Here is a 52,714-nt window from a genome sequence, read left to right as displayed (position 1 = left end):
TGAAAATATATTAGGTCGGCCTTAGCTTGTTACACCATTATTTAGCACACTTATAAATTGGACTTTAAGCTAATAAATATTCATATAACAATATAGATAATGATATGAATGTCTAAACAAAACATTCATATTATCTATTTAACCTGCTTTATAAAAATAAATCCACCAATCAAGGACGGATTCAAATTGAGCTTTGTGAGGATAGCTACACCGACAAGTTTTTTTTACTGTTTTTTTTTAAATAATGTATATGTATAATTACAAACTACTATTTCTATCATTTAAAATGTAATAAAAAAACAATGCATAATATAATTTTTTTATATTTTATTCTGTGTAACTGAGAGGTATTTTAGACTACCGGTTGACACTCAGATCCCATAAAATTCATTTATTTTGGGTAAAGTAATATTTGTAATTGTGAGCTTTTTGTTCAAGTTATAAATCCAACTCTAAACCTTAGTTAATTAAGAAACCAAAATGCCAAACTCCTTATACCAATAATTTTGGTTTTTCTCATTCATTTCAGGAGTGTTCTCAATGATCTTTCCACGAAGACTGATCGAACATTTGATTGTAAAACAGAACTGTCAAGGACTTCTGCAGTAAATGTGTTTTTGCAAAATATCTACATATTTTTGCCACTAATGATGCATCAGACAAAAGCTTAATTTGGCTTTTAACATAAGGATCGTGTCGCTCTGTTGCTTTGCGCAGTTAAAAGTGAAACTTAATTAAAAGCATCTCTAGCTTATCTTTCTATGTGTGAGTAAACGTCCCTACAAAAATGTGACCATTAGCTAAACCCTATCATACTTGCATAGTTGCATAGCAGGGATATGCAAATGGACGTTGAGGTTATTCCACTTAATAATGATTGGCTTCTCATACTATTGCTATTGAATATTATATGGAGTTCGCATCAACTTCATCTGTATAAAACCCAAAAATAAATAAATTACAAAGACTATAAATAATTAACATTTTTTACTAAAAGTTTTAGTCACTAAAGACAGTGTCGAATTTTAAAAATTTTAAGATGTAGAAGTAATATTGTAGATAAAAATATCTGAAATATTATAAACTGATCAAAAGGATGTATAATAATTTTAAAATCTTGTAGGGATAGATGGCTGCCCAAAAAGGCACAGCGTAGATTCGTCCCTGCTGAGGGCATGCTGAAGCTAATTAAGGTCTTGGGTTCATTATTCAATTTTTGTTACTGTAACCTTATTAATTAATCTTATACTATTAATAAGCATATGATATCCAATAAAGTTTAATCCGGTTGTCAAAAAACGAATTTATATATCAAAAGGATGTTATAATATAAGTTCAATTTTTGCTGTCAATACGAGAATTCTATTGTTGACTAATTTATAAGTATGTAATTATTTGTTGAACCTTAAAATCTATTTTGATCTAATAAACTACTGAGCTATAATTCATTCTAGATATTTGATGTGTTTCTAGTTGAATGATCTCAGTTTCCTACAATAATTTCATTGCATATCTTATACCTAAAATCATTCTTTTTCTACCCAAATTCATCTAAACTTTTTTTTCCTAAAAAAAGAAACAGCATGGTATGTTAAAATAATATAAGCACAAAATGACACGTAGAAAGAGATAAAAACTAGGGTGTTGGAAAGAAACCAATTGCGTATCTCCAACTTTGTGGAAGCAGATGTCAGAATCGACTTTGAGGAATTTACATGGATGGCACGAAGAAACTGTAGAGTGTTCTGGGTGGGAGCAATAAAACGCAGGGTATGCGTGTGTCGTTTTCCTCTGAGAGCGACCAATAGAAAAAGTGCCGTCAAGTCCCATCAAGGAACTCTTTTCTCTTATGGGACCTACCTTTTTCTTTTCTTTTCCTCGCCCATTGGATGCCATTCATCCTTTGTTTTCGTACACTGCACACTCGTTTTCTGTCCGTAGGATCAACGTCTTTGCGTCACTGCGTTTATCTTCCTACTTCAATTTCAAAAAATATATCATTTTGGCTTAATTTTATTTTCTCTCAAAAGATATTTTTTTATATTTCAAATCTTATACAAATTCATTTCATCTCTGGTTGATTAGAATATATGTTTTTATAGTCATTAATTATTAACTACTATCACTTTTGTTTTATTACATGATTATGCATTACGGAATTAAGTTAGGTCACGTCTGATAATTCATGTATTATATCACATTCAATGGAATTTATGTGAAGACTGAAATTAAAAAAATAATAATAAAATTAATAACGAAATGAATATATATATATATAGATATATGAGGATTTAGAAAATTAAAAAATTTAAGATAAAGAAGTATTTAAATTAATTATATACACGTTGCTCTTTGTTTTAAAATGTAAAATAAAATAATTTGAGCATGGAAGTATTTGGTTTAATTTATTTAAAAAAATGTATTTTTATCAAATTTTTAGAATAATTAAGAAAAAAACAAATATTTTAAGTCAATTAACATATATTTCATTATATATTGATAAGTCACAATAACCTCAGGTTATATTAGATTCTTTCAAAAATAGATCAAGTTTCAACTTTTATAAAAACATATTTGGTTAAAAATATCGGATTTTAGGTTATTTAAAAAACCTTTTAATGTCTAATAGATCAACATATTTAAGTAAATATAAATTATAATAATTTTTTTAGTATTATTATAATATTAAAATTATGATAAAGTATCAAAATCTTACATTTATTTACCTTTTAAAAATATTTCAAATGTTGACTACAATAAGAGTCAAACATAAGCTTGTGATAAATTTATGTTTTACTTAAAGAGTTTACAAAATAAGTTTTATATAAAATTATTTTTAAGGTAATAAACTTATATGATATTGATGTGTTAGACTTAACTCTTATAAAACTTAATTCACTTATTTTCACCTTTATCTAATGCATTGAGTAACAATGACTTTGATTTTTGTATAGATTATAATTTGATTCACATAAAGATTTTCTCAGTAATTTATGAGTTTGTTGTCCAATATAAAGAGAAGTTAGACATATATAAAAATTTTAATGGGATAAGTTAGAGTTTTAAATAGCATGAATTAGACCTAAAACATAAAACCTATTACACCTAACAAGCCATGTTGAATCATACCTTAAGTTTTTTAAATTGATTAAACTATCTAACGATAGCCTTATTTGATCTAGTATATTCTCACTTCTAGTTATAATAAACTAAAATTTCATTCAATATGAATTTATGAAGATAATACATTTAAAAAAACAACTAATAAGATAATATTTTTTAATCACATGTTATATTTTAACTTTTTTAAAAAAGAAAGGCATAAAATTAAAATATAATTTTAAACTGTTTATCAAAATAAAATAAAATAAAATAAAAAATTTATTACATGACTATATGTTTTTAATTTTTTTAATTCTTTTTAGTCGTGGATCCTGTCTTATTGCACCTTGAAACAAGACTAGGGTCCACCCTGTTATTAATTATAACCCATATAATATACAAATATATTAAATAAAAAATTTAAACTAAGAAACTTAAGAACTATATAAATTATATTTTTAATAAACTGTGTCATTTTAACTTTATTTTTAATTGTTATATTTTCAATAATTATAAGAAATACGTGTGAAAATAAAATCTTGGTTACACGGGTAGAAAGAGATTATATAAGTGTTGATTAGACTAAGTCATCAATTATTATGCCGTCAATAATTTCATATAGAAAAAGGCATTTATTGATCTGTATATATTCTCAAAGTATGTCTTAGATAAGGATGCTTAACTCAATTAGTTAAATAATATATATAAATTATTATAAACATCGAGTACCTTAGTTTAATTTCTAAGATAAGAAAATGTCTTAAAATTAATTTTGATGTACATAATTGAGATATTAATCCACAAAAACTAATCTATTAAATAATTAATAATAATCCAAATGAGGAGTCTCTATGATTATATTAAATAATTGATATTAATAAACTAAAATTTAATCTAATAACTATATAATATTAATCCACCAAATTTTAGCAAATCCTACCTAAATTCAACAAAGATTAGCTCGTGTCCAATATATTGTGTATACTAGAGAGTAGAGATAGAGAGTAGAGATTGTAAAACACTTACATAGATTTTTTTGTTGGTTGGGTAATTTTCAGAATTCCAAAAATAGACCCAATACAATTATTTGTTATTAAACTAGTTAATTTATTTGATTTTTCGTTTTAATTAGATTGTTTGAATTTTGAACCCTCTGTGATTTAATTTAAGAATAAGTGGAATGAAATAAAATATATACTTGAGAAATCACCTTAATATGGTTACATACATACGAGACTTCAAAATTTAGAAATCGATCACATGGGTTAGTTCCATGCCACATTAGGCATAAGCCTAATAGGCTTTCAAGTCCACATCTAATTAAAGATATTTTGGTTTTGTAGGTAAGGTTTAGCTAGTTATTAATTAATTGGAGACAAATCTGGAGAAAAAAAGAATTTAATAGTTTGGTAAGAGCTAGGTTATTGTTGAAGTGAAATTCTTGTGTTATTAAATGGGTTTGATAAAACTTTCATTGGTTATATTTTATTCTGTATGGGTTAGAATTAGTCTTTAACTTCTTCAATACTTAGCTCAATAGCTGGATTTGTATGCGGATTCATGAGTTGATCCATTCATTTAATCCATAGTTCAAGTGGATCTTCCACTTTATATGATTAATTAATTTGTTTAGCCTACAAGTTAAATAAGTTGGATTTGTGAATTTGTTGTTATTTAATATGCGTGTGTGTGTATATATATATATATATATATATCTTAAAGTTCGTGAATCAACTTGTTTAGCTTGTTTTATTTATTTATAACTATAATTTTTCAAAATTTAAGATTTTTTAACCATTGTTTTTTAAAAATACTCTTACTCAGGAATCAGGATAATTTGCGAACTAGCTCGCAGGCCAATACATGATACGAACCAACCGTTATAGAGGTTCGCTTAATTTGCAGACTAACCCTGACTTGTTTTTTTTTTCATACCTATATAAACTGGTCATATTCGAACTAAATTGACCTATGTATCAAGCTTTAATACCATACAAACTCATATTCAAATCTTTTATTTTTTGATAGAGGAAGTGCAAAAATTTCCATGTCTTCCAAATAGTGTATCTTTTATTTCCGAAAGACTTAGCTAGATATGAAGTCGTCAAAATGAACCATAATGATATTTTAATTCAATCCAACTCGCTGGATATTCATATTGGGTTGTAAAAAGTTAATTGGTTTATGACTCTATAATTATGTCGCTTTAGCCAATTAACTCATTACTGAACGACGATAGAATTGGGTTTAACTTATTTTTTTAACGTAATTATTAAATTAAATATGAAAATAAATATCAGTAAATCAATACTAACGTGCTGATTACAGTGAGTACTTGATAAATTGTTATTATTGTTCATTTGTGTTGTTATGCTGTTCTGATATTATTATTTTATATAAAAATACATTTTTAATTCCTTAATTCCTATTGTATTTTTTTTTAATGTTTTTCACTATTTTTAAAATGACTAATTATCTTGTTTAACCTACCAATATGGGAGGATTGAGCTAGATTGATCAATTTAACTTAGCATTGTAGTGAATTAACTTATTTTGTGTTCAACATGGACTTAGAACATTTGACTTAATATTGGTGAAGTCAAACATAAGTTTGTCAACCAATCAAAATTTTGTTTTTGTTTTACCATTGGATTTGTCTTGAAATTCGTGTAATAATAATTTGGACAATGAACAAAACATGTACTAATGGGTGACAAAATAATGTTATTACCTTCTAGATAAATGACTCGTAAATATTTTTTAAAAGCTATAAAGTTATCATGAGTGGGTGTATCAATTGATGCGAAATTCTTTTAGGTTAATAAGTAATTTTAGACTTAAGGTTTAGGTATGCAAATATATTAAATATTTAGAGGAAGAATTTTATCATTTATAATGATTTTATTTGATTACTTGTAATGGATTATACATCTAAAAAAAAAAAAAAATTGATAAACAAAATTAAAAGTTAGTTGAAAGTGTTTTCCAAACATAGCCTTAATATCTACATATTTTAAAATAATAAACAAGAATAATTGGCTATGTAAAGTAGTTACAACCAAGTGCTAATGCATATTACGAAATAATAAGAGAAATTAAAAAATAAGCAACAAAATAATTACATTGACATGCATTTATTTTGAGTGAACCTCACAGTATCCCTTGATTCGATTAATAGCCAAAAACCAATTACATTGACATGCATCTTTTTACCCTAAAGACTAAAATAAAGAAGGCTGTTGTTCTTACAAGTCATTTGGAATCCCTCACTTAGTTCTTTTTTTAAGGTGAGCTCCTCTGTTTCTATAGTGTATGAAGATGGCCCTATCGAACTACAAAGGTCCTATGTGTACTAAGGTGGGGAAGGAGTTTTTGCGATGTATTGAGAATCCTTTCCAAGTAGGGTTGAGATTCTTGTTGTGACTGTCATCACATTGGGAATCTTGTGTGTTTATCGAATGACCGAGAGTGATCTAAGGTTATTGTTTATGGTGTGTTGTTGTTAGGATTTAGTTTGCCCTTATATAGACCAAACGCGGTTTTGTCCATCACAACTATATATTTTTGGATAAAAGTTGAAAAAAGTACTTTTGTAAATTCTAATGCTCAAATTTGAATCATAATATGCAAAATTAAGAAGAAAGAATTTGTCGTTTCGAGAGTAAAAATACTTTTTGAATTGTCCAATTAAAATCCAAACATTCACAAAGTATTTAGATATTAGTAATCATACCAGAATGCTATTTAATATATGAGTAAAAATACTTTTTGAGTCGTCCAACTCAAATCCAAATATGTTCCTATATTGTATTATTATGAGTAATCATACTAGGATGCTATTATTATATTATTTTTTAGTTAGTTAAAATTAATTACAAACTATAAAATTATGAATAAAAAGTCTAATCTACACAAAATTTAGATTTTTTTTGGTAAAACTAAACAAATAATAAAAAGTGTTTTTAGAAAATTTTGGTTGAAAATTAATATATACTTCTCCTGACTTTGTATATCAAAGGGGAGCATAAGAGGTGTTGAGTCGAGTTATGTTTGATCTAACTCGTCTTTAATCCTTCATTTGGATGCCAAGAAGATAAGAGAATTAAAAGGGAAAATTTTCAAAATTTAGTGTTGGTCCCACACTTCCACTATTTTACTTTAATTTAAATTTATTTCTCAATTTCATTATGTTATACTCAACCAAAACAATCCTAAATTTTAACTAAATAAGTTCTTTAAATCTTTACGTGTGATAAACTCAAATGAACTTGATGATTTACATGTTAAATTATGACGGGCTCTATTTAAGACGAGACCGAGTTGACATGTAAGTTCTTACTTCTTTTTACTTTAATTAGAATTTCAAGAATAATTTGTATCTCATCACTATACACAATATTATGTAAATTTAATGATAATTGCTTATAAACCATTGAAAAAAATGTTTTTGGCATCAGTATGAAAAATATAGACAAAATAAATTAATAGGCTAGAACTTTTTTTTTTGGTCTAGAAAAATTCAGAGGATAGAATGATACCTCAGATAAAGAAAGTTTCTATGTTCAAAAAATACTTACAGAACTACTTATATCTATTTTACCTAAAAAAAAAACTAGTGAGTATTTGAATCTACCATATGTTACATTTGAGACTTTGTCTTGCTCCACTTGATCAAGCCTTGAGATTATAGTTTGGAGTTTTTCAATAAAATTAAAAAAACAAATTAGACTGAAAAAAATATAATAATGACTAATAAAATTAGGAGTTGAGCAAATAATAGATTAAGCCGGGTTATATTTAATTATAACTCGTTCCTAAAGTTTTAGTAGACCAATTTTTAGATTCTAACCATTTTTAAACCGAATAAATTGGATAATCTACTTATTGGATTGTGTTTTGCACAATCCTAGAAAAATTGCTCTTTCGGCTAGATCGACGTAACAGTTAAAAAGAAGAAGCAACATTATAGATTCTGTATTTCATACTTTTCCCCTGTTTTTTACTTTTTACCACCATGTGTTGCATGATACTACTATACTTGAGAAATGATCATTTTCATGAAGCACAGATGCCTTGACACTCTTTGACTTTGTTGGCTATTGCCTATTGGGCATCAAGACTTCAGTTTGAGTCCCAAGTTGTGTTTGACAAAAATAAAAAAATAAAACCATTACATCTGAAAACTTCCCAATTCTACCTTTGCATGAGTGCTTCTGGAACAAGTTGCCTTGCAATGATGCTCCAAGATCCTGAACATGCTATTGCTACTACTTTCTTATCCTTCCATGCATGTTAAATCAACCCCCTAGTAGCCAGCTACAAGTTTTATTCTCCCTTCATAATTAATACTACATTAATCCCATCATAAAAATTAATAATATCATTCATAATTTCTTTTTGTTTCCATCGGACCGGAGGCCATATTCTTACAGTGTTTGATCTTGGCTCAAAATGCTTGATTAGTCTGAGTTGCAGGTATTGACCAAAATTCAATACCTTGATACATCCATTTTAATATGTATTTGTGTGGATAATAAATTATATCTTAATTCAGAATTAAATTACTTTTATTTTTGGTGGGAGAATTAAATTACTTTATTGTTATTACAAAGATAAAATATCACTGTTATTTTTGGTGGGGAAATTAAGTAATACCTTCGTTGTGGTACATAGGAAACAATTATTAAATTCATCAAAGATCAATAAAAAAATTAAATTAATTAATTTTTCATAAATTTTAATTTTATTTAAGAATATCTATGATATTAAATAATTTAAAACAATTTTGTGAGAAAAATATAAATTTATAATTTTTTTACATTGCCGTTTACTTTGTATAATAAGTTAATTGATTATTGTAGTAATAATTATCTTAACAATTATATCTATAATAATTGATGATTAGATGATAACTACTCAATTATTAATTTGATCCTCAAATCATTTTAAGCGGTACACTTTGGTTTTAAAGTTTTAATTTAATTCTCAAGTTTTTAAAAAATGAATCAATTTGATCTTCAAATTTTTAAAAGATTTAATTTGATTCTTAATTTTTAAAAAATGAATTAATTTGGTGCTCAAATTCTTACAAATGAATGAATTTGATTATCAAATTTTTAAGAACTCAAGGATCAAAATAAACCATTTAAAATAATTTGAAGACTAAACTAATTAATTTTAAAAATTTAAGGATTAAATTGAACCTTTTAAAATTTTGGAGACTAAATTGATTCATTTTTAAGAAACTTAACTTCTAAATTTAACTTAAAAAAATAGAGAACAAATTATCATTTAAAATAATTTGACACCAACATGATAATTAAGCACACTATAATTTTTTTTACAATTTCAGTAAATAATTACTTCATTGTTAGGTTAAACATAAGAATATCTTTTATAATTAAACCCACTTCTCCCCATATCTCAACCTTATGAAAAAACTTACAATTAAGAAATAATATTAAACCTCAATTCAGTCAAGAGTTACAAATCATTTTTAAAAATTTTTGACACCAATAAAAATATCATGATAAAAGTTGTTTCGTAAAGTCAGTCTATAATAGTTTTCTTATACTGTGTTTTAAGACTGATAATTATAGGTATTAGTTGAACAAATCATTTACTCCATTTTTGTTTTGCACAACTTAAACAATCTTCTTTAATTCAGCAAATCAGTAACCTTCATTTTCACATTAAAAAGGGAGAAAATAATTGCACGAGGGCAGCTGTAGTAAAAATCACTGAATGCAGAGGCTGATGTATTTTCACATTAATTTCTTTTCCCTCGTTCATTGTCTGAAACCGTGGACATATCGCATTCACATGATGTAAAATATACTAAAATATAAATAAATAAATATAAATACTGTATAAAGCAAAAATGCGAAAAATAGTGAAATGAAATGAAATCTTCTCTCTCTTTTTCTTTCTCTCCCTAGAAAAGATAAATCATCATCTGACACAGGGACACACTCTCTTTCTCCTCCTTAAAAAACACCCAAAAACAATGGCGGTTCTGTCTTCATTCTCTCAAGCATAGAAAGAGAAAAAGCAACAGTAGCACGACCATAGTCGCCGCCGAAACTGCTACCCATTTTCCATTATTGTTGCTTAGAAAAGAAAAGAAAAAAAACCCGTCCCGTTTTTTAAGAAAAAAAAAACTCTAAAGGTGTATATCACACTGTTTTCTTGTCCCCTCCGTGAAAAAGGAACAAGTACCTACGTTTGTAACCGTGGTCGTTTTCCGTTGCAACGTTTGCTTCGGTTTTTTGTGCTGTGGAGTGAGTGCTTGTGCTGATTCCCAAGTCCATTTTGCGCTTTTTTCCCGGGTTTGCTTGAGATCCGGTACCCTTTGGGATTTGTAGCTCCTTTCGCTGAGATCTGTTTCGTTTTGGAGTTTCTTTGCTTGTTTGGTTTTTCACGTTGTTGCCAAAATTTGTTGGTGATATAGAAAAAAGGGTAAAAAGAAGGTGCTGGAGCGTGTTACTTGCTATTGGTGATTCAAGCGTTGTTGTATGATGAAGTATTGGGTTGAAGATTTGAACTCTGGGTGGTGGGGGTTGAGGAGGGTTGGAAGCGAATGAAGGGTAGGAGTAGAACAATTGTGTTCTGTAGTGACACTGGTATTGGTTGAGGATTGAAAAAAAGGTTGGAATTTTCTGAGTTTCTTAGCGTTTCTCGTTGATGGTTGAGGGAATTTGGCATCTGGGGTGTTTGAGTTTTGTTTAGATTTATTTGGGTTTTGGTTGGTGAAGGGGGGGTAAAGGTAAAAGAAGAATGGTATTGTGGAGTAGGGAGGAAGAGAAGAAAGGGATTGTTGTTTGGTTTGGGGTGGAAGTTGGGGGAATTTTGTTGCTGCTAAATTGGTCTACTTAAGAGTTTGCTTGAACCATTGATTTTGGGGCTGGGTTTAAGGTTTGAAATTGCTGAAACTTTGCTGAGATGAAACTTTCTTCATCGGGTTTTAGTTCTCCACCTCAGGAAGGTATGTGTACTCTTGTTTGCATATTCTTCTTCCATTACCTCTCCATTTATTTTCTCTATTTCTATTTTCGGGGAACTAGTTATTTCATCCTCAGTCCTATGGGATATGTACTCCCGTGGTTTCTTTTTTTTTTTTGAGGTGGGGATGTGGAATTTGATCTCTTGTGGCTACAGTTTCTGTTCTCTCTCCTGTAGCTAAGAGATCAGAAAAGGAATTTGGTTAAATTTGCTGAGCACCCTCCTCTTTCCTTTGTTGTTTTGAGATCTTGGTTCTGCCATAATCATTTTGTCCTCTGAGGCATTTAAGGGGGCAGTTATGAGCTTTCTATTGCATATTCATGACATTGGGATGGGGTTTTGCAGGAGAAAAGCGAGTTCTAGATTCAGAACTTTGGCATGCTTGTGCTGGTCCTCTTGTTTCTTTACCAGCTGTTGGAAGCCGAGTGGTATACTTTCCACAAGGTCACAGTGAACAGGTGAGTTAGATTATAGCTCCCAGAGAGAAATCCTTGTGGTAGCTATCTGGATTTTCTTTTACTATAGTATGTGTAAACTGTAAAGTAATAAAACGAATCTTCGAATCCTGGTCCTGAAGATGCTGTTTTGGTTACTTGCCTTCTAAATTGTGACATGAATTGGTTCTTTGCCATGCCTCTTTGGTCTCTAATGTAAGGGTGGGTTACTTCTACACTCTTATAACAAAAACTGGCTTTGTTCTTTCACTATGGTGACCCTTGTGTATACTAATGCTTAACTCACTTTTAAGCACAATTCATTAGTCTTAGACTGTTGCAGTTTAATGAATTTGCTCTTAGAAGTTAGAAATAAAATATCTCCACCTACCACCCTGAAACCAGCACCTGAACTTTTTACATTTTATAACATATATGCTCTTTTTTCTGCATAAGCTACATGCATATGCTACATGCATATGCATAACCTAATCAGCATTTTTCTGCTTAGGTTGCTGTGTCTACCAACAGGGAAGTGGATGGCCATATACCTAACTATCCAAGCTTACCACCGCAGCTTATTTGTCAACTTCATAATGTGACTATGCATGTAAGGCTGGTTTATTTATTTATTCTTTTTTTACAGCAATAAGCTTGTTTATTTTGGTTTCCTTCTTTCAAATTCTCGCATATGCTGATTTCTGCACTCTCTTTTTCTATAACTATTTGTTCATTTCTTTTGGATTCAGGCAGATACTGAGACAGATGAAGTGTATGCTCAGATGACCTTGCAACCTCTTAATCCTGTATGATTCCCTTTCTTAACTGATAACTAGTTGTTTGAGTTTTATGTTTATATTCTAATATCAACTTTTGACTATGACTGTTTTCAGCAAGAACAGAAGGAGGCATACCTTCCAGCTGAGTTGGGCACACCGAGTAAACAGCCAACAAACTACTTCTGCAAAATTTTGACAGCCAGTGACACTAGCACTCATGGGGGATTCTCTGTTCCTCGCAGGGCAGCTGAAAAAGTTTTTCCTCCATTGGTAAAATATTGTTACATTGTCATGCTCTAAAATTTTTAACTCGGTTCATTAAATCTATGAATTTCTTAAACTTCATGATTGTGACCTACAGGACTTTTCACAACAGCCTCCTTGTCAAGAGTTAATTGCAAGGGATTTGCATGGTAATGAGTGGAAATTTAGACATATCTTCCGTGGTGAGTCATAAAGCTCTTTTTAATTGCAAATGTAGGATTTGGTTTTTATGTTTTAGTTAATTAATTTATTTTTACTTCAGTATGTTTCTAGCTGGGTGCTGAAAATAAGTTCACTTTCCATTTACAATGTTTGAGTTTGGTGTTTTTTTCTTTTCTTTTCTGTAGGCCAGCCCAAAAGGCATCTACTTACAACAGGATGGAGTGTCTTTGTGAGTGCTAAAAGACTTGTTGCTGGTGATTCAGTGCTGTTTATCTGGTAAGTAATTTTCTGCTCCTCTTGTTCCAAGTTTTTCATCGTGTATATTGAAATTGGTCTTTGGCAGTTATGTGACTGACTTGTATCCCTAAATCAAGCCATGTGATTTTTATGTCATTTGGCCATTCAGAAGAATATAGGGGAATGTTTTTGTTGACATGTTTCATGTATTGTAATATTTTTATCAGTTTATATTTTGAGGCAGGGGTCCATATTGGGCTGCTATTGAAGTATGGTCTTCCTGTTTATTGTGATGTCCAGATGGTTCAGGCTTCCTGTTTATTTCGATGTCCAGATGGTTCAGGCTTTATGAGAGTTGTTGTTTCTTATTTCTCCTAGCTACTTGATTTTTCATCTAGACTTTGATGATATTATGTTGAGCATAGTTACTTTCATTATTAATTATCTAATAATTGATCTAATAAAAATGTATTTTCTTCAATAGGAATGAAAAGAATCAATTGCTTCTTGGCATTCGGCGGGCTAATCGACCTCAACCAGTGATGCCTTCATCAGTGTTGTCAAGTGATAGCATGCACTTGGGGCTTCTTGCTGCTGCAGCTCATGCGGCTGCAACTAATAGTCGTTTTACCATCTTTTATAACCCACGGTACAACTGTCATACATTAGTAGAGTTTTAAGTTATATGATATATGGCTTAAATTGACAACCTTTTTTTCCAATTCAGTGCTAGCCCATCAGAATTTGTCATACCTTTTGCAAAGTATGTTAAAGCCGTGTATCATACTCGAGTTTCAGTTGGTATGCGCTTCAGGATGCTGTTTGAAACAGAGGAATCCAGTGTGCGTCGGTAGGTTTTTGAAACTTGTTGAAAATGATAGTGGAAATGCTTTCCTTTATATGGTTGACATTTTGGTAAATTGAGTCAATATGCAATATGATTTTAAAAAATCAAACATGGTTTAAATTTCAAAATTGATATAAGCCACAGCTTACATCTGTAGAAGAATTCTTGGTTTGTGTTGAATATGAGTGATTGCTGTGATTTTCTTGTGAGGTGCTTTTAATCTCATGTTGTTATGCATGGTATATTTGGGCTATTATGCACTTGTGTGATAAATATTAGATTAATTAATTTCATTTTGTGCTTATCTTGATAAACGAATATGCAACTTTATTCTAAGTGTTGCGACATGTATAATGTTTGACTCTAAAAATAAGAGGATATTCATATCTTGTTTCCCATGGCATATCAAATATAGGTGCATGGCATCATAAAGTACGATTATTTATCAGTACTTAAATTCAATGCAACATATACATTTTTATTTAATTTGTCTTGACATGTTATAAATCAATTGCCTGAGCACCACTTTGGCATTTATTTATTTTTTAATGATGGTCTGTAATTTGTTGCAATGAGATGAACTGGAGACATTAATTTGAGTGTATGATTATTCTGATCCTCAATAATGCTGTAGCAGATCATCTAATGCTCAGTCAGTTTGTAGAGTTGGTGATACATGTTTGTACTGCTAATTTGTTTATGTATATACTCATGCAGATACATGGGCACAATAACTGGCATTAGTGACTTGGATTCAGTCCGGTGGCCAAATTCACATTGGCGCTCAGTCAAGGTCTGTTTGTAAACATTAATGATATCTCATTGATGTCATATAATTTAATATTGAATGTTACTTGTATCTTCAGAAGTAATATTAATAATATCTTTATTGGGAAACATTTTGTCTCATTAAGGATTGAGGAAGGATTTTAAAAATGGCATTTATTTGAGTTGTAGGTTGGCTGGGATGAATCCACAGCAGGAGAGAGGCAACCTCGAGTGTCTTTATGGGAAATTGAGCCATTAACAACATTTCCAATGTATCCATCTCCATTCCCCCTTAGGCTTAAGAGACCGTGGCCTCCAGGACTGCCTTCATTCCATGGTATGCTTCTTACCACACGTGAGCTGAAAATATTCATGAGAATTCAGTTTTACATTTCTAAGTCAATTTCATTTATGCATCAATGGAAACTCATTCTCATTGTCTCTCCCCTATGGATCGTAGCAGGCTTGAAGGATGATGATTTTGGTACAAATTCTTCACTAATGTGGCTTCGAGACACAGACAGAGGTCTTCCATCTCTTAATTTTCAGGGGATTGGTGTTAGTCCTTGGTTGCAGCCAAGGCTTGATCCATCAATGGTGAATTATCAATCAGATATGTACCAAGCTATGGCTGCCGCTGCACTTCAGGATATGTGGACTTCAGATCCTTCCAAACAGCATCCTACGTCCGCAATTCAATTTCAGCAACAGCAGAACTTCCCCAACAGGACTTCTGCCTTAATGCAAACCCAAATGTTGCAGCAGTCTCAACCTCAGCAGGCTTTTCCAAATAGTCAAGAAAATTCACATCCATCTCCATCTCCATCTCAATCTCAGGCTCAAACTCAAACACACTTTCAGCAGCATCTACAGCATCAGCACTCATTCAATACTCAGAATCAGCATAATCTTCTGCAGCAGCAGCAACAATCGCAATTGCAACAGCAACAAGTGGTAGATCATCAGCAGATTTCAAGTGCCGTCTCTACAATGTCTCAGTTTGTTTCAGCACCTCAGTCTCAATCACCACCAATGCAAGCTATCTCTTCACTTGGCCATCAGCAAAGCTTTTCTGATTCAAATGGGAACCCTGTGACTACTGCTGTTGTTTCTCCCCTGCATAGTATATTGGGTTCATTTCCCCAGGATGACACATCTCACCTTCTCAACCTTCCTAGATCCACCTCTTGGGTTCCTGTTCAACATTCAACTGCATGGCCGTCCTCCAAGCGTGTTGCAGTGGATCCTCTCTTTTCTTCTGGAGCATCTCAATGTGTTCTACCTCAAGTGGAGCAGTTAGGGCAGCCACAGAGTACCATGGCTCAAAATGGCATTGCATTGCCACCCTTTCCTGGTAGGGAGTGTACAATAGAAGGAAGCAATGATCCACAAAATCATCTTTTGTTTGGTGTCAATATAGAGCCCTCATCACTCCTAATGCATAATGGGATGTCAAGTCTTAAGGGAGTCAGCAGCAACAGTGACTCACCCACCATACCTTTTCAATCATCTAATTACCTGAACACCACAGTACCTGATTCTTCATTGAATCCTGGAATGACACACAATATTGGTGAATCGGGCTTCCTGCAAACTCCAGAAAATGGGGGGCAAGGAAACCCAACTAACAAAACCTTTGTGAAGGTGAGCTTATCCAGTGGGAGTATTCTCTTTCAAATTAAGCATTTTTAGTTTTTTCTCGTTACTATGTTGTGATTGATTCACAATAAAATTTGGCATGTTCAAGTCTTGCATTTTCATGTGATGTTTTTTTTTTACAGGTTTACAAGTCAGGGTCCTTTGGAAGATCCTTGGACATCACTAAATTCACCAGCTACCCTGAGCTACGCAGTGAGCTTGCTCGTATGTTTGGCCTGGAAGGTGAGTTGGAGGACCCTGTGAGATCAGGCTGGCAGCTTGTATTCGTTGACCAAGAGAATGACGTTCTTCTCCTTGGTGATGGCCCGTGGCCGTAAGTATTATTTGTTCCTTTTCTTTCTAAATGCCACTTCAGAATAACTGGGTTACATAATTTTCGTTGTGTACCCTGAGTTCTTATCCTTATGGTTCACAGCTTGTATATTCTCGATTTCATTTCTTTGTGAGAGCAAATGACCAATTGATCAGGCTTCTTTTCTTACGTCTTTCATTCCATATCTTTGGTGTGACAGGGAATTTGTAAATAGTGTAGGGTGCATCAAGATACTTTCCCCTCAGGAAGTGCAGCAAATGGGCAACAATGGCCTTGAGCTTCTTAACTCTGTCCCCATTCAGAGGCTCTCTAACGGCGTCTGTGACGACTACGCAGGCCGTGAGGACCCAAGAAATTTAAGCACTGGGATAACAATTGTGGGGTCTTTAAACTACTGAATGATGTGACAATCAATACTATGAATCTCTTCTCTCTCTTGTATTATTACTCCTACTTCTCCACTCTTTGTCAATGGTGGGATGTACTGCCTAGTTGTAGTTTATAGGCTACTTATAAGCCTTTTGTTTTTTTTGTCTGTTTTCCTGTTTTTTGCTGCCTAGGACCATTCATAAGATAAACAATGTAAACCATATGGCATCTTGTCAATGTGCTATCTACAATATATTGATTACTTAATCTGTTAGGAGTTCAATGCCCGAAGACTGAAGATAGCTCTCTCTCCCAATCTATAGTTGTATTGTTACTTTATTTTAATCTTGACCATAAGATCATTGGGGCCATGTATTTGACCAAGAGTATACTTAGCAATTGAATTCATTGGTAAAGCGTCTTTCATGCATGAAGATCAAGTTGATGCTAAAATTCAATGGGTGTAGTTCAATCAAAATATCTGCAAAATACATTTTTTGGGAGGGATGAGAACTTTGAATGTAATTAAATTGCAATTGATAATTAGATTGATAATTGATCTAAAGGATCAAAACTTGGGAAAATCCTTTGAAAAATCGATATGGAGCCTAAAGTTCTATGATGTTATTAAAAGAAAAATAAAGTGGATGATAATAAAGGAAATTGCATTTTAGGACTTACTTGATCTTTTTGATAACTAAGCATTTTGGGAAAGGTTGATGTGACACTTAGAACATGAAGAGGACACCAAAACCATGTGACGTGTCTCTCTTAACATAAAAGGACGGTGAACAGATCACTTTGTGCTTCCATTAATGTGAAAGTGGCCTGTTTTGTATTCTTCTTGGTTTTGGCCATGCACCTTTTCAGTTTAACTTGTGATGGATTTGCTTCATGAATGGCAAAGATGAAAGCTGTACATTTGTACATTTCGATCTTGTTTATTCCTTCACATTCTAATACTAAGTATTTGGAATCTTAAACCTAAAAGCATCTGAATTCCGTGCTACCATTAAGGTATCCTTTCTTGGGAGGTTGACAATTTGTTTCTTAATGATGGTAGTTGGCTCATGAGTCATGGCTGGCTTCAAAATCACTTACCTAACTTTGAGGGACAGGAACGGTGCTAATTGAAACATCTAAGGTGAACTCAATAAAATCTTCACCTAGAAAGTATAGTTTTGGTTATGATAATATATCATGTACAAATTCCACAACATAATAGCTTAACTGATAGGAGGCAGAAGAGAAAGGTAATATGCACATACTGTCTGACACCATTTTGAGAAAATTGTATGCTAGTTAGTAAATATTATTATATACATAATAATAAATATTAAATGTAGTGGTTGGTTATAAACATATTCCTAATCCCTATTAGTTTTTTAACAGTGACTTTCCCTGTAAAAAAAATTGCAATGCCATTTTTTACGCAAGGTGTATTAATAGAAATATCAAATTCCCCTTAAAATTTAACAAATAATTTTGTCATCTTTATAACTTATTATCCCTTAACAGCCGAGAGTGTTGTATATAAATTTAGTATAAATATTCATTTTCATCCTTGAATTTGTTAGGCGTTGATAATTAAGTCTCTTAAAAATGAAAAATTAAATTTTTTTTCCTCAAATTTGTAAAAAATATAAAAAATTAGTCTTATTAATAATTTTCTCCGTTAACTCATACGATTGAGTATACTTGACACTTTCGATAATGACATGATAATTAATGGTTAGCAAGTGTCATCTACATTACTCTCACGTTAACTGTTCATGAAATGTAACTACCATACATGTTTGGAACATCTTTTTCAAAAGAAAATAATTAAAGTACTCTCTCAAGAAGTTAACAAAAATAAACGATTATTTTATTAAAATAAATTGAACCAATTACACATTAGGTTTGTCACTTTGTATACGTCTATATAAAAATCAGTAATTATAAGTAGATCTCGATTTTTTAAAATGTATTAATTTGCCTAAAGAACAGAAGTGAGGTTTAATAGCCTAGCGTGCATTTTGTACGAGATAGGGTTCATCGTGGCACACGATCTTAAACAAATTGAACGGCTCTGATTACTTTAAACATTCGGAATACAATGAAGACACATTTTTCTCCTTTCTCCTAACTTTTGTTTGTGGTAGGAGGCATATAAAAATAAAACAGACATGTTGCTATTTTGTTGAATAAAAAACTCAATTGCAGCACATAGAATCCTCTCCAAAAGTACTGTTTGGCAAACACCTTTGGTTTCGGATCTCACTCGAAAATCAATTATGGTAAGTAGACTTCATTTAGAGAAAAGCGAAAATATTACACATCTATATTCACACTAGAATATCAAATCTAATTCTACTTTATTACTAAAATTAACTTTTTAACTCGTTTTTAAAACGTCCTCTCTGAAGAATACAAACCATTTTTATAATTTTAATTCTTTTAACACTAATTCTTTCATATTCTATTGAATTATAAAACAAGGGCACTCTAAACGAATGACTAATTAATTTAATTTGTAAAGTTGGAAAAGTTATAGTTGGATCGCATGGCAATAATAGTTATCAGGATGGCGTTAGCAATTATTCCTGGGTCACATCTAAAGAAAAAAATATCCGAGTGAAACACAAAAAAGAATTAATTATAGATAAATAATTAAATTTTAAAAGATGATGTAAGCAAAACGTTATTTTATTAAAAAAATACGAAAATCATAATAATTTTTTCCTACAAGAATACTTTTTTAGGAGGTACGAAGATAATGCTATCCCAATATTTTGAGTCAAGGCGTCCCAGCCCTTGAATACAATGATATATCTTTTCGTTTCTTACAATAAGTCATAATATAGGAAAATGCTTTTCATACAATAAAAATGGAATGAGTGTTGTATTTTTGGTTATTCTAAGGAAATATTTTTAAAGCTTGTATATTCAAAAAAAGAATAAAGAAAAGAAGCGAAAAAAAAACAATAACTTTATACAGTATTAAAAATATATCAATTATTTGATGTTTAAAAAAATTATAAAAACGCATGTATTCGATCTTATGATTCATTTTATCAATTTAAACTGTGAATAGTAGTTAACAGTAATCAGTCGTAGAAAGTAAATTATAATTTTAGACAAACTTTAGTTATGATATTATGATTCGGTTACAGAAAGTGTGGCGACTCTAAAACACTCTTACAGAAACTAAAAAAATAGGCAGTCAAAAAGCTCAAATCTAGGGTTTTTGTCCTGCATAGGAACTAGCTAGGGCAAACAAGGTGCCCTTTTTAGCTGTGGCACTATAGCTGTCGATCCACCGGGATTGGGTGGATAATGCTGGACTTGTGTGTGTGGGTTTAATTGAGCAATTTTTCGATGCATGTTGTGGGGTTGCCTAATTTTATGACCTTTTTTTTTCTTCTGGGTATGGAATGGTGACAAGGTAAGACACTATCCACCATAATAATAGCAATGAGAATAGGTAGGGTTGGCAATCCAACAATCCTAGCCCACCTTTACTGTTGATGATAACTTACACTCTATCTTATCTCTCTCTTCCTTTTTTCTTATCTCTCTTCCATTTCTCCATCACCCACGGCATGATCCAAAAGGTTGTAGCAAACTGGCAACCTTGTATAACAAGTGCATGGATGTGTTGTTAGTTGTTTTCTCCATAATTGATTTATAATAATATACAGCGAAAGCACGTATCAAATTACTCTCTTGGTAAAATTATTCTCTTTCAAAACTTTAGGTACATATTTAATTTTCTTGATCCAATGTTAAATTTATAGTTTTGATTGAGTGATCAGGTCTAGGAATTTTTATACATTTTTAAAATTATTTGATACTTCGTTAAATAAATTTAATTATTTAACATGTAATATATTTTTTAAAAATATATAAGTAAATATTGACTATAAGATTATGTGACTATAAAAGTCTGATTATCTAATTAAAAATTAGTGTGCACGAAATCATGATCATTAAATTATCAATATGAAAATATTTAATTATAAATTAATATATCATATAACTGTACATGTTTGATTTATCTAAAATTTAGTGTGTATGATTGTTGAATTAATATCAAAATATTCAATAGTTAGATTAATAAATTTTAATGTATACAAAGAGTAATTGAAGTGAGTAATTCTATTAAAAAAATATTCTTAGACTAAATTAACCCCTTCTCACCATATATGTACATATAAACTTTTTTTATTATGAGAAATGAAAACTAAATATTTGAGTCATATAATTATATACAAATAATGAAGCTTAAAACTTAATAAAAGTCACATGACCACTCTTTAAAAAAAGTCATGTATATTTTTTCTTAATCTTAATCATTCAATTATAATCTAACTCATTTCTCACATTAAAAATAGTTTTGATTTGAAATTTAAGGATTTTGATTATTTTAGACACATTTCTCTGAGATGGTGGGGAATTATAGCACAACATTAATTACATAAGGACGCATAGTTAAACTTTTTACCGGGGGTTACTGGAACATGATCAGGGTCATTAAAGGTGTTGGATGACAGTTTGGTATGCAGTTTATTTGGTCAATATGGTCGGGCAATAACTGCTCGATTTTTACAAGAAATATTACAGATGAGGAACGTCTAATTGAAAACATCAAAATCTATTCTTTTGTGATGGAAGAAGCTTAAAAGAGCTTCACTTATCCTCTTTCGGGTTGGATGATGAACCCAGTGTTGTGTTTACTAAGCTTTTTCCTTAGGTCTATTAATAGAAAATTAATTGAGGGACACATATCAGTCACTAATTGAATAAATTAAACGGTAATAAAAATTATCAAGACACTAATGAGATTGCATCTATTAAATTTTCAAAATTCATGTCATCCAACCCATGTATTCTTATATATGTGTGTGCAATAAGTTACTAAGAGTAATTATAAAAGAATTAAAAATTAAAATTTTGTCTTCAAAAAGTCTTTACTAATTCATTTTTAACGTTTTCTCTCTTGTTATTCTCTTATTTTCTTGAAGTAAATTGTCAATGGATAACATATGACTTATATCAAATTACTCACAATTTCTTTAAATTTGTTTTCAAAGTTGATAACATATTTCTTTCCTTATTCCCTTTATCTATCAACATTAATTTTCAGAATTCCTTTGTTTCCATTCTTTTATGTTCTTTGCTTTTCATTGAGTAAATGAATTAAATGTTATAGGTGATAAATTTTGAATACATTAAAAAAGGTTAGCCGACATATTTGAAGAGCTTTAAGTTGAAAAGCTAAAATGGCTTGAGCAGTGAAACTATTTGCTTTGCTTAAGATATGTTAACTTTCAACTTAACACTCTTCATATATATCTTTTTACAATTCTTTCCGGTAGAGGATTGATTCTCCTTTGCTCTATTTTGTGTGGCTTCTTTGTTGGCTTACCTTTTTTGATGTATTCAAAATTTGCCACTTATAACATTTAATTCATTTATTAAATGAAAAGTAAAGATCATGAAAGAACGGGAACAAAGAGAATCTGAACAATTGTTTGTTGTTGTAAAAGAAAAACTGATGTTGATAGATAAAAGGAAGAAGGAGGACGATAACGGAGGTTGAATTCCACACACACAAAAAACTGTTGTCCCTTTACTATTCACATAACTTTTTCCTTAAGCCCGAAGTATGTAGTAGTGCCATGAAGAACAATGTTGCACCAAGAAATAATTTCGCTGTCATAGGAATTCTTCCTCCATTATTGTTCACAATAAACCGAGCAAACATGTGTCAAGCAAATGGTGAATAGACGAAAAATAAAGAAGAAGAGGCTATGAGCGAAAAAAATACTGGAAGATGTGGTGAACAAATGAAAAAGAAAAAAGACAGCATGTGATGCACGTACAGAGGATGGGGTTGTTTATTTTATTGTCAAGACGTGTCCTCTGAATGTGATGGCGGCGTCACTTTATTTACACTTTTCAATTGTAACCTTACATTTAGGGTTTTACATATTAGATGGGTCGGGCCTCTAAGGTCATTTTATTTTTCATTTTGAGCTCCTAAGCTTGTCATTGTAACCTTGCAATTCCATTTTTCAGTTGAGAACATTGGCCATGGTAAAATTAGATGAAAAATGACTTTTTATCAAAGAAATATATTTTACTAATTCATACTTAATCATTATGTTAAAATAACATGTTATATACATCTATATATATATATATATATATATATATTTATATAATATTTTTTGTTTAAGATTTGCCGGTTTATTTTTTAAAAAAAAAAAGTGTAAACCGATTCATGTAATTTAACTTGTGACCCATCACTTACTATCCTAACGGAGTCACCAACCAATCTAGTTCTAATAATATTGGATCTCCCTATTAGTCTTCCATTGACAAATAGCAACGCTGCGAGGAACGTAATTATTTTTTTTTGTCTAAACAGAATACGTTTAATTCAAAAAAGAAGGAAATTATTTTATCACATTTGGGCCATTAGAAGAGGGCCACGATAGTTTGGGCTCGGGGGCCCAACACAAGCCGGGCACCCGATTGATAGACTAGGGTTTATGTAAGAGAAATTGGGACACCATCGTATACATATTGAAAAGGCGCCCAAGCAAGTTTGTTCTTTCGCCGCCGTCGCTCACAACTCGCAAACCACAATGGTAACTACTATTTCGTTTTCTCCGTCTTTGATTTGATTTATACGATGTTTGTTTGTTCGTGTGGAATACGATGAATAATGTTCTGAGTTTTATGTGTGTGTGCACGACACAATACAGCCTAAGCAGATCCACGAGATTAAGGATTTCCTTCTGACGGCACGGAGGAAGGATGCGAGGTCGGTGAAAATCAAGAGGAGCAGGGATGTCGTTAAGTTTAAGGTTCGATGCTCCAAGTATTTGTACACGCTTTGTGTCTTTGATCCTGAGAAAGCCGATAAATTGAAGCAATCTCTTCCTCCCGGTTAGTTATTATTACTGTTCCTCTTAACACTATCGTATGCTATATGTATTTGGGATTATGAATTTTAGTGTTATGTGATGCATGCCATTTGTTGCTTGCAGGTTTGAGTGTTCAAGACCTGTAGAGGTGCTGAGTGCGGCAGCGTGCGTTTGTTTATCTTTTTGTTGCCTCATGCTCTAGATTTTGTGGCTTGCTTTTATATTTTGGTAATTGTTATGAGGATATGCTTGTTTTTTATTTGCTATGAAAATGCGAAAGTTTTATTTTGAGCACAATTTAATTGAATTGCCCATAATTTTGTGGTTTATTTTATTTATTATGATTTAGTACTGTGGTTAACCGTTTGCCTAGAATAGAACAAGAGGGTTTCAAATTGGCAATTTAGCCTAAAGAATCATACAATTTTATTTGTTCTAGCGATACTAACTAGGTTCGACTCGCACGAAATTGTATAATTTTGCGCATAATTTTCAGTCTGTGGTCCGAGTGAATGCTTCTACAAATCCAATTGTGCCCGAAACGGCTATATGCTTAACTGTCGAAATTCCACTACTGCTCGAACTCAACATCGTGTGTTTGGGTTAGTTTTATGGTAAATTTTTAATGATAAAGGTATAGCAACAAGTCGTTCTACATTTTCATGGTATCACCATGATTTCATGGTACCCATAACTCTTTGCATCAAAGAAATCCTGACTTGGTCATCACTGCTGTAAAAATGTAGGCACAGTCTTCTCGTACCTCATTCTTAGTTAAACACTTGTGGCATAAATTCTCGTATTATAAACTGTTTCTTGAGGGTGCAAATTTCGTTACCCAATTGCGTATCTAACTCAATACCTCAGCTGGATACTTTTTCGCTAGTAAGCTTCTCAACTCATTGGGGAGGTGTTGACATCTAACAATCTTTTTTACTTAGGTAGAGTTGTTTCTGCTAGCTGAGATTGATATTGGTGATTTTAGTCTCTCTTGAGTTTGTGTCAATTTGATTAGCTGCCACAATTCAAATTGTGTTATGTAATTGGGAGCGATTTCATTACTGTTGTTGGTTTATCCGATTTCATTAGATAACAAAGGAAGCTGCCGTTAGATATGAGAGAATTAAGGGTACATATTCTGCTAAGTCAAGCAATCAAATGATATATCTCGATTTTAGTTTTACTAGCTCGATCAGGTCCCTAACTTTTGTGTTGATCAATTCATGGTAATGGTAGATCAATAATAGTTCTAAATTGCTCATCGTAGTGTATTTTAAATTGATCCTCATTTTGAATTTTCAACATGACCTTGATTCGTGAAATCTATGCCTATCTCTCTTTTTCATCCCCACTTCGATTAAACTGAAACAAACCATCCGGTTTCTCTCATCAATTAAGTCATGCTGGAAAAAAATTTGAATATATGGTGAATGTAAGTTGTTAGGATCGTAAATAAATTCCTGAAAAGGAGGGGAGTGCTAAGGGGATCTAGTTTACTTGGTTGTATATTATTCTTTCCATTTTACGAATAAAAAAAGTATAATTATATAATTGATTCTTTAACTATAATTTAAAGTTCAATTTAGTTCCTCAATAGTTAAAATGTTTAATCAGATCCTTAATTGATTAAAACGCAACAATTAACCCTTTCCATCCAATGATAATTGATAATGTTAAGTTGTAAATTGTGCAGTTTGAATTGTAAATAGTGGTGGCTGAAAAGAACAATATCCACCCCAAATCAACACAATCAAAATCCTAATCATCCCAAATTAACGCAATCATAACCTAATAACCCCCAAATCAACATAATTAGAACACAATAAGAATAAAAATTGAAAAAAAAATAGATATAAATCTGGCCCATGGTATGTTCCTCGTCAATGGATGCTCATCTCTGTCATCACTAACGCCAAAGCTCTGGCTCTGAGCCCTACCTCTCTTGTCGGTGTTTTCATTGTCAGAGCCGCTTTCGCTTTTGGATTTGGGTGCGAAGGTTGTGGTGTTGTGGGGGTGGCAGGCAATGCTTGTGCAGTTGCGTGGTGGGTGCATATCAATTTGAATTCATGGAGGTTGGTGGTGGCTTGTTGTGTGGCATAGTTAGAGGAAGGGGTTGCAGGTTGGTGCAAATATAATGTTTGAGAGAAGAAGGATAAGAGGAATAGTTAGAGAAAGGGAAGGAAGAGGATGTTAGTCAATGTGACAAATTTGACAAAAAAGATATAATTGTTGTGTTTTAAACAATTAAGCCACTTGATTGAATATTTTAATAATCGAGAAACTAAATTAAACTTTAAATAATAATTAACAGACCAAATGCATAATTAAATGCGTTGATTAAAAAATTATTAAATGATGTTTTGATCGACATTTATTAACTCTACCTTATAGTGTACCTTACTCTGGAGGAGTCAATCCTCTTGGGAATCTTTGATTAAATGTACATATTTGGTTTTACTTTTTTTAAAGAAATAATTAAATTTAATGGTTTTTAAGAGACTTTTAAAAATAATAATTTCTCAACCAATTTATCATGCACTAAAATTATACAATGCGATCATAGTCCCAATCTAGCTGATTGAAATTAAACTAAGTATCGAGGATTCCATAAGCATGCATCAAGTTATTTGTTTATTTAGAAAGGTGTTAAGAATATCTTCCATCTGACAACAAGAGATAGTGTCTTTCTCTCTCTCCCAACAAAATATTTTCTTATACCAAACCGGGATCAAATCTCACTTAGCAGCTTAAGAAACACATTCATATACCAACTATGGATCGATTTTGGGGGATGAGATCTAAACCAATTGAGAGTCTCACCTCTCAATGTTAAAGGAATAGTTCAACATACATTTGGTTTAGAAAGACATCAAGTGCTAGAAATGCATAAACACCGGTTCGATTGCATAAGTATAGTACGAATTACCCACCTTTTGTGTTTCGAGTAGGGGCGTCAACATATATGCTTGCTATGAGTTACAACATTCATCATGTTAAGGTGGATTGTGAAGGTGTGGGATTTAATTTTGCAGCTGTGTTCCAATTATCGAATGCACTATTCTAAATCATTTGCGAGTTATTGTTGTATCTTTGGAGCTTATCTTAATTCCTTTATATGCTCCTTAATGGCATTGCCCCATTATCGAACACACTATTCTAAATCATTTTGTTGTTTTAACCATATCGAGTGAGAATTGGATTTACCAGGTTTCTCATAGATGATGCCAATGATCAGTCTGAGATGGACTGCTACTTTGTCCAAAGTAGAACCGAGGGGGTTTAGCTCAGCTGATTGAGCACAATGCGTGAGTTGTTATAAATCCTTAAGTAGTTATTTTTTATTCCTACTGATAAAATATATGTGTATAGGGTTTAGAGATGAGCTTAATTCTCTGACAGTGTCCAAGGTTTCTCATGGACAATAATACCTATATTGGTGTAGCAACAGAGCAACTATACTTCTGAGATGAGATATGATTCACTGTTCATAAGTGCATTTTAAGATTCTTTTGTTTTTGGATTGAGTCTAAGCCCAGTACATAACATGAACAATACATGTACCGTATTAATAGGTTTGACTTTTAAAAATTGCCCATAATTGTTGAAAGTGTTTAGAACCGGAATGTAACTTAAAGAAAGCGACTCGTTTATTGTAAGAGCAAATTAAGATGAAATAAAGTAAAATTATATAGGTTAACTTATAAAAATTATGAAACACGGTCAGACGTGCTATTTCTGGTCACTAGGATCCAAATGTGTTTTTATTTTTTGCTGTTATTGTGAATCCAAATATATTTTGGAGCATTGCAGATGTAGGACTGAACCATAGGCGATTCCCTGAATTTTTCATGCAGTTCTTAGCCCATTCAAAGTCCAAACCTAGTGAGCATGTGATTGTGGTCCCCCAATTCTTTCTCCACTTGGGCAAGTTATAGGAGGCAACTTCACTTTTACAGCCTTGTGGAAACTTTTGTCATTCTCGATACCAAACTCAGCTCAAGGCATGAAATTGGCCCATTACATACGTTTCTTGTGGTGGCTAGTGAAAGGTCGAGTCAATAAAAGGAAAAAATGAGCATGCTTACTAAACAAACTTGTGCACATCTTTTTTCAATCCATGCTTATTTTATTCATGGGTTATTCTTTTTAAATATTGAAGGTCTCCCTCTAAATGTTGTCAGAGTCATGAAAGTGGAGCACAATAACAAGTTCTTTATGGGAATTTAAAGAGCCGAAAGCAAAATGAGCGTACGTATTTGTATATGACACCAATGAATCTTAAACACAACTCAGAGATTTTAGAAGTTTTAAACTAGCAGAAATTGGCCATTACTTATTTATTGCGTGTTATGATTTATGAAAAGTAGTTTTGTTTATTTATTTATGTATTTATTCATCTTAATATATAGTGTGGTTTGTACAAACTTGACGGCTATTGTGATAGCCTACTTTTATTTTATTTTCACGAGACATAGCCTACTTTATTGTTTGTAGCATGTTGCAAGCAACCAATTCACATTTAATCTCTTAGTTGCATTTCGTAATAAAGCTCAGAAAAGGGTCAAAACATGCTTTTGAGTATCACAGAAAAAGAGCGAGCCAGCTTTTACTGGTCCAAGTCTAACTTTGGTAAAAGAAATTTTTTGTAATGGAACACAATAACTGAATCATTTATTGGGTGCTAAAAAAAGCTTGTTTTCTTTACAATGTTTTAATAGTCAAATTTAATCCTCTAGAAAGCATGTCAATAAATGAATGTTTGTTATGTGTCTCATAGCACCAATATTCAAAGTGTATGGTGTGATAGCACCAATATTCAAAGTATATCCTTGTTGAGATTTTCATCCAAGTTTGCAACTCTTTAATAAAGGAATAGAATTTGTATCAAAAAATAAGATAAACTGAAAGCAAGATCACAACAAAATTTACATTAGAGTAAACTAAAAAAGCCAGGTACATCACAACAAGCATTTCTCTCTTCTTTTTTTGAAAAAAAAAAGACACAGTTTTGTGACTTGTAAACATCACTCAGCAATCAATTTAATGTAGCACTCAGGTGTTTGAAAATTACAAGGTTTCAAGTAACGTATAAGATGATATACCAGTTTTAATGACCCATATCATCCACGGTAAGAAAGATAAGCAATCTTGTAGTAAGGTGCATTTTCTTCTAAACGCAGCGTTTAAGGTATATATCACAGCCAACCACAGCAAATGTAATTGGAAGAGGGCAATCGTCCTGTTTGGCGAATGTATTCTGTTTGAGCCGCAGTTCTTTCTGCTTCTCGATTTTTTCTAGCTTCAGCTGCTGCACGTTTTTCTTCTGATCTTTGCCTCGCCATAGCAATCTTTTTCACCATTTTTGCATGTGTCTGGGCTCTCATTTGCTCAACTTTGGCCTAAATGCATATAGTTTCAATCAAAGGCAAGGTAGTAGTAAAGACTTTAACTAAAGTATTTCTAAAGTTATATTGCAATTAGATAATGGCCAAGCATTTCATACAATATATTCAAGTAGACATGAGTATTAATCACAACAAAATTTATCATGCCTTTCTCTCCCCTTCCCTCTCCATATACTTGGTTTAAAATCCTTTGTAAATTGTAATCTCTTCAAACTACATTTTAGATTTCAACTTTTGAACATGCAATAACTTGGTTTCCAATGAATATAGCTATGTAAACGAATAACTACCTCAATTCTTCTCATTTCTGCTTCTAATTTTGCCTTTTGTTGACTTTCCCATGCTTGAATTTTGATTTCCTCACGCTTAAATCTGCAAATTTTAACACAAACACATTAGCAAGAATGAACAAATTACATGGTCTATATCTATTTTCCAAAAAAAAAGACATGATTTACATTAGTCTAGAGAATGTGAGTAAAAATAAAACCTTGCAGTATGTTTAGATTTCTCAGCTTCCTCCCACAGAGCCGCACGTTTTTCAAATTCAATTCTCTCCTGTTCATTCACATTCGCCTCCTGAGGCGAAGATTTGTTCTTTTCCTGCTCATCTTTGCTTGCCCATGCAGCAATATTCATCTTACCAAGCTGCACCCCAAGGGCTGCAATCTCTCTCCTTGTCTTGATCTTCATTTCTTCTTCAGACAAATTCCTTTTTCCATTTTCAACTGGAAACTGGGAATCCTCATCTGTTGTGTTGTCCAACGGTGTGGGAGCAGGTGCACCTCTCCTAGGAGTCGACGGCATTGAGGAAACTGGGCTCCGTAGTGGGGTCGCAGACCCAACAGGAGTAGCAGTCCGGGAAGGTTCTTGACTTGGCACAGGGGTCATTTCAGTTCCCATGTCTCTCATGGCAACAGATCTTATCCCAGGCGTCACTGTATCATGAAAACAAGCTAATCTACATTGAGCATGTCACCAATAGATGTAATAAGAACATGCACCAGGATATCAACTTTCAATGTTTTAGTGTTCCACTCCTTTTTTTTATCACCATGTGTATGTATTTTCCACTCATATAATAAGAAAATGCACAAAAGATTAAATTTCCAAGTGTGTATAAAAAATTTCAGCTAGCGATAACTGGCTTATATTTTCTATTCTCCAGTTATGCAATGAAGTAAAGCTTGCCTTAAAATAGCACGAATAATAATTATACAAATGCTTTGCATACTTTTTAATCTTCCCAAAAGAGGATATAAAAAAACATATATCATCAATTTTGGGGGTTGAATAACATACCTGACTGATCATCTGTACTTCTTGAGCAAGATAAACCTAATTCATTGACTTCTTTTAGATCTTTGCTTTGGGGAAGAGACTCCACCACTGGATTTCTTCCGTGTGCTTGACCTGAAACCGAATGAGCATCGGAGGGAACAAAAGAGAATTTCTCAAATCCCATATGTGATGTTGGCTGACAGAAATCGACTCGCTTTGTTTCTGTAACTTTGCCTGTTGGGAGTTTGTGATCACAATTACCAGATTCTGGAGCAACCCTCCCCATATTTGTTGGCATGCGATTTGCTTGGTTATGAGCAGTCTTCTTTTTTGAGTGATTAGCCTGTATATTTTGCCTATTCATTATCCATTTCTCGGCATCATTCCACTTAGAAGGAATAGGTCTGAATAGGGATCTAGTGGCAGGATTGTTCCCTGGTCTCTCCCCTTTATCAAACTCAAAGCTGGACGAGCTAGCATTGCTGTCATAATCAAGATTTTCATCTTCTATTGCCCTCACCGCATGAATTGCGCTTGAACTTCCGGTGTCAACCTTGGGAAAATGGTGCGTCTTTGCACGCCCCATGTCGCCATTTTCCTTAGGCATTGTCTCCTTAGGTTCATAAGAAATCTGGCCGTTCTGTTTCCGGTCCAGCAAGGCATTACTAGATGGCTTTAATGACAGAACATCCAAGCTCGGAGATGTTACTGGAAGGAACAAGTTTCCGATTACTCAACATATGAAGCACTTTATTCAATAGAAAAATAAATACACAAAAGCTGGGATAAATACTGACTAACACAATAACAAATGTACATGCAAAAATTGATAAATTGCAATTGCAAACCTTCATCATCAAGGTTGTCATTTTTTGAGTCAAGTAAGCTATTCACAAATTCAGCATCCTCAATCCTTGAGGGGGAGGTTCTGGATGAGTTACTGTTGGATCCATCTTTCTTCCTATGATGGTGAGGTCCTAATAACTTCATCCTTAGTTTACTGGGAGAAATTATTCCAGCCTGCAGAAAAAATGGCATACTTACCCTCAACAAAATCCTAGAAGAACTCAATTAGAAAATTTCTAACAGAATCCATCTAGCAGCACACTGCATAAACAATTATACCCAATACATGACCACTTTCTTCTTTTCCACCAAAAGGCCCACCCCACCGTTTCAATCCACACCCTTTATTCACTCAGAAGAAAAACAAGGGAAAATGAATCCTACCCTTTTTTTTTCGTTTCCCTTTTCAGCCTTTTTTTCCCTCTCTTCCTCACCCACCCACCCACCAAATAATAATGACAAACCCCATCATCCATTCATTACAAAAGTAGAAAAAGCAAAAGCATGATTTTTGAAACCATGTCAAAATTCACTCGGAGGGAATCAATGAAACAAAGCCCACAAAGAAACTGAAGGGATGATGACTATTCTGAACTCCATGAACACAAACCTTGAACAATATGAACCATTTTGCCACCAACCCAGTTTAAGAAACAAAATAAAGATTTAATTTTGATGAAAAAAAAAACAATGAGGTTGAATGGAAGAGGAAAGGAGAAAAGCGATGGCAGCAGTGAGGCTAAATGCCAAACCTGAACTTTCTCTATCCTCTCGTACTCCATTAGATCTCTGACTGTCTCTTTCTTTCTCTCTAAGTTGGAAGGTAGCTCATGCAGAAGTGGAAGGGAGAAAAGTTGAATTTTACAGCTTGGCTTGGAAGTAGTTATGACTGGTGAGTTGTGACTGTGAATGAGAGATAATAACAATAACACATGAGAGAGAAAGAGAGTGAGATTATGAATGAATGTGATGCAGCAAGGACAAGGACAAGAGCAAGAACAGGAACAGGTGTTTGCTTGCTCAAGAAAGTGTTCAAGTTGGGTTCCTCTGCAGTACAGGAGATGCTGTATCTATCAATCATCTCGCCACGCCATCACAATGGCCCCTCCTGCTACAAAATTAATTCCCATTACAACATCTCATTTATGAATCAATCTTTTTTTTTTTTGGTACGCACCTCGTGTATTTTTATAGGAGCCCATCCGTTATAACTTATAATTTTTTTTTAGAAAAAATAAATATGTTTCTTTTATAATTCATATTTTTTTTTTTAGAAAGATAGTTATGTTTCAAATAAATTTTAAATTAAATATAGGAAAAGGAGATTGTGTTCTAGTTGAAGGCAATAAAAGCCTCCAATGGATGCCCTGACCTTGACCTTACTGACAATCAACATACGCAACAATGACAACTGAATTTGATGAGTTTATATTTATGCTTCAATGGGGAATTTAAAATATTTTAAGAGATTAAAAATGTAAGATATTAACTTATTATGTTCAATTCTTTCGACGTTGTGTTTAATTCTAACTGTTATTGAATAATTAAATTTCTAATGTAATTTTTTGTGTGTACATAAAAATATTTTTAGTAAAGAGTTAACAATTAGTAATATCTGTTGAAATAAATAGATTATAAAAAATAAATACAGTCTCCTCCTCCAAAATATTTCTCTTTTCTTAAAACAAAAATATAAAAAGGATAATAAGAGGAGCATAACAAATTGAGTAAAACTGACTGATAATGAATAATTATTGTATAATCATTTAACCAATTTTTCTATGAACATTTTTTAAAATTTTGAAGAAGAAAAAACCTTTATCTTTTCCTTCATTTCTTTTGTCTGCGTGTCAATTAGTAAAGCTTCATGGATTTATATTTGTTTTTTCATTCTAACTTTTTTACGACAAAGAGTAGATTACTCAGTAACTTTAGGCTAGTCTTCGTGATCGAAACATTGGGCATGATCAGAATTCAGAAGTTTGCATTATCAATTTTCTCTGTATAGTAACTGTTTATGCTTGTAGGTCATAGACTCATGGTTCATCAAACACGAAAAAACTGCTACATAAGGAAAACTAATAAATTAGAAAGGAATTTATTTTTAATGAAGGGTAAGTATACTGATTCACGTCTTGGGATAGTAAAATGTGACGTGATAGAGAATATATATATATATATATATATATATATATATATATATATATATATATATATAAATTAAATGATCGATTTAAATGATATATGTTTTTTTCTTAAGTAAAATTTTAGATTTACTGTGTGTACATAAAAAATTTGATTGATAAAATTAATTTTAACATACTAAAAATATTTTAAATTTAAACAAAATAGTTTCCTTTAACCACCAAACATAAACAATTTAGTGTGAGATTACTCTAATTTAATCAAGTATTGTGTTAAATAATAAATACTTAAAAAAATTATTACCCATAATGAAAATACATGTGTTCTAAATAAAAATAATAATATCCAGCACTTTGTAGAAAATATGCACTAATGATCTAAATATTAAAAAAAATGCACAAAATGTGTTGAAGATTGTACATGAAATCATAATTGATTAGTTCTACCCAAAATCATAAATGATCGGATAAAATTCTCCAATTCAAAAACAAACTTAACCTTGTTGAGTTTTTTTTTAGAAGAGACCTTGAGCTTAGTTACAAAAAGAATATTATATATATATATATATATATATATATATATATATATATATATATAAATCAAGATGAGAGATGCATTTTGTTTTTTCAAAGCGAAGATATTCACATTAAGTATATGTTTTAGATAACTATTTTATTAAAAATTAGTCGTTTTAAATGTAAAATAATTCTAAGCTAAAATAATATTAGATGTATACATCTGGATTTTTTTATAGAAACGAAAAGTTAATTTCAATGTATGCCCAAATTATATATTTTGCAATCAACATTTTTTACGTAACTAACAATCTAACATAAGTCCAGATGTTATTAAAAAAAAAACATAAGTCCACGACAACACTCATAAAATGTAAAATGAAGTTATGAAATTTAGTATTATGGTTCTATATCACACCGTATTATTCATATAAAGTTGAAGCATATATCATAATATCTTTTTGATAAGCTAAAGAAGTCATTACTAAAAAAACAATTAAAATGTGCGCGAGATATGTCCAACTCAAGGTGCCAAAATGATATAGTTACAGAGAAAAAAGAAACAAGTACTAGCATAGTGCCATTGTTTCGGACAAAAATCCAAAAGACCCACCCCAATTGAAAACTAAAACGAAAATTCATGCATTGGTAGTTACTAGTTATCGTGAACTTATTGCCCAAAGGGATATATATTTGCGAGCCTGTGAATTACACACATTTTTCTACTTGTAAGATCTGAGTTTAATTGTTATTGATACTAGTAATAAAATTTAAGTCAATTATTAGTATTAAATTTTGGTTGAGACTCGAATAATGTTACAGTATCTTAAAATGAAATAGCATATCATTTGGGAATTATTTTAAAATTTACATTTGCTGAAAAATATTAGTCGGTGTTCAAAGTTCAAATCAAACAGAACAAAACACGTGAAATAAAGCCTCTCATCAAACCCGTGGATGCCGACATTGGTAGCTAACTAATTATTCCGATAATTTCGGCTCCGAATACATTTCTTATTCTAAGTTGAAAAAAAAAAATTATTAACAACTTTTAAAAGAAAATACAATAAAGACAACGTGGTTTGAATTTAATTCCTGGAGGAGGAGCTAATAATTATTGGGACACTTTTGATTGGATAGAAAATATTACTTGTACCTCGTTTCATCTTAAGCATTATTTTAAGGGTTTCAACTTTTTATGTATAAATTAAAAAATATACTCCCTTATGTCCTTATTAAAGGTTCAATCAACTAATTAATCAAAATGAAAGAAATTAATAAATTTAATTTAGAATATTAAATTTATCTTGAATTGACAATTTTTTTCTCAAAACTACTCATATGAATAAAATTAACGAGCATTGATAAATTATAATTTTCTAGCTGTCATGTCATTCAATGATTGATTCTAATTAAATATATTTTTATGGAAAAATAACTAATGCAAAATATATTTTAGATTAAACTTTATAAAACGACTAAATTACACTTTTAATTTGAGCCAAGAACAAGGAAGAATAATATTTTTTTTCCTTAATAAAATATAGTAGTTAAGAAGTTCTTTATTTTATATTTTTTTTTACATCAGAATAAATAAATATTATTTGCTTTTTCAATCTCCATTGCCTTAATAAATGTGTAAATTAATCAAACATTAATTAAAAATAAAAATATAATTAAAAAATAATTAATATTATCTTAAAAATTAAAAATAACAAATAAATAAATAGAAACAATTATTTTCAATGGTATAGTAAAAATTAGAAAAAAATAATGATATTTCAAAAAAAATTAAATATTATTCTTTAATTTAAAATTTAAAGAAATCATCTGAATTTCTTCGTTCAAACAAAGAAAAGATTACTATTAGTTAGTAGTTAACTAAAAATACTATTTTATTTTTTTATCTAATTGTTATCCATGTTTCTCGATCATAGCAGGAGAGAGAAATAGATTACATCTTAATTTTTAACATTTATTATTTTTTGGCTAAAAGAAAATTGTTCTTTCTATTCCTATTTATAAAACACAAATTTAAAATGATGTTTGTTCCATTTTAGAATATGATTATATTCGATAAAAAAATCAACTAGTTTCAATTTTTTACTAACTAAAAAACTTATTTGGCTATTTGATAAATAATTTTTTTTAGTAATTTCTAACGTTTTTTGAAACACTAATGAAAGTAACATTTTTTAAAATGTTACTTGTAGCTTCTAACTTTTTATATTTCCTCAATTTTTATTCTCAATACATTTATCCAATTTTTTAATTACTCATTTTTAAATAAATAATGTTTTTTTTGTCATTTTACACTTTTTAGTTACTTCAACAAATAGTTTTATCAAATATTTATAATTTAATAAGTTAATTTTTTACTTCCAACTACTAACTCCTAACTTTTCAGCATTCAGCTAAGTTTTCAAGAAGGGATGAAAGAAAAAAAAAAATACTAATGTAATATGTTGGAATTGATTGATTCACATATTTGATTAAAACCTCTTATCCAACTTTTGAAAGATTTTTGAAAGACCAATGATTAATTCTTATCCAAAATCTCTCTTTGATGAAAGCAAAAACCTTTTTTCTTTCTCCTATCAATGATAGAAGGAAGTTCAAGATATTTGTCTTTCTTAATGGTTTCAATCACACTTGAAATTAAAGAGATGTTGTACTCATTAGATGGGGTGTGTTTTTGCTATAAAAAAATCTTCAAATTTATGGTAATTGATGAGTTGATGAGAAATAGTGTCATATCTAACAAGAATCTTCCTAAGAAAGTTTGCCTCATTATTTTTTGTCATGCAAACTAAAAAATAGTCATTAGCAAATAAAAGGTTTGAGGATTAGGTTCCCCTACACACTTTCACACCATTGATATATAATACCTTTTTAAAAGGATGTACTATATTAATAATATATGAAATGTTAAAAATATATTTTCTAATACATTTTTTTTGACACTTTTTTTATTGGTTGAAATTTATTAAAAATAATAAAATTTTGTGGGTCTCATATTTTTTATATTACAATTTTATAAATTTTAATAAATTCTAATCAATAAAAAATATATTTAATAAATTTGTTAGAGAGTGTCTTCTTAACATTTAACTAGTATTTCTTTTGAACTCATATCAAACAAAAAATTATTTTATGTCTTGAACTTAAATATAAATAAATCTAATTAATTTTATTTTTATTTAGTGATATCATTTCTAAAATATTTTTTATTTAATTATAACTCTATTTTATTTATGATATCAAATTTTAATAAAAAAAATATTTTAAAAATAATATTATCTTTACCTGATATTTATAAAATTAAATAATTTTAAGGAAGAGTATGAAAATATTTTTCCTTATAACTTTTTTATATACGAATCCATTCATCTTGGCAAATACTACAAGTAAATGAATGGTAATGGTAGTACATGACAAAGAAGCCATGAATATATATTCCTTGGTGGGTCAAAGATACTTTTAGACTTTAATTAATTTATTTGAGAGTGGGGAATATGAATTAAATTAATTAGGGTGTCAGAACACAGAAGCCCAAGGAGATCAGAGTTGGGAATTCTATAATGTGACTCCTCCTATCACTCTGCCCTACTATTTCTATTTGACCACAGTCGCTGCTCATCACCTAATCCACTTTCATTTTTATGGATCAATTCCACACGCCCACACCATTTCAATTTTCAAAAACTCACGTTTTTGCTATGATGCAAAAATTCTATAAATTTATGCTACTTATCAAAAAATACAAAATACTAACTACTTTAGTGTCTATCTTTTATTTTCCAAGAATTAAATAAAAGACATAATTTCATCCTTTTAAAAATTAATTTAAAATGTCTTTTACATTAATCTTTTTCTTACAAAGCATCCTTAATTATAAGTCATCCTTTTGAGTTCAATATATTATTTTAAACTCTTAAAGAACCTTTTGAAAACTTATTTTAATTTTCTTACAAAGCAACTTATATTCCTTCGATCTCATACTCAATTAGTTGATGTCTTCTGCAAGACCTTAGACAAATATCAGTTTGAATACTTTTTTATTTTTTGCAAGTTGGGAATTCTAAATTCCGGTACACTACTTTGTATTTAGTTGCTGCAGTTTTAGAAGTTTGAGTCTGAGCTTGTTTATGTATATCCATCTATATAAAAATTAACCATCTCTAGAAATTTTGAATTATTGTAAACCAAACTCAACTAAGTATAACAATATGTATTATCTAAGTTTAATTGCCCAAACTAACGACTTTTTTTGTAAGTATACTTGCATATAATTTTTTTGTGTATCATCAAGGATTACAATTTTTAAGCTTTAGTATTCCAAAATTATTTTTTTGCAGGATATACATGGGATATTTATGTGTTCAATTCTTGAAGGACAAATTTTTATGTACTTTTCATTACATTTTTAAAATTGCATGCTCATAACTTTTTACTTCTCCAGGGACATCTTTTTATATGTCCTCTTGATCAGTTATTCGCCTTTAAATTTTAAATTTTAGTTTTATTTTTAATTTTTATGTGCATATGTTCGTTAGTAATTAATGTTACTTTTTATTACGGGAACATACCGGAAAATTTGATAGATTGAAATCTTAATTTTGTTTTAAAATGATACATAATATTTATTTATTTTAAACATCTTATTAATATCTTTCATTTTTTTTATTTTTCTCTTCTTATTACATGATAAATCATATAATATCATTTTTTTTCTCTCTTTAGGTGTCTTACAGCATAATAGGTGTTTATAAAACATTTTTTTTTTCATTTTATTATGCAGTACTCTTGTGTATGTTTTACATAAATTATACAAGGATGAATCAACTTATTCCAAGAATAACTTTAAAGAGATATTCTTTATCTAAATAATTTATTTTGTAAAATTTAATGGTTAAGATTAATTACTTATTATAATCATTGAATTTCAAGAAAATAAATAATAAAGATAAAAAATGACTCTAACAAAGTTATTTTTGGAGCAAATTACTCATTCTTTAAATTATATACCCTGTCTAGATTTATATATAAACAAAAATAATAAATTTCACATTAATTAAGAAAATTAATTGATATCATTTAATTTTTATAATCACTAGTAAAAAATAAGATTATTTTTAAAACAATCTTGATTCAAACATGTTATCATGAATAAAAAGGAATCATTGAAAATAAAATTATAATTAAATGAAGAATATTTTAAGAATAATATAATTAAATAGGACAAAATTAGTTATATTTGTTTATATTTAAATCCAACATACAATATCACTTTTTTGTTTATACATGAGTCCAGCGAAAATATATATAAACCAAGTGATTGAACATAAGTAGTTAATATATTAAAATTAAGGTTAAATTATTTAAGTACTGCTCAAGTTAAATTGTTGAAAAAAATAATTATTGATTAAACTTTACTTAACCGAAAGTTAAGATGATTTTCTCGTAATGAATATGATGGTTTCGAAAAATTTATATGCATACTTGTTGTGAAATATGATTACAAAATAATGTTATTTGCATTTTACCAATCATTCATGTGTGCAAAATACATAAACAAATTTCTTTATATTTCTTTTTTTAATTATAAGTTTTTTTGACACAACAAACTAAGAAACATAGAAAAAAGTAATGGTGAAAGTTGGAGTAATTTGTACAAGATCTTCTATTCAAACCTTACCAGGGTCATTGTACACAAAAAAAAAGGGAAATAGAACATGCAAACATACTTCGATGAAGGGGAACAAAAAAAACAAAACTCGTCTTGTTGTCAAATCTAAATAAATAACTTAAAGGACGGATTTTAAAAGAATGAAATAAAAAACAAATTAAATTTTAAATGAATATATATAAAGAACCATAAATATAATTTGATAGTTTTTATGATATCTCCAATTATTTTGGAAGTTTTGATACTGTTAATTTTTTAACCAATTAAGTTATATATCGTTTTCTTATTAATTATTTTTTTGTTTTTTCAAATTAGTTCTTGATTATTATCTTTTATAATTTTAAAATTATAACTTTTTTAAATTAGAAAATATGATTAAAAATAACTTTATAAGTTTAACTCTAAAATATTTTTAGTCCCTTTCGTCATTTTTTTATAAAATAAAAGCAATATCAATATCATACCTTTTTTTTTGTGAAAATATCATTATTTAACATTTTTGTGTGGTGATCCAATTAGCGTTACTGCTCAACGAGTTTTTGTATTTTTTTTATTTTTCATTTGCTCTCTTTCTACATTATGTTAATTATAAATAAAATGGTTTCAAAATCATTGTCAGGATTTTTTTTATACATTATAACAAATTAGAAAAATAATGAATTTGGTCCTCCCCTTTAATGTAATTAACGCGGAGTCAATTATGTATAAATTAATAAAAACATCTTTAAGGTTAAAGAAAAGAATAAAGAAGAGTACTCATCTAAATATTCTGGCCTTATATTTTACAAAAAAAAAAACAATAATAGGTTTTTTATAAAAAAAAATATATTAAAAGTAACTAGATTTTAAAGTTCAGACTTCTAAAATTATCTTTAATTATATTTTTTAATTTAAAAAGTTGTAATTTTAAAATTTTGAAAATAATAATCAAGGACTAATTTGAAAAAAAAAATAAAAAAATAACGCTTCAAAATTCTGAAAATTATTATCAGCATCGTAGAAACTCATAATTTTACCTTTCTAAGATGTATTTGAGATCTTATTTCGGATTGCCGACAAGCCCGTACCTTCCTTTGACTAATTTGAAAGTGCAAACGAGAAACACTTTGTAGTGAACCAAGGATGAGAAGTAGATATATAAGTCCTTTTATGACGTACATGCACGATCCAACTTAATTTTAGCTATCATTTTAGGATTTAAATTAAATGAATTTAGAAAACGGATCAAGTTATTATATGGCAGGCTTTGTTAGAACTAAAATAATGATTTTATCGCTTGTATATACATAGGAAGAAAAAGGCCCGAATAAAACAAAGATAGAAGAGTAGATAAGTAAATAGAGAAGGACAATATTAATTTTCCTTTATATCAATGAATAACTCTAATATTATGTTTTGAAAAAATAATTGGTTTGTATAAATTCATCCCAATTACGATAAATTCATAAAATCTGAAACACAGTAATAAATTGTGGTTATGCACTAAAAGTAATAACATTAATTTTTTTTACAAACACTCTATCTATATTTTTAAGGTTCTGATAACATTTGATTAAGAAAAAACTGATTTTACCTCAACAAAAAAAAAACTGATTTTGGTAAAAATAAAATAAAAATTGATTGATATGATGAAGAGTATTAATAATATTAACTAGTACTTTTTCACAATTTATTATTTTTAATTTATCGATTAGGAAAACTGATTAACACCTTTTTATCCCTTAATCCCCACTTCTATTCTTCGGCTCATTAATTAAGATGTCATTTAGAAACGTAGTCAGGAGACCGTTTCCAATGAATAATTGAATAGTACTTCTCGTTCTTTTAACTCTATTTGCAAATATAATTAACTTCCCGTATCGGGCTAAGAAGACATAATTAGCATTCCGTGATCTTAAACAAAAATTTAAAAGCTCAAAACCCAATGGGAAAAGTAGGAGGTCATGGCAAATTTTCTCATCTGGGGTTGTTTTAGAAACTATTTCTCCAGATGGGGTTGTTTTTAAATTATTTTCAAGAGGGGTAGTTTTTTTACGTGAAAAGCATGTATGCAGGACCCAAACCGCCAGAACCAGTGGCGAGTTTGGTATCCTTGAGCAAATCGCCAACGTTAATGGCGATACCAGTGACCAAATCGCTACTTGAAATGGCGACACATGCGCAGTTTTTGGGAACTGCCTTGCTAAAGCATGAAGCATAAATTGGAACTGACCTCGCGCTAAATAGGCTACGGGAGTGGGCAAATACCTTTTAGAAAAAAATAAATAAAACTTAATCGTATTTTAATTTTTTAGTTGTTTTCTACTTTAAATTAATTAGTTTTTATTTTAAAATTAAAGAAATTTGATCTAAACGTTATTTTCATTTTCTACCTACAAACTTTACAAAAATTGAACAAATAAATTTTTATTTATTTTTGTTTCGAATTTACTAACTAAAAAATAAATTTCACTCAAAATAATAAAGATTAAAATTTCCTATCCTCAAATAATTTGTTGTAAAATCTTTTAAATATCATCATGTTGGTACATTTTATATTTAATATTTATAAGCTTTTGAAATTATTTTATATCTTCATAACTCTGCAGAATATTTAGATAAAATGATAAAATATGAAAAATTGACAAAAGAATCAAATTAACTTTTTTTTAGTAGGATGAATCAAATTAACTTAATTAGTTTTAATTCTATAGTTATTTTAACTTACAATTATATTTTTAAATTGGCATTAAACTGTATTAATTATTGTTATCATTGTAATAAAAAAAATGTTGTTATTCAGAATACTTCATTATCTTTAAATTCAAATTAAATCTTATTTTATTTTAATTTCTAAAAAATCCCATACTATCTTTAAAATATTTTTGTTATAGTTGTATTATTATCTTCAAATTTAAATCGAATCGAATGTTAATTTTTTTGTATTCATTTATAATTCTATAAAAGGATATAAGTTGTTTTAATTTACATACAGAGGTATCGCTCAATCCCTCACGTCATAATTACTGCTTTACAACCTGACACGTATCGTTGAATATTTCCAATTCATGCTTCATCATTCAGCAAAAGAAAACAAAACCAAAATCAAAAAGCTTAATTCACGGAACTCGCCAGTTTGACTGGCGGTTCCCAAAAGCTGCGTGTGTCGCCATTTTAAGTGGCGATTTGGTCACTGGTATCGCCATTGACGTTGACGATTTGTTCAAGGACACCAAACTCGCTATTGGTTCTGACGATTTGGGTCCTACATACATGCTTTTCACGTAAAAAAAACTGTCCCCTCTTGGAAATAATTTAAAAACAACCCCATCTGGAGAAATAGTTTCTAAAACTACTCCAGATGAGAAAATTTGCCAGGAGGTCATACTACACTTTTTGTTTGCTTTTCATTATATGGTCCTATAAAATCCTTCTATTTAAGTTACATTACACTTTTCTATTATTTACTCATTAGGAGCTCAAGAAACATTTTTTATGGATCAAATACTCATTTTTGTTTTTTTTAATATGTAATTTGTTGATAAATACATATTTGAAAAATAAAAATATAAAATTTAGTTCTTGAAAGTGTAAAAAGTACAACAAATATATTCGGTCGTTAACTTTTATCCATCATCGTTAATAAAATAGCCTATATGATACAGAGAGGCGAACTTGTCACTTAAATGATGGCTAATATGGTCATATTGACTAAATTGAATGAAAATGTCAGTAAGATATCATTTTTTGACGTAAATATCGATTATTTTTTATTGGATGAAAAATGTTAATATTTTTTATTGGATGAAAATGTTAGTAATTTATTTTGGACCTAAATGTTAGTATATTCCATTGGACCAGAATGTCAATAAGTTATCATTATTGGATAAAAATGTCAGTAATTTTTTATTGAACCTAAATATCAGTATGTTTCTATTGGACTAATTTGTCAGACCCGAAATTTCATTTCATTTAAGGGTAAAATATAATTGTAGGATAAACTTTCGCCATTTTTTATTTTTACAAACATAACATTATAATAATTATTTTAAAAAAAATATATTGACAAACATAATTAAAACAAACATAATAATAACGATAATATTTATTATCAACCATAGTTTGTCTGCCACAATAGAAATTATCCAAAATAAACATTATAACAGTGTATCAATCATTACAAATTTTTTCAAATTATAATAATTAGTCACAATCTACTATAAATAAAAGATAAATATATTCCATATTTCACTTCTTCAAATTTTGACTATTTTATTAACGGTGATGGACGGAAGTTAACATATAGATATATTTGTCGCACTTTTTACACTTTCGGAGACTAAAATTTGTATTTTCATTTTTTAGGAATGCATTTGTTAGCAGAGTGAGACGACAAAAAGTCATGAAAATATTATATGACAAATATGTCATTATGTTAGCAATTAGAGATGACCACGTTAACAATCATTTCGATAATAAATTCGTCTCTTTGTGTCACATAAACTATATTTGTCATACTTTTTATACTTTTTTGAATTAAATTTTATATTTTTATATTTCAAAAACGCATTTGTTAGCGAATTACACATTCAATGATAAAAATGAGTACTATTTACCTTTCTTTTATTATTGTTAATTTCATCAATTCATTAACCAAAAGTTGATGAAAGATTTGCATGGTGTGTTCTCATTTTGTGTGGGGCCCATTCTCCTTTGAAGATTTTGGGTATGACTTGTATGCCCTTTAAAGGAATTTTGATTAGTTTGTCTTATTTTTTATTGGGTAAATAATCACTTTTGTCCCATAATTAAGAGAACCATTCTATTAAAATTTCTTTATTATCTTAAAAATATTTTCCTTTCGAGGAATAGATACAATTTAAAAAAGAATTTTAGATGACAATATTTTATAAAATTAAAAAAATATAGCCACTTGTTTTATTTTATAGTTTCATCACATAAGTATATATTCGTAAAGTTTTGTAAGCTAATACACTTCACCTTTATTGACTTGTTGAATGGAATAAAATAGATAGATGAAAAGGATGATAGATTTTTGAAAACTATGGAAATATGCAGAAAAGCAAAGAATAAATGTAAAAAAAAATAACCCATGAAAAATAAAACAACCAATATGATGTGTGTCATAGTTAACAAATAAATTTATCCTTAAATATGTGATTAATATCTCAATCTTTAGATTCATTCATTAAAAAAATATTTGTCGTAAGATTCGTTAATGAATTTAGTAATTCAAGGAATTAGTCTTTAATTTTATTATGAATATGAAAAAGAAAGTAAAATAAAATAAAATCAATGAAAATCGAGACACAAAAAAAATATGTAATTTACTCAATGTGCTACATCCATGGGTACTACCAGAATATCCACTATAATTACATGAGAATATATAAAATTGAGGCCCAACAAAAACCTTTTTATTCAGAAAAAAAGAAAAGAAAAACCCTTCTCATCATAACTTTTTTTTTTGTGATAAAAGAAGAAATCCTAAAATTTTAAAGAAAATCTGGCTGATTTTCTGCTCCCCATTTTAAAGTAAAGTATACTGTTAGCAGCACAGCAGACCAACACAGGCCCAAGAGAGAACGCAAGAAACCAGCATACCTGCAGGACTTTGTATAGACCCCTGCAACACTTGCAGCTCACGAATTTAGCTACTGACTCACGATAGCCTTGAAGAACTTTCTAGAATTCCCGAATCTGTTAGCACCTAGTTAGTTACGATTCCGTTAGGATTCTGTTAGCTTGAAAGACTATAAATGTAATAAGAAAAAGGGAAATAAAGGATATCAGAAAAAGACTTATCTCCAGCTTTATCTCTGCTCTTCTTCTTCTTAGCTTAGGATCGTATCAACTGGTCCGACCTGCCTCGTTCCCCTCCGCCATGCCGGAGCACCACACTCGTCAGGTCACCACCGACAAGCTGGAAGAGGCAGTCAAATCCCTCTCCCAGGACAATTCCACCTTGAACACCAAAATCGATACAATCCATGCTTCTCTTACCGCCAAAATCGAAGCTCTATTTGACCGATTTGCTTCCTTTACCGTTAACTCTCCGCCACCTCCTCCGCCAACACCACTCCATGCGTCCTCTGCTCCCTACCGCCACCATATGAAATTGGAGGTACCACGCTTTGATGGCCACGATCCCCTCGGGTGGATCTTCAAAATATCGCAATTTTTTGATTATCAGGGCATACCTGATCACGAAAGGCTCACGGTCGCCTCCTTCTATATGGAAGGACCCGCGCTGTCGTGGTACCAATGGATGTGCAGAAACGGATTCTTCCCGTCATGGCCGGCTATGTTACAAGCCTTAGAATCCCGCTTCGCCCCGTCATTTTACGACGACCCGCAGGGAGCGTTGTTCAAGCTTCAGCAAACCGGTAGCGTCAGCGAGTACCTCACGGACTTCGAGCGTCTGGCAAATCGCACATTGGGCCTTCCTCCGTCATGCCTGTTGAGTTATTTTGTCTCAGGCCTCATCCCGGAGCTTCGCCGGGAGGTCCAAGCCCTCCGACCCATGTCTCTTCCCCACGCGACGGAACTCGCGCGTCTCCAGGAAGATAAACTGCTCGACCGACGCCGGGGCCAGCGCACCTCTTCCACTTCCTTCTCCCCTAAACCCACGACCAATCACCCTCTTCCTTCCACTCGCGTCCCCATAAAACGCCTCACCTCCGAGGAACTTGCGGTCCGCCACGAACAGGGACTCTGCTACCACTGTGAAGAAAAGTGGTCCCACGGCCACCGCTGCAAACCCTGTTTGCACCTCTTCATTGCAGACGACGAACCAGACTCATCCGCCGACACTCACCCTAACAACGACCCACCTCCTTCCGGACCGGATCTCCCTATTACTCCACACATCAGCTTGAACGCGATGGAGGGTACCCCGGCCCCTCAAACGTTCCGTCTTCTCGGTACGGTGCGCCGTCACCCAGTAGTCATCTTGGTAGATGGTGGCTCTACTCATAATTTCATTCAATCCAGGTTGGCACGTTTCCTAGCCCTTTCTGCTACCCCAACCCCTGCCCTTAGGGTTATGGTGGGAGACGGGAATACTCTGGAATGCGATACACAGTCTCTCCAGGTACCCATATCGATCCAGGACCATACCTTCACCCTCGATTTATTTCATTTACCCTTATGCGGTGCGGATTTAGTATTGGGCGTCCAGTGGCTTAAATTGCTAGGCCCAATCACCACCGATTATCAACAGCTCACAATGACTTTTTCCCATTTGGGCCGCAATATTACCCTTCGGGCAGATGCACCCCCTTCACTATCTCCTGCCTCAGCCCACCAACTCAAGAGGCTTGCCTAGACTCAGAGCCTTTCTGCTCTCTTCCACATCACAGCGTCCCCGTTAAACACACCCCCTTCTTCTACGTGCCTCACCACCGACTCCACCCCAACCCCAATTGCCGCCGTTCTCCGCCGATACTCAGCCATTTTTGCCGAACCTTCCTCACTACCACCTTCCTGCAATATCCAACATCACATCCACCTCTTGCCTAACACCGCACCCATTAACGTCCGGCCCTACCGTTATCCCCATTTCCAAAAATCTGAAATTGAGAAACAAATCGCGTCTATGCTCACCATCGGAGTAATCCAACCCAGCCATAGCCCATTTTCTTCCCCCATCTTGCTTGTAAAGAAAAAAGACGGGTCATGGAGATGCTGTGTTGATTATCGAGCATTAAACGCGGTCACAGTGAAAGACAGGTTCCCTATGCCTACCATAGACGAACTGCTAGATGACCTGGGCCAAGCTTCGTGGTTTTCAAAGTTAGATTTGCGCCAAGGGTTCCATCAGATACGAATGGCTGAAGAAGATACGCATAAAACCGCCTTTCGAACTCACCAGGGTCATTACGAATTCCTCGTGATGCCCTTTGGATTGTGCAATGCACCCTCAACGTTCCAGGCCGCCATGAACGCCGCGCTTCAACCATTTCTTCGCCGATTCGTCGCCGTCTTCTTCGACGATATCTTAGTCTACAGTCCGGACCTGCAGTCCCACGTGTCACACCTAGAATCCGTTCTATCCACTCTTGCTGATCGAGAGTTCTTATTGAAACATTCCAAATGTTCCTTTGCCCAACGTCAACTCAGTTACCTGGGCCATATCATTTCCTCGCAGGGTGTGGCACCAGACCCCGATAAAGTCGCTGCAATGCTCGAGTGGCCTCGGCCAACATGTCCCACAACCCTCCGTGGATTCCTGGGTTTGACGGGGTTCTACCGTAAGTTCGTCAAGGGATACGCCGCCATTGTAGCGCCCCTTAATTCCCTCTTAAGAAAGGACAGCTTCATCTGGTCCCCCGAAGCCCAGCATGCCTTTCATCAATTACAACAGGCCATGACTCAGACTCCAGTGCTCGCCAACCCCAACTTCCTCCTTCCTTTTACGCTCGAAATCGACGCCTCCGGCACGGCGATGGGTGCAGTGCTTTTGCAGGAATCTCACCCAATTGCGTATTATAGCAAAGTTCTCTGCCCCAGGTTACAGCGCGCCTCTGCTTATGTGCGAGAATTGCACGCCATCACCTCCGCAGTGCGTAAATGGCGCCACTACTTATTGGGTAACTCCTTCATTATTCTTACGGACCACAAAAGCTTGAAAGATCTTATGTCCCAGACGATACAAACGCCTGAGCTACAAACATACTTGTCAAAACTTTTGGGCTTTGATTATTCCATTAAATACAAACCCGGCCCAGCAAACGTGGTCGCCGACGCACTCTCCCGTATCGTTCCGACGGAGGCCACATACCTTACCCTGACTATGCCCCACTGTCTCTTCCTCCAGAAGCTCCGCCACGCTCTGTTGCAGGACCCACAGTATGAGCAGCTCCTTCGGGACGTTCGCGAGCACCCAACGGAGCATCCCGACCTTACAACTCACCAGGAGCTTCTTCTCCGGCAGGGTCAAATTTGGATCCCCTTCGCGACACCATTCACAGATTCCTTATTGGAAGAATTTCACTCTTCCCCTCTCGCCGGCCACCCGGGCGTCGCCAAGACTCTCCACCGTCTCCGTCAGAACTTCGACTGGCCCAGAATTAAGACCGACGTCCGCCGCTATGTCGCCCAGTGCGCCACGTGCCAGCAGACGAAGTACGAAACAAAGAAAAGCGCCGGCCTCCTCCAACCTCTCCCTATCCCCACCCACGTATGGGAAGATTTGTCATTAGACTTCGTTACAGGGCTTCCATCTTCTCAAGGGTACACAACAATTCTCGTTGTGGTGGATCGATTTTCGAAGGCGGCCCACTTCGGAGCTCTGCCCACCCCTCACTCCGCCTACAAGGTGGCAACTCTATTCTTAGACATGGTGTGCAAGCATCACGGATTTCCGCGCAGTCTAGTATCGGACAGAGATCCCATTTTCGTTAGCAAATTCTGGCGTGAGCTCTTCCGTTTAAGCGGCACCAAGCTCCGAATGAGCACCGCCTACCACCCGCAGACCGACGGGCAGACGGAGGTGCTCAACCGCTCTCTTGAACAGTACCTCCGCGCGTACGTACATACACAGCCCTCCAACTGGTACCGTTTCCTTTCTCTCGCCGAGTGGTCGTATAACACATCCCTGCATTCGGCTATCGGCATGACTCCGTTTGAGGCGGTCTACGGCAAGTCTCCACCAAAGATAGCTGACTACCTTCGCGTTCAATCTTCGAACGACGCAGTTGACTCATTGCTTTCCACCCGCATCCAAATTCACGATCAGCTAACGCGTCGCCTACACCGCGCGCAGGAGCGTATGAAGCTCACCGCAGATAAGCACCGCCGCGACGTTTCCTTCACAATAGGCGACTGGGTGTATGTCCGTCTTCGTCCCTATCGTCAAACGTCAATTGCTCCTATGTATTCGAAGCTCGCCAAACGGTTTTACGGCCCATTCCAAATACTGGAGTGTATTGGACCCGTGGCTTATAAACTCCTCTTGCCGGAATCTTCCCGCATCCACCCTGTCTTTCACATATCCCTTTTAAAGAGTCATCACGACCCTCTTCCGGCCTCACCAGCTTCCCTGCCAGTGAATTCCAACGATAATCACCCTGTCGTTCTTCCCTTCGCAATTCTGGATTGGAAGCTAGATTCCTCGGTCACACCGCCAGTCAAACGCGTCTTGGTGCAATGGGAGGGTCTTCCTCCGGAGGATGCCTCTTGGGAACTTTGGGACGAGCTGCGTACTCTTCCCAACCTTGAGGACAAGGTTGTTTTTGATGACGGCGGTGTTGTTAGCATCACAGCAGACCAACACAGGCCCAAGAGAGAACGCAAGAAACCAGCATACCTGCAGGACTTTGTATAGACCCCTGCAACACTTGCAGCTCACGAATTTAGCTACTGACTCACGATAGCCTTGAAGAACTTTCTAGAATTCCCGAATCTGTTAGCACCTAGTTAGTTACGATTTCGTTAGGATTCTGTTAGCTTGAAAGACTATAAATGTAATAAGAAAAAGGGAAATAAAGGATATAAGAAAAAGACTTATCTCCAGCTTTATCTCTGCTCCTCTTCTTCTTAGCTTAGGATCGTATCAAGTATACCTTTAGATGTAACTTCATTTCAAGTAGAAAAGATCAAATCCCGTTAGCAGATCAAATGATCCATCTGTAATTCACTTTTGGTAACTCTCTATATGTTCTCTGCATACCAATTCTGACATATGGACTCTTATTCTTAATACTAATCATCCTAGATAGTAGATACTAATCCTCAGGCCTAACATAATTTGCGAATTTTCAATGTTGATATAACAGTAGTCCTTTGGATCTTAAAAAAGAAAAAAGAAAAACAGAAATCCTTTGAACTTAGGGAAAGAGTTTGTGATTCAAGGTCTGATATATGTTTATTGTTGGGGCTGAGTAACATGGCCAATGGAATTAGAGGCTTTACTGGTAACTGGTACTTCTAGTACCGTTTTTTACTATATATAAAAATGAGAAAATTAAATTTAGACACTAGATTAAAATTTAAATTTAAAAAATCAATTTGAATCCTTTTCCTTTTTGGAAAAGTGACCGGTTTAGTAATTGTGAACCGTAGATTAAAAAGAACGATGGAGATCTTGCCACACGTGTCTCTCATTATTTTTCCATCTCTCGCTGACCGTGTCAAAGCCAAAATGTTTCTCTTACTTTTTTGCATTGTTCGTACCAAAAATTTCTCTTGCTTTTCTTATATTTAATTTTTTACATTACAAGTTGAGGCTAGTTGTAATTGTGATAATTGCTTTGAAAAAATGGCCAATTAAGGATGAAATCCTTCATTGTCTCTAAATGGGAGAGGGGCAAAGGTTCTTATACATCATCCTATTTCCGACGCTCTCATCATCGTCAGTGCGGCGACAACCGCCACCTCCGCCGGACGATTCACATTTTTCCGAGACTCTTCTCGGCGAATTCCTCGACTGTGCACTAGCATGGCACCACCTTCCTACCGGACGTCCGATGTCTCTCACGCACCGCCGTATTTTGTCGCTCACTGGCTGAGGCAGTGACAGCCCGTTTCTCGACGGTAGGAAGAGTGTTTTATCTATCGTTTCGACGGTGGCGCTCTTGGAAGAGTAAAGTGTGAGCAAAGGAGAGAGAGAATAAAAGAGACACATGGCAATATCAGAGTCGTTCATTTGATTCAATGGTTGAAATTGTTTTAATTGAACCTCTTACCCCTGTATGCAAACTTCCAATACTAATTAAAACAATTTAAATGATAAATTTAATTGCAAAATATTATCCAAAGGTAAAGGTATGTAAATTTGAAAATATTATCCAAGTGAAGTCTTATCGCATCACATATAATATTAAATGATATTTTTATAACTTAAATTTAAATATGTTTTTAGTTTTTGAGATGTAGTTATTTTTTTTTTAGTCTTTTAAAATTAAAGTTTCTTTTTTTAATGTATGAAATCCGTAATTTTTTTTATCTTTCTATAAAGTGTGAGCTAAATAAGAAATAAAATATTTATAATTTTTGATATTTTTTATCATCATAATTTGATTTTTTATTTTATAGTTTAGAGTACAATTGTGTGATAGTTTGAAATTATTAAAATTCTGTCAATACAAAAATTAAAATAGTTTTTAAAGTGGTTAATAGGTTTTTAATTTTTTTAATGAATTGATTATGACAATTTTTAACTACTAAATATATGGTTTAAAATATAAAATAAAAAATCAAAATTGGACGATAAATTTTTTTCACAAATTACAAATTTTTTATTTTATATTTGATTCATATCATACAAAAACACTAAAAAAAGTATTTTGTGAATTTTAAGAATTAAAAAATAAATTTAAATTTAAAAAAGGAAAAAAAAAACTCTAACTTTGTTAAATTAAAAACATATTTATGCCTACTTTTTTTGGACCAAATTCTTTTTTGAAAGCACAAAAGCTTGACATGAAACTCTAGTCAGAGTGTGTGTTGACTAAATTTTGTAATATCAATTTACTTACATGATTTTATAATAATTTAAGTTTTAAAAATATTTATATTTTTATTAAAATTACATTGGATTGGAAACAAATTAAATCAATTTTAATGCATTCCACCATGACATCAAACAACACTTATAGTCCAAACTAAGCGACAAAAAGTACAATTAGTCATATTTATTTCATCTTTAATGATAACTCTATCTTAGAGATAGAAGCAAACACTACATGTTAGCAGACTGTGTTAATGGCTTTATGAGGACAATGACCAATGATAATATCAAAGCAACAATTAAACAAGAGAGGTAATGAGTAGAAAAAACACGAGTGGGTGGGCATCTACTGAAAGTTTTATTTGTGTAGTCACCATTCCAGCATAGTCGAAACAAAAGAACCCTTTTAGTTCTAGGGTCGCATTATCCCATCCTTAAGGATAGGATACACATGCATTTAATTAATGCTAAACTAAATCACTTATATTATAATTGATGATTTATTTAACTACTAAAGAAAATCATTTAAT

The 52,714-nt window shown here is 32.1% G+C and overlaps 3 protein-coding genes across 4 annotated transcripts; 2 read left to right on the top strand and 1 right to left on the bottom strand.

Moving 5' to 3' along the window:
* Positions 1 to 9,998: 9,998 nt before the first annotated feature.
* Positions 9,999 to 17,202, top strand: LOC100777789 (auxin response factor 6). Of its 2 annotated transcripts, none has more exons than XM_026128469.2 (14): positions 9,999 to 11,086; positions 11,449 to 11,561; positions 12,049 to 12,147; positions 12,287 to 12,343; positions 12,431 to 12,586; positions 12,678 to 12,762; positions 12,928 to 13,018; positions 13,464 to 13,628; positions 13,707 to 13,829; positions 14,544 to 14,619; positions 14,784 to 14,931; positions 15,058 to 16,238; positions 16,376 to 16,566; positions 16,766 to 17,202. In XM_026128469.2, the coding sequence occupies exons 1-14, from the start codon at positions 11,044 to 11,046 to the stop codon at positions 16,962 to 16,964; spliced, it is 2,727 nt and encodes a 908-aa protein (XP_025984254.2). In that variant the 5' UTR covers positions 9,999 to 11,043; the 3' UTR covers positions 16,965 to 17,202. The 2 variants fall into 2 exon arrangements, with proteins under 2 accessions (XP_025984254.2, XP_040871425.1); XM_041015491.1 differs by having other exon boundaries at positions 15,055 to 16,238.
* A 6,211-nt stretch (positions 17,203 to 23,413) lies between these two features.
* Positions 23,414 to 24,149, top strand: LOC100787764 (60S ribosomal protein L38). Its single transcript, XM_003524826.5, has 3 exons — positions 23,414 to 23,573; positions 23,691 to 23,874; positions 23,976 to 24,149. The coding sequence occupies exons 1-3, from the start codon at positions 23,571 to 23,573 to the stop codon at positions 23,996 to 23,998; spliced, it is 210 nt and encodes a 69-aa protein (XP_003524874.1). The 5' UTR covers positions 23,414 to 23,570; the 3' UTR covers positions 23,999 to 24,149.
* Positions 24,150 to 28,754: 4,605 nt separating this feature from the next.
* Positions 28,755 to 32,540, bottom strand: LOC100787239 (microtubule-associated protein futsch). Its single transcript, XM_003524825.5, has 6 exons — positions 32,137 to 32,540; positions 31,387 to 31,558; positions 30,560 to 31,246; positions 29,748 to 30,195; positions 29,548 to 29,629; positions 28,755 to 29,251 (listed from the first exon to the last, which is right to left on the bottom strand). Exons 1-6 carry the CDS (start codon positions 32,164 to 32,166, stop codon positions 29,048 to 29,050), a joined length of 1,623 nt encoding a protein of 540 aa, XP_003524873.1. The 5' UTR covers positions 32,167 to 32,540; the 3' UTR covers positions 28,755 to 29,047.
* Between the last annotated feature and the right edge of the window lie 20,174 nt (positions 32,541 to 52,714).

This window comes from Glycine max, chromosome 5 (assembly GCF_000004515.6).
Source record: "Glycine max cultivar Williams 82 chromosome 5, Glycine_max_v4.0, whole genome shotgun sequence".
NCBI classification, from domain to species: Eukaryota; Viridiplantae; Streptophyta; class Magnoliopsida; order Fabales; family Fabaceae; genus Glycine; species Glycine max.
This window is presented reverse-complemented; position numbering and strand designations above follow the sequence as displayed.

Excerpts from the sequence above, each read along its gene's own strand:
- LOC100777789 (XM_041015491.1), top strand. The coding sequence starts at position 11,044 with ATGAAACTTTCTTCATCGGGTTTTAGTTCTCCACCTCAGGAAG. Across the intron at positions 12,148-12,286 it reads TTCATAATGTGACTATGCAT|GCAGATACTGAGACAGATGA; the intron begins GTAAGGCTGGTT and ends TTTTGGATTCAG. Across the intron at positions 13,830-14,543 it reads GAGGAATCCAGTGTGCGTCG|ATACATGGGCACAATAACTG; the intron begins GTAGGTTTTTGA and ends ATACTCATGCAG.
- LOC100787764 (XM_003524826.5), top strand. Across the intron at positions 23,875-23,975 it reads GAAGCAATCTCTTCCTCCCG|GTTTGAGTGTTCAAGACCTG; the intron begins GTTAGTTATTAT and ends TGTTGCTTGCAG.
- LOC100787239 (XM_003524825.5), bottom strand. The coding sequence starts at position 32,166 with ATGGAGTACGAGAGGATAGAGAAAGTTCAG. Across the intron at positions 31,247-31,386 it reads TGACAACCTTGATGATGAAG|TAACATCTCCGAGCTTGGAT; the intron begins GTTTGCAATTGC and ends TGTTCCTTCCAG. Across the intron at positions 29,252-29,547 it reads CAGAAATGAGAAGAATTGAG|GCCAAAGTTGAGCAAATGAG; the intron begins GTAGTTATTCGT and ends ATATGCATTTAG.